Source organism: Ursus americanus, chromosome 12 (assembly GCF_024610735.1).
Source record: "Ursus americanus isolate L20-20 chromosome 12, mUrsAme1.1.p, whole genome shotgun sequence".
Classification (NCBI taxonomy): Eukaryota; Metazoa; Chordata; class Mammalia; order Carnivora; family Ursidae; genus Ursus; species Ursus americanus.
The window spans coordinates 69972708-70032286 of record NC_142138.1 but is presented as its reverse complement, the minus strand read 5'-3'; the positions used below and the strand labels follow the sequence as shown (position 1 = coordinate 70032286).

Here is a 59579-nt window from a genome sequence, read left to right as displayed (position 1 = left end):
CCTACAGGGGATGGCACCAACTCTCCTTCTACTAGCAGTGTGGCTGTCAGGGGAGCAAGGCCAAAAGAAACAGCAGGAGAGGAAGCAGAGGCTAGTCTTCCCACAGAGATCACATACCCAAGAATGCCTGTTGAGCAGAGTAGGGGTGACAGTGGGGACCTCTGCCTGGAAACCACTTTGACTAGGATGGGGCAGGGGTTCTCAAACTTTAGCAGGCACCAGAATCACCTGCAGGCCTTGTTAAAATAGATTACTGGGCTCTAACTCCAACTTCCAATTCAGAAAGTCTAAAGTAGGTCCCAGAATTTGCATTCCAACCAATTAACTGGGTGATGTTGATACTGCTGATCTCAGGACCACACTTTGAGAATCACTGTTATAAATATTTCTAGCCCTTATATCTCTTAATACTCGCCCATTCCTTCTTTTTCTACCCTCCACCTATTGCTTTATTTCTTCTCCACTATCCCTTCATTAGCCTTCTTTAGGAAAACTAAAGGAAAGACAGAAAACAGGAGTGAATGTTAGATTTGTCTTAAGGATTCCTCTGGATAAGGATTCCAGCACTCTAGTCTGGTTGATGGGTGTTTCAGTAGCAAAATTCATTCCAAATACAGATGCCTCTTCTTTGATCTAACAGTTGGTGTGAAGGGACAGTTCAGTAAAGAGTAACAGATGCTTTTCCAATAATGTCTTGCTTTGGGTTTCATAAGAATTGAGTAGGAAGTGGTAGATATGGGGCGCCTGGGTGGCTCAGTCGGTTAAGTGTCTGCCTTCGGCTCAGGTCATGATCCAGGGTCCTGGGATCAATCCCCGTATCGGACCCCCTGCTCAGTGTGGAGCCTGCTTCTCCCTCTCCCTCTACACCGCACGCCCCCCACCCCCACCACCACGTTCTCTCGCTCACTCTTGCTTGCTCATGCTCTATCTCAAATAAATAAAATCTTTTAAAAAATGGTAGATATATTCCACTACATTTTAGAAAAGTTCCTCACCTCTCCTAGATTACTTAAAAACATTTTATTATAGCTAAATATACATAAAATTTGCCATTTTCACCATTTAAGTGCACAGTTCAGTGGCATCAAGTACATTCATATTGCTGTGCAAGTATCATCACCATCTGTCTCTAGAACTTTTTCAGCTTCCCCAACTGAGATTCTGTACCCATTAAACACGAATTCCCCATTCCCCAGTTCCAACCAGCCCTTGGCAACCACCACTCTACTTCTTGACTACTTTTTGACTTAGTTTCTCTTTCACATAATAAAAGAGAGGGTTCATTGCTAACTATGGGATTGTTTCTATACATATGCAGGCCTTCTTGCATATACGTGATTGAATTTATTATAAGAGAGGTAAGAGAAAATGGGACTGGAGAAAGAAAAGAGACAGCTGGATAGGGATTTTCATATTGGGCCTACTATCCACAGGCCTCAGCAGCCCTGCCATGGATCCGGCCGATTCTTTCGCATTAAGAAGTTGATCTTTCGAGCCATTTCCATGTTGTAGATCCGCCGACAGGTTTCATAGCTTTCCCGCTGTCGTCGGCGACAAGGCTTTTCATAGTACCGCCGTCGCTTAATGTCCTCGATGAGCCCATCCATGGTGAGGATTCTGTATAAAGGGAGGCAATAAAGTTAGAAACCTGGGCTCATTATTATTCTTTTCCAATTCCAGAGATGGCCAGAAGTCAACTGACCAAATGACTGGTGTCTATAAAAATTATAAAGGGAAATGGTGGTTGCATAGCATTAATTGCCTACCTATAGAGGCCCCAAACAGGAATTTGTGGGAAATAACAAAGCAATTAATTACACAGTCCTTGCTCTTGGGGGGTTTATAGTCAGGGTCATATTTTCAACCTTTATTCTCCCACAGCACACCTGAGGGATGTGACACAGTCCTTAAGAACAGTGGCTCTATGGCAGTGATTCTCAACCAAGCGATCATTTCAGAATCTTCGGACGGGGTCATTCATTTGTAGTAGGAAAAACAAATCACTAGGGGTGACTCCTACTTGGTCCTTAGTGGCAAATGCTCCCCCATCCCTATAGTTTAACTGATACAGCTGAAGTCTGTAGGCTTGAGATATCCCTGGGCCTACTTAATACAAGGAAAGAAGAGGCCTTTATCAAACCAATGATACAAATGGGAATATCAGTAGCCTCACCCAACAGTTCCCCAGGTACCACATGCTCCAACCACACTACTTTGCTGACTATTTCCTGAACACACTCTGATATCAAGTCTTTATTCACCCTGCTTCCTCAATCTAGAATGCCACCTCCACCTCCAGTTGCCAACCTTCTGAGTAAAATTTTCCTCATCTTTTTGATGCCAAACCTAGATGCCACCTCTCCAAAAAGGTTTCTCATCTTCTTAGAGAAAATCATTTCTATTATTGTATACCTACTTAGTAATTATTTCATTCCTCCATTCTGTTAGTTATTTATACAAATGTCTCCCTCATTAGACTGAAAATCTGTGAAGGAAGAAACCACGTTTTATTAATCTTTAAGCGTCTATAAAATTGAGCTCGCTCTGTTTTTTCCTGCCTACCCAATTCCTTGCAATGCAGTTCCTCTTGCTGGATATTTTTTTTCTTTTCAAATTTTTATTGAAATCCTAGTTAGTTAACAATTAGTATAATATTGGTTTCAGGAGTAGAATTTAATGATTCATCACTTACATATAACACCCAGTGCTCATCACAAGTGCCCTCCTTAACATCCATCACTCACTTAGCCCATTCCTTGCCCACTTCCTTCCATCAACCCTGTTTGTTCTCTATACAATGAGTCTCATGGTTTGCTTCCCTCTCTCTCTTTTTTTCTCCCTTCCTATATGGTCATCTGTTTTGTTTCTTAAATTCCACATATGAGTCGGGGTGCCTGGGTGGCGCAGTCGTTAAGCGTCTGCCTTCGGCTCAGGGAGTGATCCCAGAGTCCTGGGATTGAGCCCCACATCAGGGTCCTCCGCTGAGAGCCTGCTTCTTCCTCTCCCACTCCCCCTGCCTGTGTTCCCTCTCTCGCTGGCTGTCTCTCTCTCTCTCTCTCAAATAAATAAATAAAATCTTAAAAAAAAAAAACTTAAAAAAAAATTTCACAAGTGAAATCATATGGTATCTGTCTTTCTCTGACTGACTTATTTCACTTAGCATAATATGCTCTAGCTCCACCCACATCATTGCAAATGGCAAGATCTCATTCTTTTTGAGAAACACCCCCCCCCCAATCTTTATCCATTCACCAGTCCATGGACATCTGGGCTCTTTCCATAGTTTGACTATTGTTGATAATGCTGCTATAAACATTGGGGTGCATGTACCCCTCTGAACCTGTATTTCTGTATCCTTCGGTTAAATACCTGGTAGTGCAATTGCTGGGTCATGGGGTACTCTTGTTGGATTTATAACACATCTAACTCAAACTTACCTCTTTGTTCTTCCACAAAGACATTGGAGCTTATTCTATCAACTACTCAATCCGTAGGCTCCTGAGAACTCTGGCTCCAATCTGTAATTTGTTGCTTCCTCTTAATCACATCACCAGTTGGTCCTAAGGAGGTCTAGAGGCATCTGCTGCTGTTTCCCTCCATTTCTGGCATTGTTTACATGGCCCCTTTCCTGCTCACTCTTTCTTTCATTACAGGTAAAAAGTAAGTCACAAACACAGTTGGAGATAAGGAGGTTACGTGGAAGAAGGGGGATAGAGGAAAAAGAAAATCAAAATAAGAGAAACCACCAGCTACTTCTGCTCAGTGAGAAGTCCTATTTGTTGCTGCTGTGTTATACCACAAAGCCCGAGATAACAACTACAGACTGAACGTGAACTTGAAAAGATGTGAGCTTTGGGTAAATTACAAATGTGCATAGACTGTGAATACAAATGTGAATAGACTGTGAATACAAATGTGAATCACTGTGCTATGGGATCCCCTCCCAGGTTCCTGCTATTTAATATCAAGAATGCTTTATAGGCTACTAGAAAATCATATTTGTATAAATCAGTTTGTCTAGGTGTTAGTGGTAGGAAGACAGGAGGCAAGGGAATTGCTGCAAATTCCCAGAAGCAGGAGAAGCAGATAATTCGGGATCTACTGGAACACAGTCATGCCCAGAAGTCATGTGGATCCAACACCAGAATCTTACGATAGAGAAGTAAGGCACCAAAGACTAAAAGACTCCGCATCCTAGCCCACCTTTGCTACCCTTATTCCTTAATTTACTCTTAAATGTTGGTATCCCTCCAGATTCCTTTTTTTTTTTTTTAAGATTTTATTTATTCATTTGACACAGAGAGAGAGACAGCGAGAGAGGGAACACAAGCAGGGGGAGTGGGAGAAGGAGAAGCAGGCTTCCTGCTAAGCAGGGAGCCCCACACAGGGCTTGATCCCAGGACCCTGGGACCATGACCTGAGCCGAAGGCAGATGCTTAACGACTGAGCCACCCAGGAGCCCCGGTATTCCTCCAGATTCTGACTAAAAACCTCCTTCTTTCTGGTTCTACATGACTTCCTTAACTTTTACCAGTGAGCCTCAACACTAATGCACAATGAAATCATCCCCTAAAAGGTTTTAAAAAAGTACTGCTTCCTGGGGTGGCGCCTGGATGGCTCAGTTAGTTGAGCAGCCAACTCTTGGTTTCGGCTTGGGTCATGATCTCGGGGTCCTGGGATCAAGCCCTGCACCAGGGCTCCATGCTCAGCGGGAGTCTGCTTGGAGATTCTTTCCTTTGCCCCTCCCCCCACTTTGCGCAGAACTCACGCGTTCTGCACGCACACGCTCGCTCTCTCAAATAAGTGAATGTTAAAAAAAAAAAAAAAAGTACTGATTCCTGGGCCCCATTCCTCAAAGATTCTGATTTAATTGCTCTAGCATAGAATTACGGAATTATTCTAGCACTAGAAATGTTTGAAAAGACTCCCAGGTAATTCTAATACAGAGCCCCACCTCAGAACTGACACAGACACTGCTGACTCCTGAATCTTTACCTCTAGTCCCAACCTTACTTTAGAGCTAGACTGTTATTTCCAATTGCCTCAAAACCTACAAAGACCATGATCTATGATCAGTGATTATGACTCACTGAAAACTCAGATGATGGTTCGCATTTCTGAGTAATAAAGTTCTGTACATTTAAAAAACAAACACACAAAAAACCCTACAAAGACCAAAGTTATTGTCTCCTCCTAAAATCTATTTTTCCACCTCTATACTATTAATGACATCACCAATTACTCAAGCTAAAAATATCAGCATGTTCCTGGACTAGGCCTTCCCTTTTATTTCCTACATCCACACTTACCATATCCCATAAATTCTATAACCCGAGAATTCTATAACTTTACATCTCTTCCTTCTCTCCTTTCCTATGGCCACAGCTCTAACTATGGTCCTTATCATCTTGTACTTGGATTACAGAAATAAACATTTAACTGATCATTTAATCAATAAATGTTTATGGAATCCCAACTTGGTACCAGACGTTGTGTTAAATGCTGAGGACAGAAAACAAACTTAGACATGCTTCCCTACCCTTGTAGTCTAGTAAAAAAGATAATTATACCAGAATTACAATAGAGTGTGATCACTCCTTCCTTCGGTTCCCAAAGCACAGTGGTCCTCAAACTTCAGCCTGCAGCCGTCTCCCAAAAATCCCATTAAAACACAGATTGCTGGAGTGCCTAAGTGGCTCAGTCGGTTAAGCACCCGACTCTTGATTTTGGCTCAGGTCTCAGGGTCCTGGGACGGGGCCCTGAGTCAGGCTCTGCACTCAGCACAGAGTCTGCTTGAGGTCCTCTCCCCTCCCGCTCCCCCTGCTCGCATTGTCTCAAATAAATAAATAAATAAATAAATAAATAAAATCTCCCTTATTGGGGTGTGTGCTTTCTAAGGTTAGAAATTATTTTGTGTTCATTTTTTTAAATGAATTCATTTTTATATTTAACATAAGGCTTGGCAAACAGTATCTGTAAATATAGGATAAAAATGGATCTTCTCGGCGACCAACAAATGTCCACAGCTCAGTGGATGAAGTGACTTTATAATAGACACAGTTTTTGGGAAAAATAACTCAGAAAGCCTCAATAATGTTACCTTTCCTATGATGGCACATTAGAGTTTAGACAGCATTTTCACATTCATGATCCTAATACAATCCTATAAAATTAAAGAAGCAGGCAATGTCATCTTTTTACAGAGTAGGAACCAGGAGTCCAGAGCGGATAACCTGCCCAAGATCACAAAACGGAGCTAGAAGTAGAATCCAGATAAAAAGATGGGAGCCAAAAAGATATGGCACACTGTGGGAAAGGAATGATCCAAAGATCTAAGCCTTTATTTGTCTAGATCTTGTTTACTGCTGTCTAATAAAGGCCATGTTTTGGACTAGTCTAGTACATTAGATAACAGAAAAGTCTCGGAAAGAAAAAGATTGGATACATAATATAAAAAGGACATGGAAACTGGGTCTGAGAGAGACTATTAAAAAAACAGGGACACTGGATATGACTTCACTAGGAAGAGGATCCTACTGGAATGACAAAGACTGTTTATTTATTTTTGACAAAGACAGCTTAAAAGTGCGATGAAAGAAAACTGCAAAAGGAAGAGGGAGTTTAGACATATACTCAGTTAGGTATCCTACTGGAATTTTAGAGTTTGAAACAGAAATGATCACCTTACCAGGTGCCTGGGTGGCTCAGTCGGTTAAGCGTCTACCTTTGGCTCAGGTCATGATCTCAGGGTCCTGGGATCGAGTCCCACCTCAGGGCTCCCTGCTCAGAGGGGATCCTGCTTCTCCCTGTCCCTCTGCCCCCCTGCTCATGCTCTCTCTCTCACTCTCTATGTCAAATAAATAAATAAAATCTTAAAAAAAAAAAAAGTTATCACCTTACCAAGTAAATGCCTGTGTGGTCAGGCAAAAAAAAAGCAAAACAGAGGTGCCTGGGTGGCTCAGTTGCTTAAGCATCTGCCTTCGGCTCACGTCATGATCTCAGGGTCCTGGGATCGAGCCCCTCATCGGGGTCCCTGCTCAGCGGGAAGCCTGCTTCTCCCTCTCCCACTACCCCTGCTTGTGTTCCCTCTCTCACTGTGTGTCTCTCTGTCAAATAAATAAATAAATAAAATCTTTATTTAAAAAAAAAAGCAAAATAAGAGAAAAGTAACAGAAGGATCTAAGAGTAGAGGAAGGGAAAGAATGAAAAGATCACGGTCCCCAACATAATGATGGGGTTGCTAAATGGTGTTCCCTGGATGGTTCTAACTACTCTAGCTCATCCTTACCCCGTTCTTTCCAGTTATCCTAAAAAAGCAGATTACCTTCAAAAGCTCCAAAGTCCCTATAGTAGAGGCATCTACTCAACTCACTTCTAATAAAAAAGGATGCAGAAAGAGCTTTGTAGAACCAATGAAGTAAATACAGAGGTGTTACTAATGATGCTTCTGCTTCCAAAGGTAGTTCAAGGACTAGCAGACCAAGAGCTTCAGAGTAAACAGATCAGCTTGGAGTTGGGGCGCTTGGCAACCTAACACTGAAGGAGAAATTAGTGGCCAATTTTACTTAAATTCATCAGATTATGTAAAAGGAGCTGAGCTGCCTGGGCTGGGGCAGGTTGGAAGTGGCAAATTCACATGTCAGCGTAGCCAGTCTACATCAGGATAACATATATGCACAAGGACTCGCTGGGCCCAGAAGCTCCCCTACCGGGAATAAAAGAAGTCAACGGGGCCCACTTTCAGTGTGCTTGCCTTTCCTTGCTTGGGGGCCAGCCAGTCATACAGGGCTTCCTAACAACCCCCACTCTCCATCTCCTCATCCCAGGGCAGGAATGAGGGCCCTTGGTTATATAACAAGCATTTTGTGGTGGTCTCATTGGCTGTTTCCTTTTTAAGACTGTCTTTGTGCTCCAAACACGCCAAAGCTTTAACCACCTCCCTCTTATCTCATTTGCTCTCCTGCCTACTGTTGTAATTAGACCACAGGACATGCAACTAATTTTTAAAATACCGACCATCAGAAAGCTGGGAGAGACAAGGGGAAGCCCAGGATGTAATACAGAATACAGAAAAGGTGTAATACAGAAAAGGTGGCCAGAGAGGACATTAAGAAAAAGCAGAGAAAAATAAGAAAAGTGCATCAGAAAATGTGTTTGACAGACAGGAAGACTACGATACTCCAGAACTAGCTGGCTCACATTTTCATGCTTAAAAGTCCTTGCCTAGAAAATCATTCTAAGAGCAAGATATTTGTCCATTTTCTCCCCCTGAAGCTAAATAAAATTTATAGCATATATATCTAATACTCCAATATTAAAAGGAAGAGAAATGTAGCTTCTTAAAAACTGAACGCAAACTGACAAAGTTAGTATCCTCCTGAAAGACTATAAAAATCACTACTGTAACACTTGCTCCAACCTGGCACCTTCCAACAATGTGCACTTCTTCTTTTTTCCTTTCAAAGATTTTATTTATTTATTTCAGAGGAGAGGGGGAGAGAGAGAGAGAAGCAGCCAGGGGGAGGGGCAGAGGGAGAGGGAGAAGCAGGCTCCCCGGTGAGCAGGGAGCCTGATGCAGGGCTCAATCGCAGGATTGTGAGATCATGACCTGAGTCAAAGGCAGATGCTTATTAACCAACTGAGCCACCAAGCACTCCAACAACATGCACGTCTTGCACTGCTTTCCTAGATAATCCCAGCCACAAAGAATGAATTTTCTAAATTCATAAGGAAGCCGAAGAGATAATTGCACGTCAGTCCCTGAGTCTCTGGGACTTGAACCTTTTTGTACATTTTTCTTTCCAACTATTCCTCTTCCTTTGATCACATTCCTTCCTTTTTAAGTAATATATAGTTTTTCCCCGAAAGCTATTCCTAAATTGGTGTTTTAATCCCTGAAATGAAGAAAAAGTAATGCCACGTTTCTTTTTTCTGTACGATTTATTTATTTATTTTGGGGGTGGGGAGAGAGAGCGAGAGACACCAGAAGTGGAGGGAGAGGGTGAGGGAGAGAGAATCCTCAAGCCGACTCTCCGTTAAGCAAGGAGCCTGACATGGGGCTCGATCCCAGGACCCCGAGATCATGACATGAACCAAAATCAAGAGTCTGCCACTTAACCAAACAAGCCACCCAGGCCACCCAGGCTCCCAGCAATGCCACATTTCTTAATTAGGACACTTGACAGTGTGCCAAGGGTATAATCTAGAGATAAAAGTCTCTGGATAAATTTGATGCATTTGCCCAGCGCACCAATTTTAACTTGAATAGGGGTGGAGGTAGTAGCCCTAGAACAGATGCAATGGCAATGAATTAAAAAAAAAAAATCTCCTAAAATCTTAATTAAAAAAAGAGAGACTTCAAAAAGATTCCATGTTTGCTTATAGTAACAGAACTCCTATAGTTCCTTCACTCTCCTTTGCTGTTAAGGATACTTTAGTGGAAAGGTTGACAAACACTAAAGTAAGAGATTGAAGAAGATAAAGAAACATTTACATTTATTAAATAGACATTAACTGAGAGCTTTCTATGCGCCAGACGCTTGGCAAATGCAAGGGATATACAAATGAAAATGCACAGCTCTCTGCTCTTAAGGTTATTACAATCCTGGGTCAACATTAAAATGTCCTGGGACATTTTTAAAAAATTTTTTTCCAAGATTTTATTTATTTATTTGTCAGAGAGAGAAAGACAGAGAGAGACAGAGAGCACAAGCAGGGGGAGCAGCAGGCAGAGGAAGGAGAAGCAGGCTCCCTGCTGAGCAACGAGCCGGAGGTGGGACTCAATCTCAGGACCTGGGGTCATGAGCCAAAGGCAGACGCTTAACCGACTGAGCCACCCAGGCGTCCACATGGGACATTTTAAAAAATGCTGGTCACACACCACTGCCCAGACGTAGTCTCAGGCTGGGCCCTGGCATCAAGAGTTTTTTTTTTTTAAAGGTTCCCCAGGTGATTCTAAATTGGTAGCCAGGGCTGAAAACCACATGGTGTCACACTGACCAGTCTCCTGCCGTTTCTGACTAAAATTAGCACTTATACCTAGGAAAGAAGTATGCATAAACTGCCCTTCACCTACAAAAAGAGAATCTTAAAAGAAGTATGGGGCTGCTGTTTAACAAAAAGAAGAACGAACGAAAAAGAGAAAGAAAAAAAAAAGAGAGAGGGATGTAAAAACAGATTCCTAAGAACAAGAACTGATATAGTACCAGGCCAGGCCAGATGGCAGAAAGAATCCAAACGTGCCTCACCTTCTGCCATTTATTTAGTCTTCCCTCACCTGCCACCCACTTGCATCTGGAATCAGGAAGGATTTTTAGAAAAAATGAAAAAAAGAAAAAAAAAACAGGAAAAGAAAAACTCTAATGTTGATTAAAATAAAAATATATTGGATTTTGGAAGATGCAGATATATAGAGGTTTGGTTCTAAGTTAATTAGTACGATCCCAGGCAAAGACACCAGAAAAGTCTTCTCTCAGAAGGTAGAAGGCCTAATGCTTTCTTCAGGTCTGACATCAACGGAAAGAGAATCAACTCCTTCAGGCAGGAATTAGAAATAATTTGTTTATCAGGTTTTAAATTTTTGTAACTGGAAATGGAAATGAAGGAGCAGAGCAGGGGCACCTGGTGGCTCAGATGGTTAAGCATTTGCCTTCAGCTCAGTCATGGTCCCAGGGTCCGGGGATTGAGTCCCACATCGGGCTCCCTGCTCAGCGGGAAGCCTGCTTCTCCCTCTGCCTGCCGCTCCCCCTGCTTGTATGTGCGTGCGTAAGCTCTCTCTCTCTCTGTCAAATACATAAATAAAATCTTAAAAGCAAGCAAGCAAGCGAGCAGAGCATACAGAGGGAATAAATGCTATTATTTCAAAATGAGATTAGCAATAGGCTAAATAGAAGAGCCTTGGTTGGAAAGTATCACTATCCATAAGAAAAGCCATTCCAGGGGCGCCTGGGTGGCTCAGTCGTTAAGCGTCTGCCTTCGGCTCAGGGCGTGATCCCAGCATTGTGGGATCGAGCCCCACATCAGGCTCCTCGGCTGGGAGCCTGCTGCTTCCTCTCCCACTCCCCTGCTTGTGTTCCCTCTCTCGCTGGCTGTCCATCTCTGTCAAATAATAAAAAAAAATCTTTAAAAAAAAAAAAAAAAAAGAAAAGCCATTCCAGTATCAGCAGAAAATTAGATCATCCTGACAAAATAAAGCTTAATTTTCTCATTTTTTCATCTCCAGGCCACCTTGAGCATAATCTAATAATCAAGGAAGACAGAGAAAAAAACGCTAAACTCTTAATCATTCAAATAAAAAAAATAAACAAATCACCCGCAAGCAAAACCAAAAGGGTAAAACTTCCTTACACTAACTTCCAACTTACGATCATAGCTACCACACAATGCCTACCATGTGCCAAGCACTGTTCTAAGCAATTTAACCGTATTAACTAATTTAATCCTCACATCAACTCCAAGAGGTAGGTACTATTAGTTCCACTTTACAGATGAAGAAACTGAGGCAGAGAGAGACATTAAGTAGCTTACCATAGATCATGCAGCAAATAAATTGCAGAGCTGAGATCTATCTGAACCAGGCAGTTGGCTTCAGGGTCTGTGCTCTTTTTTTTTTTAGATTTATTTACTTTAGGGGCACCTGGGCGGCTCAGTCAGTTGGGTGTCTGCCTTTGGCTCAGGTGATGATCCCGGGGTCCTGGAATCGAGCCCCGCATCAGGCTCCCTCCTCAGCGGGAAGCCTGCTTCTCCCTCTCCCACTCCCCCTGCTCAGCCCTCTCCCTCCACCTGCTGCTCCCCCTGCTTGTGCTCTCTCTCCCTCTCTATCAAATAAATCAGTAAAATCTTTGAAAAAAATAGATTTATTTGAGAGAGAAAGAGAGAGTGCATGCAAGCAGGGGTTGGGGGGGTAGGGGAGAGGGAGAGAGAAAATCTCCAGTAGACTCCCCGTTGAGTGCAGAGCCTGACTCAGGGCTCGATTCCATGACCCCAAGATCATGACCTGAGCTGCAATCAAGAGATGGTCATTTGCGGGGCACCTGGGTGGCTCAGCCGCTAAAGAGTCTGCCTTCAGCTCAGGTCATGATCCCGGGGTTCTGGGATTGAGCCCCGCATCGGGCTTCCTGCTCCGTGGGAAGCCTACTTCTCCCTCTCACACTCCCCTTGCTTGTGTTCCCTCTCTTGCTGTCTCTGTCAAATAAATAAACAAAATCTTAAGAAAAAAGAAAAAGAGAGAGATGGTCATTCAACCAACTGAGCCAAACACTCAGAGAGAGGGTCTGTGGTCTTATATTCAAGCCATGACTTTGGTCAAAAGTATTAAAGTTGTAGCTACTTTCTTGATACAAATATAAGAAATGGTTCAATAAATAATCCTGCACAACAAATTGTTTTTTCATTACTTGACAAAGTAGCTCATTTCTTAAAAATCAAATTTTTGCTTGTTTGTTATTTCCAATTTTAGAACAGGGGAGTTTAGGGGAGCTAAAGCTAAGCCTCTGGAAATTTGTTTCACCATCAAGTAACAGCTGGTCTTTGACATGCCTCAGTAATACAAACATCTCAATCACCCTGGCTAAGAGACCCACCTAAATCCACCAAAATCAATCACACAAAGACTTACAGGGAAAGATCAGAAAAAGGGTGGAGGAATCTGCAAGACTTCCTTTTCCCAAATTCAGTACTTCATCTCACTAGCTAATTTGCTACTGAGTCTATAAAGACATTCATTTTGTGCTTATAGGGGCAAAGAAAGGTCATTAGACATTTTGACCCTCTCACAGACATGCCACTAGGTCTGAAACAGGAAAGAGCTGGGAATGAGCAGCGATAGAAAAAAATGATATATGGTATCTTACCACACAGTACCTAACTGATTATCTTTAGGGAACAGCTTCTGCGCAAGGATATGACTGGTATGCACAGACATAGAATGAGATAATGGGGCTGACCTAAGACCAGATCCTTTTAAAAGACACACATCTTGGGGCGCCGGGGTGGCTCAGTTGGTTAAGCACCTGCCTTCGGCTTGGGTCATGATCCCAGGGTTCTGGGATCGAGCCCCACATTGGGCTCCCTGCTCAGCAGGAAGCCTGCTTCTTGCTCTCCCTCTGCTCTCCTGCTCCTGCTCTCTCACTCTCTATCTCAAATAAATAAATAAAAAATAAATAAAAGACACACAATCCATCTTGAGCCTGCAATTGCTTCTCAATTACGCAGCTTCTTTTTTTTTTGAAGATTTTATTTATTTATTTGACAGAGACAGCCAGCGAGAGAGGGAACACAGCAGGGGAGTGGCAGAGGAAGAAGCAGGCTCCCAGCGGAGGAGCCCGATGTGGGACTTGATCCCGGAACGCCGGGATCACGCCCTGAGCCGAAGGCAGACGCTTAATGACTGCGCCACCCAGGCGCCCCTAATTACACAGCTTCTGACAGCATCTTTGCCCTCATTTACTATGGTCTTCTGCCACCCAACACTCCACACTTAAAACTCTTCGCTAAGAACTAGTTTCTCTTTCATTTACCCTCTCTGTCCCCAAGGACCCCACTAATAAACCCAATCAAATAAAGATTATTAACTGGAAAATGACTGCCATAGTTGTCTACATTTCCAGAGGAACTAGTAAACAATCTAGTGACATAAAGCAAAGAACACTGCAAAGGAAAGGTGTGTTTTATGCTCTCCACTATTCAATAATTGTGTGATCCAAGAAACGTAATTTACATGTCCTAAGCTTCCCTCACTTGTGTAATAAAGCTACCATCTTATTGGCCTTAAGCCAGGCTGATATATTCTCTTAAGATCTCTTTCATACAATTCTTTGATAATTCAACTCAACAAGCATTCGTTTCTTTCACACTGGGGAAAGAAAATGATGAAGCAAGCCTGAAAGTCAAAATCATTACAACCAGTGGTAAGGGCAGACTAAGGAACTATTGGCCTAAGAAGGTATGAAGGTAGGGTATTCTTTATTATAGCCCTTCTACAACTCTTAGTCTAGCATTCAAAACCTTTCAAAACAGCTCTTCTACTCCCAGTTCATTTCCACCTTTATGTTTTTGCTTATGCTGTAACCTTCCTCTAAACCTGATACACTTTTCCATCTCTTGCTTGCTTCTCCAAGATCCCAAAACTGAATTCATCTTTCCATTAGCCTTGCCCTACACCCATCCCTCCCTCGACCTTCTATTTATGATGTACTACGTTCCTGCTTCCCAGAAACTTTATATTTTCATTTTCCCTTTGGGTTCCTTAAGTCTTGGGGGAGACAATTCAGGCTCTGTATAAACAAACCTCATACAGTTAGGTTTTGAGGAAAACTTCATTTTTAAGATAATAAACTAAGGGGCTGAAAAGTTTCAAGTGACTGTGAATACCTGGGCTGGCGGGGGTTTGAGAACAATCTACGACAGGGGAAGGGAGAGAATAACCACCCAAGCACTTCCCAAGAGAGCTTGTCCAGGCACAATTCTCGTTACCTGTTCAGGGTCCGGTATGCACCTTCCACGTTCCCTTCCTGTACCATCACAGTTCTGGCAATGAACTTCAGATGTTTTGCCATTACCTTGGAATTTAAATCTTCACTCTGCAGGATCTAAAGGATAATGGATAAAGGGAAAGTACAGAGACCAGGTAAGAAAGAGAAACACAGCAGAATGCACACCCTACCGCGTGGCTTACTCAGAGTCTGGAAAAGCAACGTCCCCAGGAACAAGGGACACAGGGGCACGCAGAAGTCTTCATAACCTGGAAAGCATAAGCTAATCATAATCAAGACTGCCTAGTTCTCTTTGCCAATACAACCCTAGCATAGGGAAGAAAAGAGATGGTAGCAGGGCGTCATCACGGAGATGTACGTGGCGGGCACGGGAGGATCCGGACGCGCCACAGGCTACTCCAGTTACCGCTCACCGCCCCAGGAGAGGCTGGGGTGGGCGTTGGGTACGAAGTCTTTCTCGGTCTTTCTCGCGCAAGTTTCTCTTTCCGCCACAGCCACCTTGCTTTCCCCATCCCCAAATCCTCACCCTACGCCCTCAGGAACCAGCCGCCGCAAAGGAGCTCGCGGCCGGAAGCGGAAAGACGTCATCTTCTGCGCCGCGTGAGGAAATCCAGGCTGGAACTAGAAAAACCGCTTGGAAACCATGGCAGCTTTCTTTCTGGCTGGAGTTGTTGGCTTCTCCACGCCCCCCACTCCCACGGCCCCCGCCAGACTCCCCACGCCTCCAGCCCGGACTCTACACCTGACAAAGCAAGATATTCGTTGCCTTAAATTCGCCCGAAACAGGTTCCTCGTTTTCTCATCCTTCGGTCTTTGGGAAGGTCAGCGCGATTCCGTACCCCTAATCCTATCAAATCTGTAATAAATATTTAAGCTCCCCCCCCCTTTTTTTTTCTGGAAAGAAAATGAGAGAAATAGGCAAAGCTTCCTGAACACGCTTCCTGTTTTCTCAAAGGACAGAGATTCTTTGAGATCTGCTCTCCGGAAAAAACAGCTTCACGCCCCTCATCTGCTTAAAAACTAAAGAAACGAAATGAACAGACCATGAGTTTCCTGTAACATCATCTGTCCAGGCATTTCACTAAATAAAGTGAAACTACTAAACAAGGAATTGGGAAATGACTGCAGGTTTTAGAATTGAAGGTGTTTTTTTGTTTTGTTTTGTTTTGTTTTTAAGATTTCGTTCTTAAGCAATCTCCACACACTCAAACCCACCACCCTAGATCAGGAGTCCCGTGCTCCACGGACTGAGCCGGCCAGGGGCCTTGAACTGAAGACTCTTTAATGTCGACTTCTATCCCTTTGCCTCCCAGTAAGACCTAGTAGAAATATCTCCTTCATTTCTTCTTCACTGTGGAAACAGCTTTTCTTTTATTCGTATGTTACTTCCACATATCCATGTGTGGTTATTCACATAAAATCAGATCTAGTGGCCACTGGAAAACAGTAGAGGAAGGCTCAAAAGAAGAAAGGTACACAAGTACACAAGGTCCCGCATAGGGCACTTTGCTGAGCGGGGAGCCAGCTTCTTCCTCTGCCTGCTGCTCCCCCAAGCTTGTGGTCACTCTCTCTCTGACAAATAAATAAAACCCTTAAAAAAAAAAAAAAAAAGGAAAAGAAAAAAGAAAGGTACACAAACAGGTACATGTGTTATAAGGTAAGCCAGGTTCAAAGTACCAAAATAGAGCTAGACAGGGACATCACTATGCTTATTAACAAACTTTTATTGAACACCTACTCTTTGTTAGGTGTGTGTGTGTGTGTGTGTGTTTTAAGATTTTACTTATTTGAGAGGGAGAGAGAGAGAGCGGGAGAATGCACAAGCGACGGGAGGGGCAGAGGGAGAAGACGACTCCCAGTTGAGCAGGGAGCCCAACGTTGGGCTGGATCCCAGGACCCTGGGATCATGACCTGAGCGGAAGGCAGACCCTTAACCAACTAAGCCACCCAGACGTCCCTATTAGGTGTTTCTTTTTCTTTCTTTTTTTTTTTTTCTTATTAGGTGTTTCTGATACCATTCCAGTGCCTTGGACCACCAGAAGACAGTACAGTAGACATAAAAGTTAAATAGTAAAACAAGTTAGCATATGATAAATGCAAAATAAATTACATAGGCAAAAGAATAATATGATGGAAAAGCACTGGATTGAAGTCAAGAGATCTGATTTCTGTCCAAATTCTGATATTCATATGTCCTATGTCACTTAAACCAGTAGTCTGAAGTCTACTGTCCGTAGGTCGAATCCAGTTCCACTCCTGTTTTTGTAAATAAAACTTTATTGGAACACAGTTGTGCTCATTTGTTTATATATTAGATATGGCTGCTCTGGGCAACAATGACAGAGTTAGGTAGTTGTCCTCAATTACACAAAATTTGTCATGGGAAAAAAATTGTCATGGGAATCAAATGGGATAAAATATAAAATTCTTTTTGAAATAAAGGAAGAGGGAAATTAACAGTTTTGAGAGCTTGTTATATACCAAACCTTGTATGGGCACTTTATGTGCATAATCTCATTTGATGGAGTAAATGGCCAAAGACAGCTTATATATCATGTTAGTGGACAGAATAATTAAGAGAAGGACTTGAGTGAGTCTCTTAAAGACGGATAGGGTTTAATTGACAGAAGCAAGAAAAGCTGGGCGAAGTGAACATCACGAACAAGAGTTTAGAGTTAAAAAGTCTTACAGTGTTCATCAAGGGCAAATAAAAAAGTGAACAGAGGGATCAAGTAGGGGAACAGAAGGAGAAACAACTTGACTAAAGGCTTTGAACTTCTCAAAGCACTGAGGAGCCACTGAAGGATTTAAATAGGAAATGACATGCAAAACACTGTTTTAGGAAAAGTGAACTGGTATCAGTGACAAGGGATTAGAGGTAGGAGAGACTATTGTTGTAATTAAAGTTTAGGCCAAAGAAGAGTAGGAAGGAATGGTAGGAATTCTTCCTTAAATAGGAAGAAATGGATTTTAAGAGACATTCCAAATACAGAATAAAAAGGATTTGGTGGGACACCTGGGTGGCTCAGTAGGTTGAGTGTCTAACTTGGGTTCAGGTCATGAGCCCAGGGTCCTGGGATCGAGTTCCGCATCAGCCTCCTTGCTCAGCTGTGAGCCTGCTTCTCCCTCTGCCTGCCACTCCCCCTGCATGTGCTATCTCTCTGGCAAGTAAATAAAATCTTTCATATATATATTATATATATATATATGTATATATATCCCTTATAAATATATATAAAAACATACATTTTATATATATTATATAAAAATATATATTTTATATATTATATATATCGTATGTATATATTGTTATATATATATTATATATATAAAGGATTTGGTGACTGAACGGCACCAACTTTTAAGTTTAGTTATCTAGAAAAATGATGGTAGCACAGATAGTGTTGACAAAAGAAAAAGAGTATAAAAAGGAAGAACAGGACATCTTTAAAGGAAAGATAGTATTTTCATTGGTGACCACTGGAAAAAGCACTAGACCGGAAACCCAGAGTTCTTTATCCACATTGCGTTGTCTTGCGCAAGCCACCTAAACTTCCTCATCTAAAAAATTAGGAGTGTGAATGATACCTCTTGACTCTAAAATGCTGAAATTTTCAACAATATTTAGGTGTTAATAACATGTAAATAGAATTGTTCAGCAGAGATGTAGACTTTCAGTATGTCTTCTGGGGGAGAGAGTGGGGCTAGAGATGGGGATTCAGAAATCTTCAAAGTTGAGGCAATAAAGCCATGAAAGATGAAATCTTTAAATGAAAGAATGTAGTCAGAGAAAAGGATCAAGGACTGAGCTTAAGGGAACACCCACACTCTAGAGCAGGCGGAAGTGGGGCCATTAAGAGATATAGAAGCTGCTGCCAGGTAGGTAAGAGGAGAATTAGGATAGTGTGTTGTCATGGGATCCAAGGGAGGAGAGTTTCAGTAGGCAGCATCAAGGGTGTCAAATGCTACAGAGAGCATGAAGCACATAGCCTTTGTGCTTGGATCTAGCTACTGATTTGGTGGAAGCTACATTAGAGTACCTGATCCTGGGGGCTCCTAGGTGGCTCAGTCCATTAAGCAAGTGCCTTCAGGTTTCGGTCACGATCTCGGGGTCCTGGGATCAAGCCCCCTGCATTGGGCTCCCTACTCAGTGGGGAGTCTTCATCTGCCTCTGCCCCTCCCCCCTTCTTGTGTGTGCAACGCTCTCTCAAATAGATACATAAAATCTTTTTTTTTAATTTTTAAAAAAGACTTTATTTATTCATTTAAGAGACAGAGAGAGAGAGAACATGAGCCAGGTTGGGGGCGGGGAAGGAGGGCAGAGGAAGAAGCAGACTCCTGGCTGAGCAGGGAGCCCGATGTGAAGCTCAGTCCCAGGACCCCGAGATCATGTCCTGAGCATAAGGCAGACGATTAACCAACTGAGTCACCCAGGCGCCCCCAATTAAAAAAAAACAAACAAACCTGATTCTGTGCGATAATTAGTGACTCTGGAAGGTGCACTAGAGTGATAGTAGCTAAGCTGCAGGAGGTTAAGAATTGAGTAGTAGAAAGGAGTCAGAAAGAAGAGACTGTCAAAAATATGAGGAAAAGATGAGGAAGAGGACAATCAGACTCAAGAGAGGTTTTCCAGAAGGGGGAGACCTGATCCCACTTGTGTGAGAAATAAATATTATTTGTAGGGGAAATAAATAAATAAATAATCCAAGAACAACATGAAGTTACAAGATAAAGAGGGGATAAGTGATACAGCAAAAGTTCCAGAGGGGAAAGGTAATCAAGAGCACAAGTGGAGAGGTTTACCTTAGAAAGGAGGTCGTGCTGGGCGCCTGGGTGGCTCAGTTGGTTAAGCATCTGCCTTAGACTCAGGTCATGATCTCGGGGGTCCTAGGATCAAGCCCCGTGTGGGTCTCCTTGCTCAGCAGGGAGTCTGCTTCTCCCTCTCCCTCTGTCTGACCCTCTCTCTGCTCATACTCTCTCTCAAATAAATAAAATAAAATGAAATAAAATAGAAGAGAAAGGAGATCATACTCTCAGAAATCAAGAGACAATTATTCCCTGAGAACAGGGACTTGAGAAATAGGGGAAAGATGTATAACTAGTTGTGAGAAACATGCTAAGTAGCCAATAAACAATAACTAAAGTGACCTAGTAGTCTGATACACTGCCAAGGCTTAAGATGGGAGAAGACCTGGTTTTGGTGGGAACTGGGACAAATGAGTCCGAGTGATATACAGAGAGGGGCAGACGTAGATAAATTCACAGACTTTCATGTTTGCCTCCTGATAACGCTGGGTAGCTTTCCTTAGTCTGGCATACATTTAGCTGCAGCCTTTTTTTTTCTTTTTTGAGATTTATTTATTTATTTTAGTGCTGGAAGGGCAGAGGGAGAGGGAGAGAGAGAATCTCAAGTAGGCTCCATGGCCAGCATGGGGTTTGATCTCACAACCCTGAGATCATGACCTGAGCCAAAATCAGGAATCGGACGCGTAAGCTTAACCAACTGAGCCATCCTGGCAGCCCTCCTGCAGCTTTTTGAATAAAGATGGGGTCTAGTGTCTGAGGAGACTCCCCATTTTGACAGTTCTAGGGCACCCCTTCCTCTTCAAAGCTGGCAAGCACAGTGGCTGTTCTGGCTCTTGTGTCCCTCCTCTGGCCGCGGATTACACATGCACTTACCCACAAGCATCAGCAGCTCCCACCAAAGCAAAGCGGATCCCAGAGCAGAAGAACCTGCTAGTCTGGGCCAGCTGGATGATTATAAAAGGGAAAGGTACTAGTCTCCGAGACTAAGTGAAAACACAAGCCCAGTTCTGAACCCTGTTACCGTCCCACGGGTGGTCCCTGGGAAGCCAGCAGCAGAGTCTCATTTGTTCTCCACAGGATTTCTATCACCCCATCCAGACTTCTAACTTGGTGGAGCTCACCGTCACAAACATTCCTACCCCCTTTCTTCTTCTCTGCTGCTCAGAGGATCAATAGTGGTATTTGAAACCGAAAGTTTCAACTTCCTCCAATCAGCAAACTGTTTAGGTATAAAATTTCTTTAATCAAAAAGGACTTCTCTTCCCTCAATACAAATACACACATTAAAAGTAAAAAATATATATGAGAGAAACATATATTTACACAAATTAGAAACCGCAGTCTCAAGTCCTGGATTAGGGGTTGAGAGAATGGACCTCAGGAGCAACTGGAGGATGGCTTCTCATCTGCTCTAGATGTCCCACAGTCATCTCTCTGGTCATGGTGGGTAGACCAGGACCGGACAGGGTACAGATCCAGTCTGATGGCAGGGTTACTGGCAAACTGTGGCAATGAGGTCCCTTTCCAGAGAGTTTCTTAGGGTCACCAGGGATGACAGCAGATGCTGTAGTAGGTGGAACCGGAGTGGTTGGGACAGAGTGGGTGAAGGGCTGCACTCCATGCTGAACAAAAAGGATGACGCCAATGCTGGCTCCAGTGCCTAAAGGACCATGGCCAAAGGAAATGGTACCTGGGGAGCTGAGGGGAGGGTTGCAAATTGGAGTGGTGTGGATCCAAGCGAGGTGCATAGCTGGCCATTCAGTGAGGTGCCAAGGCTGCTTTGGTTTCAACAGTAGACATCCTCGCTGTGTCTGGTCCATCTTTTCCATGGGAGGTGCAGGAGAAGAAGCAGCTAAGTAACCGTGGTGGCTTGGAAAATGCTAGAAGGGGGAGATAAGAAGAAAAAAAAACATGTGAGAGAGCTTTCAGATTGACTCCACTTGGTTGCTTGAAACTTTTCTTTTCTTGGGGACTCTGTTTGCAATGCAAACATACCTAGCTTTATGCAACAGCTCATTTTCTGCCAGGCCGTGATTAAAAGTTTTAGTCACCTAATTATACTTTCATTTACTTAACAAATACTCGAAGGCTTTTTATGTACCACACACTATATCAGGCACTGGACATCCAGACAGGCACAATAAAACAAACAGTCCTGTACGTTCTCACTATTTATAAAATAATTCATTTTAGAACTTCTTTTATAAAAGTCTATTTTTAGTTGGAATCATCATTTCCCAATTTCTGTACTTTAAATTTTAAATTCCCTTTGTTGAATTTCTTAAGAAATGTAAATTAATATGCAGGCAAGATCCTCCTGCTTATTTTTAAATGAGTTATTCCCACAGCAATAATAACTGTGGTTCATTGACTACAAGAAGGACTGTCCATTATCTATAGGAAATTTTACCCTCCCTGTCATTCAAGTACCCCATAAATACCCTATTATTTGAAGGCAGAAAAAAATAGGTCACTTCCACACTAGGTCTAAGAATCTATCCAGCACTCCTTCTATGGGTGCCCCATGGGTGCCCTCCTCCCCTCCTAGTGATATACTTGTTATGACCAGTCCTTGAAGCCCATACTTCCAGAGGGTTTGGTACAAGGATACTTGGGTCAGAGTAAAAAGAGGGAGAAGGAAGGAGTTTTAGGGCAACAGAGGAGAAAGGATTTATACAGAAAAGCTAAGGACTCTTCCTGCACGACTCATCTGGCCAGGTAAAAAGCCTTCTGTATCTATGTGGAAAGCAGATAAGCTCCAACATGAGGAACAGGGTTAAACTTCACGGAGTTCTTTGTAGTGATCAGAACAAAACAGAACAAAAACCATACAGGAATCAAGACAATGAAGGAAGGTGAGGCATTCCCTCCCCTGAAAAGAAACCCGTTTTCCAGAGAAAACAGAAGAAATACCCCATTTTTGCAGGTACACTTCGTTTCCTTATTTCCCCATCTCCCCGCAGTTTTACAAGTTCTTACCTTGGTCAGCTGGTATCTGCTACTACCCAGTGATGACTTCTGGGCAGTTATATGAGGAAACCAAGTCTTTAACATCCCTTCCACCTGCAGCAAGGTTCCTAGGTAACGTTCCCTGTTAAAAAGACATTCCTTTAAAACGCCATTAAGTGTGAAAAAGCAACAAGACAGGATTGTAGATATCTCCTTTTTTATGAAGTACTGAGGAAAGAACCAGGGGAACTTACCCCATCTGTGGCTTCTGCAAAACACCGACAATACGCTGGATTCTATCCATTGCCACGCTCTGTTGGAAACTGCTCAATCCTGGGGTCAGGGAGAGAGAAAGACATCAAGGATTGAGATTCAAGAATTTAGTCAGGTAAAGGAAGGACAGAGCAGGGTTAAAATAAATTCACTCAAAGAAATTAAATCACAGAAGCAGAAAAGTAATAATGTAGACAGTGAAGATTTATGAGAAATACACATTTAAAACATTAAGAGGAAGAGATGAACCTAGCCCAGATAATTGCAACTAATCAGATAATTACCTCTCTCAAATCGACCCATCTTCAGCCCATTCAGTAGGTCTGTGAGAGGGCGGATGAATCCTTGAAGCTCTTTACACTGTAGGAAAGCAGGACAAAGTCTATGAGAGGACTGAGAATTGCGCATACAGTACTGTTCTTCCCCACCTCCAAATCTGGGAACCAACACTGCCTTCATAAGGTCCTTACTAACCAGCTGGGTGCTAAGCCATTCCAGTATTGTCTCCTTTCCCCTGCTTTTCCTTACCTTCTGAGCAAAAAGCAGGTCTCCTTCTGTGATACAACCCTGGATGTTTAGGTTGGTTTGTAATTCACCATCTCTTGATCTTTTGACCCCAGATCCTGCCATAGGAGAGGCCAAGCCCCGCTGTTTCAAGTGAGATGCTGTACATTGGTTGCTGGAAACCTTGTGCCGTTGCCTGCAGCGGATAGGACCAGGGCTGGGCCGAGAACCTCCCCTCTGCCCAACAGGGTCTGACCTGGGGCCATGGGCCCCCTTGTCCTCCCCTTCACTATCGGAGGGGAAGCCAACGTCACTGTTCACTGGGGACGTGGAAAAAGAGGAAGAGAGAGAGTAGGAAGAACAGGAAGAAACGCTAGCTGGAGAATCCATAGGTTCAGAAGCAGGGGCTGGAAAGCAACTCCGGGAGTACCCAAAGATCGGAACCTGCAACTGAAGAGCAAAGCGAGGGAGTTTGTAACCATAATCTGGAAATTAGGAAATGGACTGGGAGACTGGGGGTACTGTATGGGACGATAATACCTCTTCTCTCCTCCCCAGTATTACAATAGAAAAACTCATTTCCTCCGCCTGCCCACCCTCCGTTAAGAACCTGGACTGCCTCTCTGGCTGCCACAGAACAGCTTCTCAGTCTGACAGAGACTCTGTTCTTTCCTCCCCTCTGTTCAGAGTAAATTACATGACTTGACACCTTCCCCCGACAGTTGTTCACCAGGTCTGTTCCCAGCCTGACCCCGCAGCGAGGGCTATTGGCGAACCCTAAAACTCCGGTAACCCACCCAGTGATCCTGTAGGGACCATTCCCCACAGGGACCTTACGCCTCTTCCCAATCTTTCTGATCCGGATCCCTGAGCCGGGACCCTCTACGGTCGCGCCTGCCACGTGATACTATCCTTCCCAATACCACGATCTGCTTTCGGTCCCTAACCTACTCTCTCCGGGTCTGATCCTCTCGCGCGAATCGCTTCCTTATCCTGCAAGCCTCCTCACCTGTATCGGTCGGCTCAGCCCAGGCTGTCTCCTGCTCCTTCTCCAACTCTGCGGGTCTTGGCTGCCCACCTCCGCCTCTCTCCCACTGGGTCCCGCCCCTTCCCCCCCAGACACGTGCGGCTGGGCACGTGCCTTCCCCCCTGCATACACAGACCTCTCACTCTCATTGGTTGTCTAGCCGGTGGCACGTGACTCTTGTTACTGAAGCTCACATCCCATTTGCTACAGCCTACAGGGGCTCGGCCAATAGAGACCCAGGTAGGTGACGATTGGCTGGAAGGAAGCATTCCGTGCCCCGCCCCTACATGCGGCTTGCGAACCGGACCCGGTGATGAGAAAAGGAGGAGGATGGAAAAAGAGTGGAAAAGGGCGGAGCCCGTGGCCTTAAATAGAATGATGGTGGGCAGGAGACGTGCGGTTGGAGTGTGCAGACTGGTTGTGAGATCTGAGGCGTGCGTGTTGAGATGTGGGACTCAGGGCTCCTCCTCGGTAGCAGACCCCCCACGCGGCCCCCCCTTCTGTTTGAGCGCCTCCTCTCACGAGGGCAGCACGTGGAAGCCATCAGCGACTTGAGTCCGCAACGTGTGTGAGAGAATGTATGTATGCCACTGTGTATCCTCTCCCCCTCAGGGGCCCGGGGCCCTCGTGACTCTCGGGTCTCTGCTTCACTCTCTCCGCCTCCTCCTTCTACAAGTTGGGTGCCTCCTGCCCTGCTGGGTGAGGAGGGTGGGGACTGCCGCCGAGAACACCGCGTCCTCTCGCGCACTCCCACTGGGGCGGCTCCTCCGGCCCTTTCCTTACATAACCCGCCACGCACGTTACCAGCTCAGATGCCAGCCAGCCACGACTCTAGAGGTCAAAGCCGAACTCGGTTGTTCCTGACTTTTCTATCTGGGCTCCTCGGGCCCTGCGCCCTGAATTCTGTGATTCCTAGCGCAGGGACCGGAGTATGGGTAGGTCCCTGATTTCCTAGATTATACCTTTTGTCCAGCTTCATTTCTTTTATTTGTTCCTTAGAGAAGATTCGAAAGTCTTGGAAGGAGGGAAGGTGGCAAGTCCGGAGTTGACTTGAGTCCGGAATTTACTATTCAATGACCCTTGCAGTACTGAAAGGGGATAGGGGCTCAGGGACCGTGGGCTGATTGAGGCTGTGACACCGAAGAGACCGCAAGGGGGCAGCCCAGTTCTGATTAGGATCTCGAGGACAGAGAGAGAGAATTAAAGTTTGTCCCTGCCTGCCCTAATTACGCGCTGGAAAAGGCACATTGTTGGGGGTTGGGGGTGTAAGTGGAGGAGGGTGTGAATTTTTAAGATCTATTCTAAGTAGTTTTTAATATTTTACATATGCTTAACAATGTGCTTATTTTATAAAAAGAAAAAAGTGTTCTACATAAACCTCAACTCTCTTTTCCCAAACACACGGTCTCAACACCATGTGTAATAAAATATTAGAATTAGTCGAAATTAACTGTCTGTTGGTGCTCTTATTCTTCACAACATTTCAGGTTTATTCACAGTCCTAAGTATTCCCTGTAATTCTACTGCCACCTAACTCCCTTCCTAATCTACCCTTCCTATCCCCATATCCTGGTGCTCTCTTTAGTGTTGTGAGATTAGAACAGACCCTCATGAAGGAGTAGACAGTAACCAGATTATTTCATTTATTTATCTTCCAATTTCCTCTTCCCAAATCCCCATCCAAAGAGGTGTAGCAGCCTTCTTTCTCCTAAAAAAGCAAAGAAAGGGAAAAACACCAGGCTCAGGAGGCTCAGAAAGCCCCTCCCTGCCCCCCACCTCTATGAACACTCCCCAGATTTCATTCTCTGGACTAGACTTCCCCCATCTCCTGGTGGATGTGTCCCCTTCCCTCCTCACTCCTTCCTCTCCTAGAATCCCAATTTTAAATTCCTTTCTTATAATACAGGCTTCTGTTCCCTCCTTCTTGCCTCTACTATCTCTCCTCTACTTTAGGGAACCAACCACCACCCCTTCCACCTCTGAACTTTGCCTCTTGACTCTGCCAGGTTGTAGGGCACCTCCCACTATGCCCTCTGGCAACTGCCATATCTTAAACCACCTCCTGGCTGGAACCAGTTTTGATTCCTCAAGGCAGACTGGAAATCTGGAGAGGTTTCTTCTCTGTTTTACCTGCTTCTGTTGTAGGAGGTCCTGAAGTCCTCCCAGTTCAGAAAAAGTAATGACTCTTGTTCGAAAAGTCTTTGCCTCAAATCTCCTAAACCTCTCTAAAATTAGATAAGATTTTTCTAAATGGGACCCCTTGTCCCTTAAGCCGCTGAGAATTGACCAGGCTGGAAACACTAGCCAGAAATATTGGTAAAAAAGATTACTTCACTGACTCCCCCAAGTCCAATGGCTGCACTCTCACCTTCTACATGAAATACATCCCCCCCTGAACGAGGGCACAGGACAGGAGGAGGGGAACAGGACTCTGCAGACTGGATACAGCATCATTCAGATCTGGACTCTGCTAAAATACAGACATCCCCCCACGGTAGGCCAGTGTCATCCTTCCTACCATCCCTCCTCCCCCTCTGGAAGGATAGCCATCTCTTTATACCAACCTTGGTCTTTCTTCTGAGCTTAGAGAAGATCCAGCTCTCCTCCCCATAACTATGAGGAGTCCTTTCCTCTGTGCCTTTCAGCCTCCTGAGCATACCAGGGAGGGTCAACTCAATTCAACAATGTGTATTCTTTATCTGTTATGTGCAGGACACTATGCTTAGTCACTGTGCTAGGTGCTACAATGGGGATGTAAGTGTGATTAAGACCTCACTCCTTTCTTCAGAGAGTTTACAATCTAAATGGAGTCTACTATATACTTAAATACCTTAAAATATTTCCCTGTCCTTGACATCAATCACCAGATTTCATTCCTACTGACTCCTCCCATCTGTGTTCAACTATATTCAGGCTACACTGGTCCTGTTGCCCTTTCTGGCTCCTGCTTCTCTTTTTTCATTACCAGATTTCTCAAATGATTGGTCTGTACTCTCCCTTCCCTTCTTCACAATGTACTCCTTCTCTAACTCCACAAAAACCTAACTTTTGCTCAACCACTCAATTAAAACTTCTTTCTTTAGAGCTAGCAATGACCTCCTTTTCTTTGGCCTCTCGGTCGCTTTTTATTGATTATATTAAACTTTATCTTCTAGGGGCACCTGGGTGGCTCAAACAGTTGAGCACCCAACTCTTGGGTTTAGCTCAGGTCATGATCTCGAGGTTGTGGGATCGAGCCCCACGTCAGGCTCTATGCTCAGTGCTGAGTCTGCTTCAGATTCTCTTTCCCTCTCCTTCACTCTCTCTCTCAAATAAATAAATAAAATTAAAAAAAATAAACTTTATTTTCTAGATTCTATAATACAGACTTGACTATCTGCCTACCTCTTCAATCAATTCTCCATTTTGTTGGTTGATTCCTCTTCCTCCTACTAACTACAGGCACAGTCATTGGCCTTTGGTCTTCTGTGTACCGGCTATATTGAGCTTGTCTACTTTCGTAACTGTGACTTTGCACTTTGTAGCTCTGACCTAGTTCAGCTACCTTTAGGACACCATCAGAGGGTTGTCACCATAAATTCAGCTTGGCCAATACCTAATTTATAACTTCAATCCTAAACCACCGCTCTGACCTTCCGCAGTTCCCATTTTGGTCGGCCATTTTCCCAGACATCCATATTCAGAACTTGTAAGCTATTTCAACTCTCTCCTCATTTATTGCTCATTGCATTTTCTTCATTTATTTTTCTCCTCTCCATTCAAAATGCTACTTCCCTAGTCCAAGCCTTTAATGGATTGTTTCCAGAATGATGTAAATCTCATGCATCTCTCCCCACTCCACTGCATCCTGCATACAACAAATAGTTCTTCTAAAATACCACTTTCAGCGCTCCTGGTTCGCTCAGTCATTGCCGACGATCCCAGGACCAAAGGCAAATGCTTAACTGACTGAGCCACCCAGGCATCCCATAATTGTTTTCATACTTTCATAACTTACTGCCACTCAAAAGCTCACCTATCCTTCAAATATCTTAAACACAGTCACCTTTTAAAAGTCTTCCAGGCAACTCCAGTGTATACTGATCTCTGTCCTTCCATTGACTAAAACACTTGGCTATGTCATATGCTCTCAAATTTATATGTAATTGGACATTGTTACGAACATTTTCATTTTGTTCTAAATGTTTTGTAAGTGCGAACTTGAGTTTTATAAATACTTTGAGGGCAATAACAACATCGTAGGTTTCCTTTTCATCATCAGCAGCATCCTTCACAGTTTTAGTCATAGGTTACATACACATTTAAGTACTATTGAACTGAAATTTAACTGCACCAAATCTTCCCAGTTTTCTGAATGCAAGGTTAGTATTAAATCTCAGTGGAGGGACTCCTGAGTGGCTCAGTCAGTTAAGAAGCCGGCTCTTGGTTTCTGCTCAGGTCATGATCTCAGGGTCCTGGGATCGAGCCCCGTGTCCACTCCACACTCAGTGCGGAATCTGCTTGAGGATTCTCTCTTTCCCCAATCCCTCTGCCTGGATTTCTCTCTCAAATAAATTAAAAAATCTTAAAAAAAAAAAACCAACTAAAAAAAATCTCAGTGAGAGATATGATGGCCAAGCTGAGCTGGACACCTGTATTGCTATATTAGTTATTTGGTTTCTTCCTCCACCAAAGCCTGCTATTTCAGCCCTCCCTCTGTTCTATGTCACCAGCCCTGGGATCTGTCCTTGCCCTGCCCCCTTCACTACCCCCCCCTGCCCCGCCCCCCCATCCCCAATACACTTACTGGTTCCACTGTCATTGGTTTCAATGTTCCAGGCTTCTGACTGTCTGTACCTTCTGTTTCATGACTAGTGGTAGTCTCTGCTTCTTCTCTTACCTCCTTATCCAACCTGTTCTGCCCTCAGTAGGATCAAGAAACACAAAGTTATCATTGCTTCCACCCAACATCCTCAGAGATTCTCTATTTCGACTCCTTCTCTCCTGTCCCCCCCTCAAAACTTAAGCTCAGGAATCCTCTCTACTTTATGTTTGCAGGGATTATGTACCCCTCCCATTCACCACTTTCCCTGACTCAAGGACTGCCCCTCCCTCTCAATATCTTAGCAAGCCTACTGAGTTCTGGCTTTATTCTCTTCCCCAACTGTGGTTAACACTTCTGCTTTGGGCCTACTTCCAAGTTCCATTTCACCTAACTCATTTGCATTTCAACGTTGCCCAGTTTCTCTTTAACTATTACCTATCCTGACCCTCTTAGATGTAGAGGTCACTCACCAGTCTGTCCTCAGATTCAAACATGGAGTAATCAACAGTGAAATTTGCACCAAAGTCATCTGGGGAGGAGAAACAAATCAGTAGTGACAAACGAAAAAGGTAGCAGTAGGTCTAGAAATGGAAAGAGGAAAAAATTGCTCAGAATACTTCAACTTGCACAAGTTGTAAAATTTACTGGTGTAATCTAATGAACTTTTATGTTAAAAATGTTTGTGAATGTATCTGCATTTATATTTTCAACCTGGTATCTAAAATAATTTACAAATGGGAAAATCTTCAAATTGTTTCAACCAGTTTCCAAAGAATTGAAAATCACTAGCTTGAGAAATAACATTATGAGCCTTGTTAGGTCTTTGCTCATAGCCGAATTTCTCTCTGATCTGGTTGTTCGAATTGCAAAGAGAAAGGCAAAGTCTCAGAACTAAGTATCCCCCAAACCTCTGTCCATCCTGCTATGGGTCAGAGCCTTATACATACTCACCATAATTGGGGGTGACTGTGTAATAATAGACAACCTGATAATAATCATCCTCTTCCAGGCCTTCTTCATCCTCATATTCTTGTCCTATGGGGACAAGGACAGAAGTCAGGGGGGATCTGGAACTCCTTAGCAAGAGAAGGACACCTGAAGCTGACCTCAGCTCTGTCGATTTCTTTTCTCTCTGCCTCCGCTCTGAGGGTCTTACTATCTCACTGCCTGTGTACCTCTAAACCCTTCTCAGTCTTTGGGGCTCCATATCTGTGGTGAGGCCTGTTACTCCATGCCCTTTCAATTCAGGAACTCCTAGAGAGAAAACCAGTCCCTTCACATTCTGTAAACCCAAAATGAGAGCTAAAGCTAAAATCGGTAGGAAACAGAGATGCCAGAAATGAAAAACTCCAAATCGCCTCTCCAGTATTCTGCAGACTGTACTGGATTTGTGAGAGAACCTCTCTTCTCAGTGTGTCTCACACGTAACACAAACTACATCCTTAGGCTTTTGGACTTGGGTTTTAGTTCCGGATTCACTGCTAACTAGCAGAATAATCCTGAAGAAGCCACTTAACATCCGCTCTCTTAAAATGAGTCAGCTGGACTAAATGACCCATCTGCATTAGTTTTTCTTCCTTCCCAGGACTAAAAATATGTGCTTTGACATGATTAGATCAAGGACTCCAGGCCTCCTACTAAACACTTCCCTAAGCTCCTTGAATGCTCTCCCGAACCCCAGGCAATGACACACAAATCTGGAGGAAAAGGAAACAATGAGAGTACCTGGCAGACTGAGAACAAAAGAGGGAAGGAGCCAAGTTACTTTGGGGACTCTCTCCCTGAGGGAAGCCAGTTCTCCTCTACCCTAAAGGCCACCCCCCATTTCTGTTTCCTTACTAATATAACAGTTTTTCTCTGGCCCTCTGCAAAAGAAGATACCCTGGCTTCGCTCACTAGTTTCAGACCGCCCCATCTTCCAAGAGCCCACCTCTCTTCCCCACCCTCTCTGTAGTCCCTCTCCATCTTGTTCGACTCTGTGGTGATGGAAAGCTGAGGTGACTCTTGTTAGCACCTCCATGTGTCTGGGGCTCCGTCCGCATCAGCTGTCTCTTCTTTGACAGGACTCTGCTTTCTTCTCCTTCTCCTGGCTCGACTTTCCTGATCCCTCCCCCTCCGCCCTAACACCGGACTCTGGCACAGACGAGTGTTATCACTCCCCATCAAATTGCGCCTCTCACCCTCTCCTCATTTTTCTTTTCTCCCATCCCACTTATGATAGAAGACCTGGCCCAAAAGCTCAGGGAGAGAAGTGAACTTACCCAGGATAAGTGGCACGGCAAGGATGGCTACGAAGAGGACATCCATTCTGGATTCTGCACTATGGCTGTGAAAGTAAAAAAGGAAATTACAGCATTTCTCACCAAACTTACCCCGCCTTCTGCCCTCCTCCAACTCTTCTCCCAGGGGGTAGAATTCCCCACCCACTTGCTGACGGACTAGACCATCAGTTGTGACTGGTCAGCCAGAGCTGCCCAGATTAAGAGAAGCAAAGTGGGTTTTGATGCGAACTGGTTCACTGAGCTCCCCCAACCTGGATTAGATCCATTCAGGATTCCCGCTGCCACTACCAAAACAAGCAAACAAGCAAAAAGCCAAACCAAAACAAAAAAACCCCAGCGTACCTAGGAGCTTCCTGTCTCCCCTCCTCTCCTTCTTCCCTCCTTAGTCCTCACAACAAACTCACCCTCCCTCTCACTGTCCCTAACTTACCATCACCAAGTAGAGATGAGGCTTATTCACAATCTCTCTTCACAGTCAAAATGTTCTGAGGAAGTGATGAGCATTTTTTCTAGACCGAAAAAATTCCTTCCCTCTCCTCTGCCTATCTTGGACTATGAAGTACAGGAGTAATATCAACATCATTGTCTGATACTCAAAGCACTTACTGCACTACTTCTGATAAAAATCTCTCAGCCAAGGCTAGTTATTTCCTCTCTAGTAAGTACTGGCCTCACTTCATTTCTTTCTCTACTTTCTGGATACAGGATGGAAGAAGGGAGGAAACAGCCTCTTTTCCCCGTGTAGATGCCACCCCCTTCTCCCACTTTCAGTCACTTGGTATGCTCCCTTCATTCCAGCCCACAGGGAAAAAGTTCATCTCACTCTTCTCTCTGCTTTTATATTTCCCATTTTCATTTGATTCAACTCAGAAGCATTTGGTAACGTTTATGCTAGGCCTAGTCTGATAGGCAATTCCGGGTCCACCAGCAAGGGAATAAGAATAGTTATGTTTTTTAAGAGGAAGTTAACAAATCTCTATTCAACGTCTACTAAGAGCCAGGCGCTATGAGTCTCCGTGGAACCACCTGTGGACAAGACAGGTTTGGCACCTGCTCTCATCAGTCAGAAGATGGTGTGGTAATAGTTCAAAGGAGAGATGAGAAAAGTTGTCTTACTCCTATCTCTTCCCCTGACTTGGCCTGCTAGGCTCAGAAGCAAGACACACTGGAGTTCTGAGCACTGGCCAGTATGTTTCCACCCTCTCAGCCTTTTAGGGGGAGGATTTGCTTGGTGATGGTGATTTTTTTCGTGTAAATCTATACAATCTATTCCTTCAGCTCCTCTTAAGAATTTCCTGGAAAAAAATGTAAAATGCTTATGTGGATGTACCCATACGCATTAAGTCATAAATCACTTCCAGGAAGGAAAGGAAACCTGGTTCTCTTTGAACAATTTCTACGGTTTTTTGGAACTTTGATCAGTCTCATAAAACAATTTTCCAGATTTCCTCACTTTCCCAACCTGGTACTCTTTTACCTAAATATCCTCCCAAAAGACTGACCCTAGCCCTATCCAAATGAGGTTCCAATACCCTCTTCTCCTACTTTAATTTTCTCTCACTCTAATACACACAACCACTGTGCCTTCCCCCAGCCTGAGGAAAAGACACCAGTGAGGTTCATTTTCAGAAAATAAATGGAGGAAGTATGACCTAAAAGGAACTGTGTGACTAAAAGACTGGTGTGTGTGTGTGTGTGTGTGTGTGTGTGTGTGTGATTTTCCTTCAACCCCATAGCTCGAATTGTTTTTTTACAAACAGTCTCAACTTCAAATCTTAACACCAAATCCTATGTAACCTCCTTCCTAACATTGCTCTCCAGGCTCCTATTCTTCTCTCCGATTCTCTGGTCATGACAGATGAAGGCTTCATTAGCGATATACTTACTGAATTGCATGTTTCCTATACTAGCCTGTTGAAAGAATCTTACTTTTAAGTCTAACCTTCATCGCTTAGGTAGTAGCTCTAGCCCATTTCCTCTCATTCAAGTAAGAACAATACCCGTCCCTATCTCCCTGCACCCTCTATCCTGTGCTTTCTTTGTATTTATCCTTTAGGTTCCAACAGGATCTTCCCCCACTCTGCAGCTCTTCAAGAAGACGTAGAATTGCTATCACCCTTCCCCCACAAAATAACGAAAGGAAGCCGCAGCCAAGGCCCAACCGGACCCAGGAACGCGGGCCAGTCCCGACCCACTCCCTTCTTTGCCTGGCTCGAGCCACTCCCAGAACCCAGGTCGAAGGCTCAGTAGGCAAAGGGACTACAACTCCCAGCAGGTAGTACTGCCCTGTCCCCGCAGCTCCGCCCCCGCCTATTCTCCATTGGCCTTCGGGGGGTGGGGATTGGATGGGAGGTGGCCATGGGGCTGCGGCCGGGGTTTGTTCCCTCCTCGGCTTCCGTAGAGGAAGTCGCGCGGACCAGTATCTGGGGTTTCGGTGTTCCCCCCTCCCCTTCCCCGGGGTCCGGGGGTGACATTGCACCGCGCCCCTCACGGGGTCGCGTCGCCACCCCAAGCGGACTCCCCAGCTGGCGTCCTCCCCCCATCCACCCCTCTTGGCCGGGCTTTCCACCCCGCCCCCAGCTGCCCAGCCATGGGGGCCGCCGTGTTTTTCGGATGCACTTTCGTCGCTTTCGGCCCGGCCTTTGCGCTTTTCTTGATCACTGTGGCTGGGGACCCTCTTCGCGTCATCATCCTGGTCGCGGGGTGAGTAGGGGGTCGACAAGACGCGGGAGGGCGCCAGAGAGAGAGATCCGGAAGGGGCTGGGCGAGCTTGGGAGCCTGAGTTGGGGGAGACAAGTCGGAGGTGAAGATTGGAAAGGGTCGACCCAAGGGTTTAGATGATTTGCCCTTTCCCGCAGTTGGTTTCCGCCTTCCAGGGATCGCACAGATTCCTCCTATACTCCTCCCGGCGACGTCAGAGGAGGCCGAAGGCCAAGACTCGTGAGGGGGGTGTGCTGACCTCCGCCGGCCTAAGGCAGGATCCAGGAATGGATACCTCTCCCTGCTGTGCGCGTACATTCCGACTCACCTCGCTCTGAAGACTCATTAATCAGATTTCTGTCCCTTCCCCTGCGTCCAGGTCCCTACATGACTCCCTTGGTGGAGACAGCGATCCTGTCTCCTCCCAGTCTCCCTGACCATCCGGAAGTCTAACTTCCACTTTCCATGCTGCAGCCTTGATTGGTTCCCCTTTGATTTCTCTGGCTCTCCCTACCCTGACCTGTCTGATTGCCCTTGTCTTTCCTCAGGGCATTTTTCTGGCTGGTCTCCTTGCTCTTGGCCTCTGTGGTCTGGTTCATCTTGGTCCATGTGACCGACCGGTCAGATGCCCGGCTCCAGTATGGCCTCCTGATTTTTGGTGCTGCGGTCTCCGTCCTTCTACAGGAGGTGTTCCGCTTTGCCTACTACAAGCTGCTTAAGTAAGAAGATGGGATGGTTCCGAGGGGAAAAGGGCAGAGGATTGCACTATGAGAAGTGGGGGAGCCCCTGGGTGGTGGGTTTGGAAGAGGAGGCACTAAGGGAGAACGTTAGAGGGAAAGGAGCATTTCTGCCCTCCCTCATATTTCCCCTACCCCACCCCACCCTGCCCCATCCCAGGAAGGCAGATGAGGGGTTAGCATCGCTGAGTGAGGACGGAAGATCACCCATCTCCATCCGCCAGATGGCCTATGGTGAGCCAAGGGAGAGGGACTGGAGGAGGGAGTTGGACACCCCCCCTCTACCAGGGAAGCCAAAAACATCCACGTGCTCTAAGTGGCTGCTGCTTTTCCTCCATACCTGACTTCCAAGGAGAGGTGGTCCGGAGGGAGAGTAGGTGTGGGGGAATTGCGACTGGGAATGGGGCGGGATCACTGGTACTCAAGCTGTAGAGATCTCTGACATTGATGAGACCCTCCTTCCCCCCAGTTTCTGGTCTTTCCTTCGGTATCATCAGTGGTGTCTTCTCTGTTATCAATATTTTGGCTGATGCGCTTGGGCCAGGTGTGGTTGGCATCCATGGAGACTCACCCTATTACTTCCTGACTTCAGGTAAGTGTCTGCTTTCTCCCTTGCCTTCATGCCCCATCCATCCCTGGCCCTGATCTGAGTTATTAGCCTTCGCTAGGAGACCTCTTTGGCTCAACATCTCAGGAGGCTGGGAGAAGATGAGGGATGTATCTCATCCCCATCTCCCTCCCTGCAGCCTTTCTGACAGCAGCCATTATCCTGCTCCATACCTTTTGGGGAGTTGTGTTCTTTGATGCCTGTGAGAGGAGACGGTACTGGGCTTTGGGCCTGGTGGTTGGGAGTCACCTACTGACCTCGGGACTGGTGAGTTGGGGACAGGGGCCCGAGTTAGAGAGAAAAAAATTTAATGGTGAGTGGGATGGAGGGGAGATATATTCTCACTTCTTAACATTTTAAAACATACCTAAGGAGGAGGCAGCAAGGTAAGTGTTTAGAAGTCTCCTCCCTCAGCATCAGTTGTATAACCTGCTCTGGGGTTGCTCTGGGAGGAGTTTGAATGGATTAGTCGAACTGTAATACAGAATGCCTGAGGTGAGCAGGACGGGCAGAAACCTATGAGGGACTGAAAATCAAAGTCCTCTTAACCACAAGATGTTGGTGCCCCGAAGGGAAGGACTGGGGGATTTGAGTGAGCCAACTGGGGGGCTGAGGGAGAGGTTTGGGTCAAAGGCACTAAGAGAATGTGGGCATTAGGCAGAGAGAGAAGCTAACTTCTTTTCTACTCTTACCCCATCCCTAGACATTTCTGAATCCCTGGTACGAGGCCAGCCTGCTGCCCATCTATGCAGTCACTGTTTCCATGGGGCTTTGGGCCTTCATCACAGCTGGAGGTTCCCTCCGAAGTATTCAGCGCAGCCTCTCGTGTAAGGACTGACTACCTGGACTGATCGCCTGACAGATCCCACCTGCCTGCCCACTGCCCATGACTGAGCCCAGCCCTAGCCCGGGTCCATTGCCCACCATTCTCTGCCTCCTCGTCGGTCTGTCCCACCACCTTCAGGGTTTTGCTTTGTCCACTCGTGACCTTTAGTCTCTAGGCTTCACCAGGAGCAGCCTGGGTTCAGCCAGTCAGTGACTGGTGGGTTTGAATCTGTACTTATCCCCACTATCTGGGGACCCCCCTTGTTGTCCAGGACTCCCCATGTGTCAGTGCTCTGCTCTCACCCTGCGCAAGACTCACCCCCCTTCCCCTCTGCAGGCCGACGGCAGGAGGACAGTCGGGTGATGGTGTATTCTGCCCTGCGCATCCCACCCGAGGACTGAGGGAACGTGGGGGGGAACCCCTAGGCCTGGGGTGCCCTCCTGATCTCCTCGCCCTGTATTTCTCCATCTCCAGTTCTGGACAGTGCAGGTTGCCAAGAAAAGGGACCTAGCTTAGCGGTTGCTGTGGAGATGAAATGAATGGAGGCTCAAGGGTAGACGAGCTCTCAGTTTCCCAGTACCTCCTCCCCAGACTGGGCATCTTGGTCTTTTTCTCAGGTCTGAGGGGAACCATTTTTGGTGTGATAAAGACCCCAAACTGCCTTTTTCTTTTTTCTTTCTTTCTTTCTCCCTTTCTTCCTTCCTTCCTTCTTCCTTCCTTCCTTCCTTCCTCCCTCTTTCTTTCTTTCTTTCTTTCTTTCTTTCTTTCTTTCTTTCTTTCTTTCTTTCTCTTCTTTTTTTTTTTGAGTCGGGGAGGGAAGAGGTGTGTTGGAATTCTTCTGACCTCCTTGAACTATATTTTCCCTCCTCAAATTGCTCCTCATGGCGGGACTTATATCTGTCCACCTTTCCCCTTTGTCCCAGGCCTTGGGGAAAAGGAAGGACGTGCATGTTTGGGAAACTGGTATTACTGGAACTAATGTTTTAACCTCCTTGACCACCAGCATCCCTCCCCTCCCCAAGGTGAAGTGGAGGGTGCTGCGGTGAGCTGGCCCACTCCAGAGCTGCATTGCCTCTGGAGAAGCCAGACTACCATGACGTCACAGGGAAGGAGGGCAGATTTTTTTCTAGTTTTTAATTGGGGTGTGGGGGGTGGGTAGGGAGGTTTTCTATAAACTGTATCATTTTCTGCTGAGGATGGCATGTCCCATCCTTTTAATCAAGGTGATTGTGATTTTGACTAATAAAAAGGACTTTATAATTGTGGGGGAACTTGGCTTTTAAGGGAGGGGATAACATGTTAATTGAGATTTCTGTCCTCCCACATCTCTTATCCAGCCTTCTTCCATATCTGGCAACCTCTGATCCCTTTCAGCATAACTTTGGTATGAGGGCAGAAATCTGGGCTGGTGGTCTCACATGTCAGGAACTTTGGGTTAAGTATTTTTCAGAGGCGGATCTCCCCTTGCAGGACTGGGGTAAAAAGAGTTATTCACCCATGCTTCTTTCCCCCTGTCCTTTGCCCACCTCTGCCACCCGAGGGATTAAGGAACTCCCCCACTCTCAAGAGCCCCGACTTTTGGAAGGAAGACCAGAGGTAGGATTAGAAACTTTAATTTCCAGATATATTGAGCCAAAAAATATAACCCCAACAGCAGCAACTCTTTTTCCCAAGGGGAGGTCCTGCACTATATCTAGGGAAAGGGACATAAAGGTAAGGGGGTGGAGGACTTTGGGGGTACATCCCCAACTTCCCCTACAACTAAACACAGTTTGCCATCTGCATTGTCAACATAATGTTGTCCTGATCTATATGTTTTGAGAGGTTGAAGGCTCTGCTCTTACTCCAGAACAAAAGCCTGTCCGTGCCTCTCTGTAGGGGCTGTCTGGTGGAAGGAGGGCTGTCTGCCCACTACTCCTACAGTACTTTCTGGCCAGTCCTTGCACCTCATTTTAGAAGCTCCCTGATTGGCATGAAGGGAAAGCATCCATGATGTTGGTGAGGGAGTCTATGCCTCTGTGGCTCGTGCTGAGGTGAAGACCACACTTTTCCGGTTTCCTAGCCTCTTCTTCCTGGAAGGGGAAATGGTTCGTGGAAATGACTAGGGTCCTAGGTGAAACAGATTAAAGATGGAATAGAGGGCTTTTCAGTAGAAAAGAAAGGACCGAAGGAATGGAAAGTAGGACCTCACCGAATCTTCCTGGCGATGAAATAAACAGCCAGTAGAAGGCAAAGACAGCCAACCAAGATTCCCACTCCCAGACTCAGCATTTCACCTGGGAGAGAGAAATACGGAAGGTGTCATCCTAGGATTAATATAGATACTGAGACTTCCCTCACGCCCTGGGGAGACCCCCTTCCCTCCCCCCACACCTGGTTCAGGCTGTCTTACCTGTAGTATACAAGGATTCCGCTGTAGGGGAAGAAGACATGGGTCAGTGGGACGTGAGCTCCCCATGCCAGCTGGGAGCAGCACACTATGCCTCTATGCTGGGGGAGATCATCACCTGGCACCCGGGGGGGGGGGCGTATTCCCAGTCCAAGCAAGTCCTAGGAGCCCCTTCCCCTCCTAGCCTTCCTTTTCTTCCCAGGGGCTCCCTAGCTCCTGCTACTGAGTCCCCCAATTTCTCATCTCCTTTTCCAAGCCTTGGGCAGTCACCTTGGATGAAAGAAGCAAAGACTGTTCGCTGATTGAGAGGCTGGGGGGCTCGGTAGTTCCGTACCAGGAGCTTAGAGGGCTCCTCTTCTGTGGAGAACAATGTCTCCTGAAGCTCTTCCAGCTGAGGAGTAGAAGAGTGGGACGGGGGAGAAGAGTCACTCACTTTGTGGAGTGGGAAAGAGTCTGAGGTTATGTCTCTGCTGCCTCACCTCCCCACCACTCACCTGTCCCACTGAAATCTGAGCCCTTCGATTGAAGACGGTCCAGAGCACACTCTGGTAGCAGGGGGGTGTGGTGAGGGAGCCATTGTAGCGGAAGAACTGGTCCAGCTGTGGGGGGAGCAGCTCTCCCACACTGAAGGGAGGCACTGAAGTCTTCTGATCTGGAGGAGAACAGACTAGGACTCCTTTCCCTCACTGTAGCCCAGCTTACCTAGATAGGGCTCCCAGGAGCGGAAACCCCTAGCCCCTAAGTCGTCATCCTAGGCTTCATAGGCCTTTTGGGGGAAGTTCCCCCAAAGTCTAATCTCACAGGCTCACCTTTATGCCTAATTTCATGCAAGTGACTCAGAATGTGTTCATAAACTGGATTCTTGGTCTCACCCACCTGGAAAGGGAGAGAGTTTGGAATGAGCCCATGTTTGGAGTAAGACGTTCACACATGGAATAAATGGTCAGAGTAGGTTGCTGACTAGCCTAGGGAAGGAGAGCAGCAACAGACATGGGCAGAATAGGACTGAGGGGTGCAGAGAGAGTGGAGAGAGACCTGGGAGGGACTGGGGGGCCACTGACCTCAATGAGGATGCCCAAGACAGCCAGGCCCTGAGGCTTCGGAGCGGCCTCACTCAAGCTGTCATAGGAATCAGAATCATAATGTACAATGTGTAGCTGAGGGAGAGGAGAGGGAATTAAATAATTTAATGTTTCTTCACTACCCCTTCCCAAAGGCTTTGACCCTAGCCACCACCACCACCTCCAGTGTGCCCTAAACCTGTCCCCCAAAGGCTTTGACCCTAGCCACCACCACCACCTCCAGCGTGCCCTAACCCTGTCTCACAAAGGTTGGCCTTATCTTCCAAGTATGACTTTTCGCAGTTTCTAGATCCTTCCTTTCCCTGGCACCGACCGCGCCTGTCATTATGTCCCAGGCCAAGCTTTGCCCCCTGGTACCTCCGCAGCTGTGGCCTCACTGTTGATCTGGTGCTCTGATCCCCCAAGGGATCCTGTCTCACCCCAATGCAGGTGGAGCTGGGCAGCTACGTATTTCCGGGGAAGTCCCTCCAGATACATGGTAGGGGGCAGAGAGAGTTGCACTGTGAGGAAAAGAGAGCAAGCTAGGGTTGGTGGAGGAGTGTGGACACATTCCCACCACTCCGATGCCACTGGTTCTTGGGAGACTCGGCCAGCCTTTTCTGCCTCCTTCCCCCGTAGCACCCAGTCCTTCCCACCACTGCTTTTCTATCATATCTCTCCCCTTCTCAGTGAGGATCAAATTGATGCTGTGATGCTAAATCCACCCTGATCGTAGACATTCACTCCCCACCTTTGGCTGTAAGGAGCCTCATCCCCATTCTCACCTCTACGAATTTGTAGATGAAGCCTTCTGAGAATTTAGAAGTTAGGCAAATGCTTCTTTCCCCTGACTCCTAATTGGAATTGGAGTTTACACCTCTTTGGAGCCTGAGCTTTTTACCTGTGTGGCCATTGTTGTGCAGGTCCAAAGGCTCAGTGCTAGGCTGGTCATATCCGTGGGGCTGCAGAGCGGGCAACTCAGGGTCAAAAGTCACACTGTCTGTCTGGATATTGATGGGGGATTGGGCATTGCTTCCACACTCAGGGTAAGAGGCTGGCCAGTGGTCTTGACCATGTGGGCCTGGTGGGGATTACCACGGAATTTGTCCTGCCCTCCAATCCCCAGCCACCCTTAAGGAACCCCCCCCCCTTGGCAAAGACCCCAGTCCTGCGGGGCCAGGTGAGGCAGGGGTCCCTACTGGACTTGATGCAGCAGGACCCTTCACCTTCCCTGAGGCAGTGATGACACCCCAGCTTTCCTGATAGATGTAAGCAGTGGCTTTTACTCACCTGTAGTCCGGGGACAAGAAAGCTGAGCGTCAGGAAAAGGGGATGGGTAGAAAACCCGCATGCCCGGAGAGGGGGCTAGAGCGGAAGCAGGAAAGCCGGGACATAAAATGATTCTAGAAAGAGCACGTCTCCTTGGGGGCCCCCCTGTGAAGCGGCCTGGGGAATCCATTCCCTCTGCATGTTTTACTCTCACACAGGACCTTGCACTGACTCTGGGATTTGCTTATTAGTCAGCAGTTCAGGGGAATTGAATCCACCTCCACCAGGGTCACCACCTATCCTGCCAGCCTCTTCCTCACCCCTGACCTCAGGCTCTGTCCCAATTCCAGATGCAAGTAGGATCTATGAGGTCAGAAAAAGAGCCAGGAAGCGGATGGGCAGCGAAGCTCAGTGTTCCTTTCCCTACCTGGTTTCCTCTCCACGCCTGCACCCTCATTCCACACAGACTGACTGAGGACGTCTCTAGCCTTTCTGTTGAATCGGGGGGTGTGTGTGCTTGGGGGGCGGTGGTTGACAGAACAGGGCCAGGAGTCTTATATGTAAAAGGTAGGGCCTGGGGGCCTGCGGGAGGGAGGAGCTAGGGTCGGAAGCTACGGGGAGATCCCCGCACACTCGACAGAAGTCCTCCCGGCAGGTGAAGAGGTCCCAGTGTGAAAGGGGTAGCGGAAGGCCTTGGGCTCTGCGCTCACCCTCGTGTGTCCAGTGCTGACCTGCAAGGCGGAGAGAGCGCAGCTGCAGCCGGCGCAGCGGGGCGGCGTCCGCGGCCCTCGGCCTCCCGCCGACACTCGGGGCCGCCCCACCTCCCGCCGTTCCTTCTCCACCCTCCTCCCCGAGCCCTTCGCGAAGGAAGCCTTGAAACCCGACACCTCGGCGGAAAGGTCGGGGGGCCGAGGTCAAATCGCCAGCGGGGCGGCGCGGGTGCGTGCTGAGGAGGGGGAGGGGCGAGGAGCCCGAGCCCGGAGCCTAAAATTAACCCGGGCCGACGGCGCCGCGGGCCCCGCCCCCACGGCTCCCCTGCCGGGGCCGCGCCGGTGCGACGCTCGCGAGCCCGGGGCGAGGTGTGCGTGTGGAGGGAAGGGCCTGGAACCGGGCAGGCGGAAACAGTGGTGGGGGGCGATGGCGCTACCGAGGGAGAAGGGCCATCCCTCATAGGCTTTGAAGCATCGTGTCGGGCGCGTGAGGCGAGGCCCTTGGCTGTGAATTAACACTGAAGTTCCCCCTCGGGTCCTCGTAGCGCTGAAGGAAACGTTCCCCATGACCAGCAGCCTCTCCTCTCTAGGTCCCCAGATGGCTAGGGAAGGTGGGAGTCGGGGCAGGGTCCCCGCCACGTTGAGGGTGGTGGGTGGGCACAGGCACCAGGCTGGCAGAGACGGGCTGAAAGTGAAGCATTGTGTGTGGGAAAGAGAGCTGCCAGCTGGGTCACATGCCAGGCTCCCGTGCAGTCCTCTCGCAGGCTGGAAGGCTGGCGGTCTGCGGGGCCGGTCTCACCCAGGGCCACAGGGCTTCAGCGGGAAAAGGAAGGCCTTCCGGCACGTTTTCTCTGTATTATTCCAGTTCTAGTTCAAATTCAAGCTCTGGGGGAAACAATTCTAAATTCCTTCGTCTCTCTCTCTTATTCCCTCAAATTCCTCAGACTTCTGAGATATCCTTGATCTCATCCTTGCGCTCTTGTTCGGACCCATCCCTTGGTTCAGACAGTTCTGAAAAGCAGCCCAAGGGGAAGGGCTGGAGGCAGCCTCTCACCAGTGCCATGGGACAACTTGAATTCCCTGGTTCCGTGTGGGGCGGGCTGACAGCCTTACCTTCCCCTCCCACCAAACCCCCAAAGGGCTGGTTCTCCACCTCGTCCTCTTTTTTCCCTGTTTTTTTTTTTTTTTTTTTTTTCTTTTCCCTTAGATGCACTTTCCAGCTCTTCATTTGGCTGCCCCCCTCACCCATCCTCCCTGCATTCCGCCTCTGCTCTCCAGGCCCTTCCCCTCCCCCTGCTCTTCCAAGGGATCTTTATCACACACCTACTGTCTACAGGATACTGTGCTAGACATAGGAAACACAAAAATGAGGGATAGGGGTCCTCGGGACACTCTTGGGAGCACCGAAGCCTATTCTCCAGAGTCCTCCTCATCTCCTGGGAGCTTCTGAAAGTCCTTTGTAAGCTGTAAAGGGCCCAACAGTGTTGACTATTATTGCTACTGCTTTTAGGAAGAAACTGGGAAACCAGTCGCCCCATAGAATTAAGAGTGGACATTGGCCATGAGATTTGTAGTTGGGGATAAGAATCTAAGTCACGGGGTGCGGGGGGTATCCCACCCACCCACATCAGTCCTCTCTATTTTTTTACTCCATGCCTCCTTGGCTCCCTACTTGAGGGAGTTCGGAAATAAAGAAGGCCCGGGAGGGTTGCCTGTGACTAGGGCAGTGCAGGAAAGAGTGCGGAGAGGCTCTATAGCCTGCCAGGAGATTCCCGCAGTGTGTGTACACATCCTGCTCCCCAGCTAGCTCCCCAGCCCTCCCCCCCAGTCCCACAAACAGCAAGGCTGGACAGGCAAAGCGGGAAGAAAGGACGTGCTCCTCTCGCCACTCCTCTCTCTTCCCCCACATCCCTGAGTCTATTATTCAAGCTCCTAGGCTTCCTTTTATACCCCCCCCCCCCCGTTAAGCAAACCGGGCAGCATGTGGACATCAGCACAGACAGACACACAGGCATCCAAATGTACCTACCCGCTTCTGCAGCCAGGATCCAGATCACCTCCAGCAGCAGAGGGAAGAACAACATGGTATCCCTGGAAGAAGCAGGTCCTGGGACTTTGGGGACTTGAGGACTAGGGTTGGCGGAGAAAGAGTGGGGTGGGGGGAAGAGGGAAAGAGAGAGAGAGAAGGAGAGGGAGGAAGGAGGGGGGAGGGACAGAAAGAGAGAGGAGTTTCTTGGAGCTGAGCTGATTGTATTTATCTCTTTTTCTCTTGCTGTCTCTGTGTCTCTTCGGGCTTCCAGGGGATTTGGTTTTCAGTAGGGTACCTAATGTTTTGGGTCCCTAGGACAAATCTCTCGCTGCCCCACTCTTTTTTAATCTACCTCTATGGTCTTCACTCCACTTGCTGGCCAGCAACCTCACAATTGCCTCCCGCTTTTAAGGTGGCTCTGGACGAGTGTACGTGCTGGGGAGGGGGGTGCTGCCTGGGTTGCTGGTGAACAGCTCCTTAAATAGCCTATTAGGCATGCAGAGCTGGAGCATGCCGCGGGTTCGCGGGAGCCCTGGCCCTGGCTCAGGAGCCCAGCTGGGGTGAGCTCTTCCTTCTTCTGCTCTTTGCATGGGCACTGTCCAGGTGGGTGTCCCCTGGAGTGGGCCTGGGGCACGGACGGAAGGCTTGGGGATCCAATCCAGCCCCCTCAGGGGGACACTGTGTTCTCATTCCCCGTCTGGCTTCTCCGAGGAGCAACTCCCCGGGGTGGCATGGAGCAGTGGGTGGGAGGACCTTTTCCCTGTCCCCTGAAGAATTTGAACTGCCCCGGAACAGGAAGAGTCCAGAGTTTGGAGACAGCAGTTGGGGACTCAGGGTGCAGGTGGAGGGTAGAAAGTCAAGCGCTAAAACCTAGCTTGTGGAAAATAAAGAAGAGAAGTGAGTCAAGAGAACTTGCTTGGAGCGATCTCTTCCTGTGCCTGTCACTACCCCCTTCCCACGGTGAGGCCTGGGTCCACGTGCCTGTGTGGCCGGGGTGGGGTGGTGGTTTTGTTTGCTGTATAAAGCCCATTTGTGTGCCCAGCGGGGGAGGGGCTGCAGCAGCACCATGGAGAGACAGCGGCTCCAACTGCCAGACCCAGCCACCTCCCTCCCCAGGGAGCCCAGATCTAGGGCGGCTTTTGTCATTGAAGAGGACACTGACCCCTGGCAGGGAGGCCAGGGCAGGAGGAGAGATGGGGAGACCTCCGAAACAATCATTACCACGGTAAAAAAAAAAAAAAAAAAAAAAAAAAAAAAAAAGGCGGACTCTAGAGAAAAGGAGGGGAGGGAGCAGAGAGAGAGACCATGTGATCTAGTTGGAAGTGGGGCCCAGGGTCTTCCCTCCAGCTCAACAAAGGGCTGAGGCCGGACACGTGGGACTGAGTGAAATCTGCCACCAGGGAGCTGGATGAGTAGAGCATAGCGGCTGCTGGGTCTCAGGAATGTGGGCTGGTGCCTGTTTGCCCACGGGACTGGAAATCCCGATCGGAATGTACATCCTAAATCCCTCGGTAGAGAATGTGAAACACACAGATAGTTTCAAGCCAGACACTGAGACCTCTTTCTCCTCCGTGTCCTTCACCAGGGTCACCAGCCCTGAGGATGCACCCATCCGAGCTCCCTCTGTGCTCATCCCTCCTGCCAAGGAGCAAGAAATAGCCAAAACAAAGGGAGCAGAAGCTAAATAAGGAGCAGGATAAAGGCCGAAGGAACAGAGTGATGCATGTGCTCGGTCATCAGTGCCTGCTGAGGCAGGAGCGGCCCTGCCTTTCCGGCCCCTGTGACTGATCTGCGAAGCAAAACCGTTTGGCAGATGTCATTTCCTTCTTCATTTTCTCATCACCCTCAGAATTATTTTTCCCTTACAGGCGCATTTTATGTTTTGAGATTCCCCCAGAGCCCCACCCCTCTCATCTAAGCGGAATAAAAGGCAGGAAGTGTCAACTAGACATCCTGGGAATCAGGAGAGTTAACCCAGAGAAACAGAGAGAAGAAGAAAAGCAGAGACATCTGTTGCATGGGAGGGAAGAACGGGCCTGGACAGAATGACCTCTGCCAGGTCAGAGTTCCCTTCCGGCAGCCCGGGCTGTAATTCACCTTCCCCGTGCAGGGAGCTTGTCTTGCCAGGCGCCACCTCCTGGTTGTCTCATGAATTTTTTTTTTTTTTTTTTTTACATTTTTAAAATTTTAATTTAAAATGTGTGTGTGATTGCTGCAGGGAAGTGTTTCGCTGCTGGTGGGATTTGGGATTTTGCCTACAGAAATAAACATTGTTTCACAAAAATGTCTTAGCCCCAAATCAGCACTTTCCCACTTCTGAGCGAGCAGCCTCTCCAGGCGCTCGTGCTTCCCAAGCGGACAAAGGTCTTCGGTTCTGGGAGGGAGGGAAAGGAGGCAAGCACACTCCTCCAGGCCCTTGCCTTTATTTTGAACTTTGGCTCTACGATGGATGTATCTATTGTCACCAAGTTAATTTGGAGTAGGTGTCAGGAGGACCCTCACATGTTAAAACAAAACAAAATGCCATCCCACCCCCCAATCCCTTCACCTTAGTAGCTACTCAAACTCTGGCACCTTTGTTTTAATTCCTACTTCTCTCTCCAGCACAATCCTTACCCCGGAGTTGGCCAAACCCAAGGCATTCCACTGCCTTCTGGCGCCATCTGCTGTCCTTTCAAATGCAGTGAAATGTGCACAGGCCAGAGAATCAAGTGTCCAAGTGTGGTGGCTTTTGGTTTGCTTTTTCTTAAAAGGTCCTTTTTATTTTATTATTGTATTTTTTTACTTAAGTAATCTCTACAGCCCACGTGCTACTTGAACTTACAGCCCCAAGATCAAGAGTTGCATGCTCTTCAAACTGAGCCAGCCAGGCATCCCATTAAGAGGTCCTTTTATTTTATTTTTTTTTAAGATTTTATTTATTTATTCGACAGACAGAGAGACAGCCAGCGAGGGAGGGAACACAAGCAGGGGAGTGGGAGAGGAAGAAGCAGGCTCCCAGCGGAGAAGCTTGATGTGGAGCTGGATTCCAGAACGCCGGGATCACGCCCTGAGCCGAAGGCAGACTCTTAAGGATTGCACCACCCAGGCACCCCAGAGGTCCTTTTAAAAAGGATATTTAGGGGCGCCTCTGCCTGCTGCTCCCCCTGCTTGTGCATACTCTCTGTCAAATAAATAAATAAAATCTTTTTTAAAAAAAGAATATTTAAACTCAACAAATGTCCTAAGTAGTCTAAAACACCTTACAGGAGCCCACTAAGTACTCTGAGTTGGTGTGGTGGGGTATACAAGAGTTCAGTGTGGGAGGGAGGCAGATCAAAAAGAAAGGAGGAGCGCCTGGGTGGCTCAGCCAGTTAAGCATCTGCCTTCAGCTCGGGTCATGATCTCAGGGTCCTGGGATTGAGCCCCCCCCCCCTTAGGCTCCCTGCTCAGTGGGGAGTCTGCTTCTCCCTCTCCCTCTGCTCTCTCTCAAATACATAAATTAAAAAACAAAGCGAAACAAACCAAAACCAAAACAAAACGAAAGGAGAATGGCCAACATAGGAACTTACTCAAGCAATACAGTTGGTAACTAATTACTGAGAAAAGAGAATCAATGAGGAGACAGTTAGATGGAATTCGATTTCCTGAAAGAGCAAGAAACTTTGTGCCATGAAATAATGCAGACCCAGGGGGCGCCTGGGTAGCGCAGTCGTTAAGCGTCTGCCTTCGGCTCAGGGCGCAATCCCGGTATTCCGGGATCAAGTCCCACGTCGGGCTCCTCTGCTGGGAGCTTGCTTCTTCCTCTTCCACTCCCCTGCTGTGTTCCCTCTCTCGCTGGCTGTCTCTCTGTCAAATAAATAAATAAAATCTTAAAAAAAAAAAAAGAAGTAATGTAGACCCAGAGATATTCTAATTTGATAGATAATCACATTTATTATCAAACCCTTGTCTCCTAACACATGAGTACCGAAGCCCCTTAAGCAAACATAAGAGCTTCAAGAATTGAAGTCAAAGTCAAAGTAAAAAAAAAAAAAAAAAATTAAAGTCCAGGTAATTTGGGGGAGAGGTGATCAGAATTCTGGATCATTTTCTCAGCTTTCCTGTTCACATTGCACAACAAATGCACGGTGAGACTATTATAGACAGAAGACAAATAAGTTTGTGATCTGGAATCTTTCAACTTTAATTAAAAAGGAGTAATTGTGGGGCATCTGGGTGGCTCAGTGCGTTAAGCGTCTGCTCTTGGCTCAGGTCATGGTCCCAGGGTCCTGGGATTGAGTCAGGCATCGGGCTCCCTGCTCACCAGGGAGCCTGCCTCTCCCTCTCCTTCTACTCCTGCCCCCCTGCCACCCCCGCCCCCGCCCCCGTTCGTTCGCGCTCTCGCGCGCTCTTTCTCAAATAAAATCTTTTTTAAAAAAGGAGTAATTTTGTGTCCTGCACTGATTCCATGCCCAGATCACTGCCTGGTACATACATATTTGCTTGACTGAACGACTAAATCTAGTCACTGGAACATTTATTTACTTTCTTTCTGTCTTTGGTATTTTGCAGAATTTTAGACCAAAAGGGTTCTCAGGCATCATTCCAACTCCCTTGTTATGCCATAAAGACAGAGTTTTGAGGGGCTTGGGATTCTCTCATGGTTAGACACATAGCAGTTAAGCTGAACCAGAGCAAGGGCACGGACACCATTGGACTTCCTGCTACACCATTGGTTCTCGAACATCAGAGTACATCAGAATCATCTGGAAAGCTTGTTAAATTACAGATTTCTGGGCCTCCCTCCCATAGTTTCTGATTCTGTAGGTCTGGATTATGTCCAGAGAACTGCATTTATAGTAGGTCCTCAGGTGATACTGATGGTCTGAGGGGACCATACTTGAGAATCAATGCCCTATACCAACTGGAGTAGAGGAGGTATTAGGGAGTTTGCCATTCATGGTAGGGCTTCCAGCCATCTGGAATTGTTATTTGCAGTCATCTTTATAGAGATGAGCCACAATACCTTCACTAGTATACAAATGAGGACTTCTGGATACTAGTCACCATGCCATGCCCTAGAAACAAAAAATTAACAAGAGGTAATCCCTGCCCTCAAGAATTGCACAATCTCTTAAGGGCTCCAGATCCCATACCCCATCAGTAGGCTGCAACACTGAGGAGTTCTAAATGGTAGCGCAAAATGTTACGGGAATCAAAGAGGATGGGTAACTAGCAGTGAGATTTTCTTTACCTGATAGCAACAATTGTTCCACAGAATGGGAGCAGGTCCTAGAATTCTACGTAACAACAAAAGATTCCAGTCCGAGGCAGGCAGACTCTTGCTTCACTGTCTGGAGATTTGACACCGAAGGATAGGTTATGTCAAAGCAGGATTCTCTTTATCCCATTTGATAAATTGCTTCCTCTGCAAGAAGGAAGGAGAAGGGGTAGCAGGGAGCCCTAGAACTGCAGTTATTTGTTCCATCTGCTCTGATCACTGCCTCTTTCTGCCTGTCTGCTTCCTTTTCTCCTTATTCTCTACCGTTCGTCTAACTCAAAAGAACATTGTATATCAGCCCAAGCAAAAGACATTAACACTTCTACCACTTCCCTTCCATGGTGAGAAGATTCTCGTTAAAGATATTTTTTGTTTTTGAAGGAACTGTTATGTCTGAATCACTATAGGAATAAGAATCAGTGGATAATATAGCATAATCTTGTTATAATGAGTTGCTTATTACTGGTTTAAACCAGCCCCCAGATAAGAAGTCTGTTCTCAGATCAGATTGTGACAAACGATTTGGATTTTATTTATTTATTTGTCAGAGAGAGAGAGAGAGAGCGCGCACAAGCAGGGGGAGCGGCAGGCAGAGGCAGAGGGAGAAGCAGGCTCCCCTCTGTAGCTATACATTTTTTAAAAGGATGTGAGTCTTAAAAGGTAAAGTGACTTGGCTGAAGTCATGGGACAAAGAATCAGGTTCCGACTGGCGCCTCACTCAAAACGTGTTAAAATACTTTAAAAAACAAAACCAAAAACCTTTAAGGAAAACAGAAGGGTTTTTTTTTTAAGCTTCAAGTCATTTCTAAGGAATATCTGCAAAAGTGAAATGCAGCTATTAATGGGCTCGTAGATCTTGCATTCTTTCTACTATTCTACTATTCAATGCACTTATTATTTCAGGTATTACATATATTTTAATTAAGTAGTACTCTCACAGGCTGGTTATAAATCCATTCACATTGGGAAAAAGTGACTTTTTTTGCTCCTTTAAAAAAAAAATAAAAAGGAGGGATGCCTGGGTAGCTCAGTCGGTTAAGCCTCCGACTTGATCTCAGCTCAGATCTTGATCTCAGGTCATGAGTTCAAGCCCTACTTCGTGGGCTTTTTTTTTTTTTTTAATTTTTAAAAGATTTTATTTATTTATTTGACAGAGAGAGAGAGAGAGAGAACAAGCAGGGGGAGTGGCAGGCAGAAGGAGAGGGAGAAGCAGGCTCCCCTCTGAGCAAGGACCCCGATGCAGGGATGAGGGGCTCAATCCCAGAACCCTGGGATCATGACCTGAGCCAAAGGCAGACTCTTAACCTTCTGAGCCACCCAGGTGTCCCTCAAGCCCCACTTTGGACTCCACTCTGGGCATGCAGGCTACTTAAAAACAAACAAACAAACAAACAAACAAACAAAGGAAATAATTACTTGGGGTTGGCTTTAGAATGGAAGAGAACATCAGATCTTAACAATGGCTTGTCACTTTTCCTTTTAATTATTATTATTATTTTATTATTTTTTAATTATACAAATAATACCTGATGAATTCAGGGAAAATAGAAGATTCAGAAAAGGAAGAAAATTAAATCACTTAAAATTCCTTCAATTAGAAATAGTCATGTTAATATCCTGGTATTTTACAAACGTTTTTCTATGAAGTTACATCTAAATGCATATACATTTTGTGGCACCGTTAAGCGTCTGCCTTGGGTTCAGGTCATGATCCTGGGATCCTGGGATCAAGCCCCGCATCTGGGTCCCTGCTCAGCGGGAGTCTGCTTCTTCCTCTCCCTCTCTCCTCTGCTTGCGTGCATGCTCTCTCTCTCAAATGAATAAATAAGATCTTTAAAAAAAATAAACGCATACATTTTGTGTGTATAAAAGTATTGTACTTTTTACAAAAATGGAACCATACTATACACATATTTGGCCCATAACCTTTTTTTCTAACATTATTTTGTGAACGTTCTTCAATGTCAATAAATATGTATTCCTGTTTTTCTTTCTTTTGCTTTAATAGATGACTTGTTACTTTTTTTAATTACAAAAGGAATGAGACCTACATATTAAATTATTGAACATATGTAAAACCCTGTATATATTCATACTCACTAGAACTACAAAGCATTATCACTATCAGAAATTCTTTAATTATAAATTACATTCACTTCTTCCCCTAATCTTATATTTATCAATATTCGAACTAAGCAAAACATAGTAACCCCGCATTTGTTTCTGGAGTTACTCTAAGCACCAGATACATTTGAATTTTCTGGTAGTGAAATATTTATACTCATAATGAACCCAGTCAGACAAAGGAGTTCGCTATGAACCCACTCTTCCCTTCTCTGTCATCAGTTAAAACTTCATAGTATTGTATAGAAATAACCTGGTATATGTAACCAATTCTCTGCCTTGGGATTGTTAGAGTTTTGGGTTTTTTTCCCCAGTTTTTATCTATAACAGTATTTCAATGAGAATATTCTTGTTCATACATATTTACACATTATCCAATAGTTTCCTAGAATTGCAAGAGGGTCTATGCTTTTTCTTTTAATTTTTTATTATGAAAAAGTTCAAACTCAACCCTTTTTAAAAAAGATTTATTTATTTGAGCGAGAGAGCGCATGGTGGGGGTAGGCAGAGGGATAGGGAGTGAGAGTCTTAAGCAGACTCCACGCTGAGCATGGAGCCTGATGCAGGGCTCGATCTCCTGACGCTAGGATCAGTACCTGAGCAGAAACCAAGAATCGGCTGCTTAACCAACTGTGCCACCCAGGTGCCCCCAATCCTTTCTTAAAAGTCACGTTTATGGGGGCGCCTGGGTGGCACAGCGGTTGAGCGTCTGCCTTCGGCTCAGGGCGTGATCCCGGTGTTGTGGGATCGAGCCCCACATCAGGCTCCTCTGCTATGAGCCTGCTTCTTCCTCTCCCACTTCCCCTGCTTGTGTTCCCTCTCTCGCTGGCTGTCTCTATCTCTGTCGAATAAATAAATAAAAAAATAAAATATTAAAAAAAAAAAAGTCACGTTTATGGAGGTATAACTTACATACAGTAAAATTCATCCTTGCTAGTGTATAGTTCTATGTGTTGACAAATGTATACAGTCACGTAACCACCGTCCTAATCAAGATACAGAACAGTTCATCACCCCCGCTGCACCATAATTCTCTTGTGCCCTTTGTAGTCAGCTTCTCTTCCCACACTCATCCTTTGATAACTACTGATCTGTTTTCTGACCCTATAATTTTGCCTTTCCCAGAATGTCTTATATATTAAATTATACAGTATATAGTCTTTTGAGTCTGGCTTCTTTCACTTAGCATTCATTCATGTTGTTGCATATCAGAAATTTGTTGCATTTTATTGCTGAGTTTTTCCACTCTATGGACGTACCACAGTTTGCTTATCCATTTACCAGTTGAAGAACATGTGGGTTGTTTCTAGTTTTTAGTAATCTAGAATCAAACCAGTATAAACATTTGAGTATGAGTTTTTGAAGGAACCTATTTCTTTATTGTTCTTGGGCGGGAGAAGTAGTGGGAGTGAACACCCCGTGCTGGGTTGTATGTTAAGCGTATGTTTAACTTTGTAAGAAACAGCCAAACTGTCTGTCCTAGTGGTTGCACCGTTTTTCACTCCCACCAGCAGTGTGTGAGAGCTCCAGTTGCTCCAGCATTTGCCGTTGTCAGTTATATATACTCACACATTCATATACATATACATAGATTTATATACATAAAGCAAAACAAAACAACAAAAAAGTAGCCATCCTAATACATTTTTTTAATTTGGGGTGTGCGCCTTTTCGGGTTTTTTTTTTTTTTTTTGCTATATTTATTGTAATATTGTTCTCCATAAAGGTTGTACTCTTCCAAGGGTATATACATGAGTTGTCACTCCTTCCTTCTTTCTCTGGAGAGATAGACAAAGGACCCTACAATTGGTGTTCCACGACTAGGCAAAAATTTAGTATTTTTCTCTCCCTCATGACCTTTTAGCTATTTCACAGAAATTAAATTCACTTGTATCATGGTTAAATTTTTGTACAATGAATCCCATCTTCTTGTGGGTTTTCAGTATAAAGTGAGAGATATGTTCAATTGGAGGGAATTTTGGTTTAAAGGTGAGTAAAGTCTACATTGGTGAGTGTAGCAAGCTCTTCAAAGACACATTGAAACAATGAAGAAGAAACAAAAAAGGCACAAAAATGAAACAACAAATAAAAAGACACATCTTGAAAGTAAACCCACCATTTTGTAAGAAATAATAACACCAACATAATTTATACTAATGCAAAATACTGCTTGTCAAAGCAGCTCAAATAACCAAGCAGGAGAAAACCTGAATTAAATGGACCTCATTGCACCAGTCACCCAGTTTCTATCAAATTTCAATATATTTCAGTAGGATTGCCATTAAACTCTTGGATTACTAAGACTTCGTTCTTGGTATTTTGTGACAGCTGTTGACGTGATTGAACTAAAGTTAAACGGAAACCCAAACACAGCCTTGGCAAAAATCCAGACTGTATTAGGAAATAAAACATACTTACTCAAACACATGGCAGAAGCATATACCAAAATCCCGCAACAGGCATTGTGCATTGAATAAGCTTTCTGTCTTGTAACCGTGAGTTTGGATTTGGCATGCTAAACTTCTCTATAACAAAATATATGTATATTCTTATATTTTACTACAGAATAAGAAAAGCAAATGTTGGCTTAAAGACAGCTTAAACACTCGGGATATTTTCTTGTCTTTGTAGAAGGTCCACAAGTCAGTTCTTAGCTACCTCATGTTATTATTATAATTATTGTTATTGTTATTATTTTTATTTTTAGAGAGGGAAGGGCGGGGGAGGGACAGAGGGGGAGGGGGAGATAGGGAATCTTAAGCAGGCTCCATGCCTGGCTCAGAGCCCAGTGCAGGGCTCAATCTCACAACCGTGAGTTCATGACCTGAGCTGAAATCAAGAGTCTCACACTTAACTGACTGAGGCACCCAGGTGCCGCTACCTGATATTAATTTTTTAAATTTAATATTTAATTTTATCAAAGCGGTACAGGTACATAGTTTAAAAAGCCAAATAGAGGGGCGCCTGGGTAGCGCAGTCGTTAAAGCGTCTGCCTTTGGCTCAGGGCGCGATCCCGGCATTCCGGGATCGAGCCCCACATCAGGCTCCTCCGCTGGGAGCCTGCTTCTTCCTCTCCCACTCCCCCTGTTCGTGTTCCCTCTCTCGCTGGCTGTCTTTCTGTCACATAAATAAATAAAAAATCTTTAAAAAAAAATAAAAAAATAAAAAGCCAAATAGGGGCGCCTGGGTGGCACAGTGGTTAAGCATCTGCCTTCGGCTCAGGGCGTAATACCGGCGTTCTGGGATCGAGCCCCACATCAGGCTCCTCCGCTATGAGCCTGCTTCTTCCTCTCCCACTCCCCCTGCTTGTGTTCCCTCTCTTGCTGGCTGTTTCTATCTCTGTTGAATAAATAAATAAAATCTTAAAAAAAAAAGCCAAATAGATTGATAAAAGTCATGACACTCTATCCATATCCAACTTGTACTTTCTCAATCACTGCAACTTTTTAATCGTTTCTTGCAGTCTAGAACTTCAAATTTTCTTTCTTTTTAGAAAAAAAAATTTTTTTTTTTATTTATTTGAGAGAGAAAGACAGATAGCACAAGCAGAGAGGAGAGGGAGAAGCAGGCTCCCGGCTGAGCAGGGAGCCTGATATGGGGCTCGATCCCAGGACCCTGGGATCATGACCGGAGCTGAAGGCAGATGCTTAACTAATTGAGCCGCCCAGGTGGCCCTAGAACTCCAAAATTTCAAAAACATGTCTATACTGCTATTTCTTGATTTTTCAGCTTTAGATGTTAGCTTTTAAAATTTTTTTTAATTTTTATTTTTCAAAAAAGATTTTTACTTATTTATTTGAGTGAGAGAGTGTGTGAGCACAAGCAGGGGGAGCTGCAGGCAGAGGGAGAGGGAGAAGCAGGTTCCCCGCTGAGCAGGGAGACTTGTGTGGGTTTGATCCCAGGATCCTAGGATCATGACCTGCGCTGAAGGCAGACGCTTAACCGCCTGAGCCACCCAGGTGTCCCTATCTTCTTCTTCTTCTTCTTTTTTTTAAGTGGACTCCATGGCTAGCATGGAGCCCAATGTGGGGCCTGAACTCACTACCCTGAAATCAAGACCTGAACTGAGATGAAGAGTCCACACTTAACCGCCTGAGCCACCCAGGCGCCCCAGATATTATTACCTTTTAACTTCCACCTACAAAAATGAGGATTTACCTCATCATGTGTTACTCCCCAACACATATTTCTACCCTATCCTCCTGATATAGTTGTTATATTTTTTATTGAAGTATAATTAACAGTGTTATGCTAGTTTCAGGTGTACAACACTGTGATTCAACAATTCTGTACATTGCTCAGTACTCATCGAGCTAAGTGTATTATTAATCCCCTTTGCCTGTCTCACCCACCCCTCCACCCACGTCCCCTCTGGAAACCATCAGTTTATTCTCTGTATTTAAAACTTTGTTTTTGGGACACCTGGGTGGCTCAGTCGGTTAAGCAACTGCCTTCTGCTCAGGTCAGGATGCCAAGACCCTGGGATCTAGCCCCGCGTTGTCATTGTCAGGCTCCCCGCTCAGCGGGGAGTCTGCTTCTCCCTCTCTCCTTGCCACTCCCCCTGCTTGAACTCTCTCTCTGTCAAATAAATAAGTAAAATCTTAAAAACAACAACAACAACAACAACCCACAAACCTCTCTTTTTTTTGGTGGGCTCTTTGCCTCTGCATAGTATGCTCACCTCCCTTTCTGTCTCCACTGCCAACCTGACACCAGTGAAAAAGCTTGTGGCGAAGTGGGGGGGAAAGAAGCAAGTTCTGAAGCTTACCCTTGACTGAGCCCACCCTGTAGAGAATGGAATCAGGGATGCCGCCCCTTCTGAGCGGTTTCTTCAAGAGAGATTCAAAGTGAATAGAAAAGCTGGGGATCTGTGGAGGGGTTGTAACCATTGAAAGGAGCAAGAGCAAGATTACTGTACCTTTTGAGGTGTCTTTTTCCAAAAGATGTTTGAAATATCTCACCGAAAAATATTTGAAGAACAATATACGTGATTGGTTGTGTGTAGCTGCTAACAGCAGTTGTGAATCGTTACTTCCAGATTTACCAGGATGAGGAAGATGGATTACAACTCATTTATCTGGAATATTTTATATGAGTTCTTGAATAAAACTTGGGAACCCCACCAAAAAAAAAAGTATGTTTTTTGGTCTCTTCTTCATTTGCTCATTTCTTTTGTTTCTTAAATTCCACATATAAGGGGCGCCTGGGTAGCGCAGTCGTTAGGCGTCTGCCTTCGGCTCAGGGTGTGATCCCAGGGTCCTGGGATCGAGCCCCGCATCAGGCTCCTCTGCTGGGAGCCTGCTTCTTCCTCTCCCGCTCCCCCTGCTTGTGTTCCCTCTCTCGCTGGCTGTCTCTCTCTGTCAAATAAATAAATAAAATCTTTTAAAAAAAATTCCACATATGAATGAAATCATATGGTATTTGTCCTTTCCTGTGTGACATTTCATTTAGCATTAGACCCTCCAGGTCCATCTGTGTTGCTGCGTATGACAAGAACTCATTCTTTTTTTATGGGTAAAGACTAATCCATTGTGTTACATACCACATATACTACAACTTCTTTATCCATGGATGGACACTTGGGTTGCTTTCATATCTTGGCTATTGTAAATAATGCTGCAATAAACATAGGGGTGCATATATCTTTTTGAATTAGTGTTTCTGTTTTCATTGGGTAGATACCCAATAGTGGAATTACTGGATAATATGGTAATTCAATTTTTAATTTTTTGAGAAACCTCCATACTCTTTTCCAAAGTGGCCGCATCAATTTGCATTCCTACCAACAGTGCATGAGGATTCCTTTTTCTCCACATCCTCCCCAACACTTGTTATTTCTTGTCTTTTTGATTCTAGCCATTCTGACAGGTGTGAGAGATCTCATCGTGGTTTTGATTTGCATTTCCCTGGTGATTAGTTATTGAATCATAATTTTAGCTAAATCAGCATTTAGAAAATCATCAATATTTACTCACAGCTGAGCCAAACAGTGTATATGTCTTCTCTTGTGCAACTTTTAATTTCCCCTGAATTGATAATGGCCTCCCTCTGCCCCCCCCACCCTTTGCTTTAGTTTTATAGATGCTTATTCATCTCTGAACTCACTGTTGAAAATACAACTCCTCTCTCTATTCCTCGTGGAACTCTCTATCCTTCAGTTCTGAAGTTAGATTGACTTCTCTCTGGAAGCTTTTAGTATATTTCCTTTACCCTAGATGTTCTATAATTTCATGATAATGTATCGTTGTGTAGGTCTTTTTTATTTCTTGAAAGAGCGCTCAGTGGGCTCATTTGCCTAAAAGTTTGTGCGCTTCAGCTCTGGGATGTTTTCTCATATTTTTTCTTTGATAATTTTGTTTTATATGTTCTCTTCTTCGAAACTCTTATTAACTGTATGTTGAAACTTCTGGACTGGTCTCTAATATTCCTAACTTTTTTCTTCTATTTTCTATCTTTTTACTTCTTATTTACTTATTTATTTATTTATTTAATCTCTGCACCCAATGCGGGGCTCGAACTCATCACCCCAAGATCAAGAATTGCATGCTCTACCGACTGAGCCAGCCAAGCTCCTCCATCTTTTTGCTTACTATTCTACTTTCAGGGAGATTTGCTCAACTTTATCTGTCACCCCTATCAAATTATTAATTTCTGCATTCATACTTTTAATTTTCATAAGCTCTTTCTTCTGTGAATGTTTTTTTAAAGGTTTTATTTATTTATTTGAGAGAGAGAGAGCATGAGTTGGGGAGAGAGGGAGACGAGCAGAGGGAGAGGGAGGTGTGGACTCCCCACTGTGCAGGGAGCCCGACGTGGGGTCAATCCCAGGACCATGAACTGAAGGCAGATGCCTAACCTACTGAGCCACCCCGGTACCCCCTGAATGTTCCTTTTATAGCACTGTTTTCTTTTATTTACACAAACACATTATCTTCTATAATGTTAACTTAGGCTTTCTTTTAAAAATTGTCTTCTGCTTCTTCTTTTTCTTCTTCTTTTTTTTCAGTTTGTTTATTTTTGGTCTCTGCTTTTATGTGAAAGACCTTTCTAAAATATTTGGTGATCCTTCCCTATCCATTTGCATTTAGGAGTGAGGCACTCAAGTGGTGTGGGTTACCGCGCGTGGAAGCTTGTTGACCCTTAGACTATGCAGTGAGGGGTGGGACAGGTATCCGGCCATTTCTTACTGTTCTGTCAATATCTCTGGAGTTGTCTCTTAGGCTGCTCAGTTTCTTCAGACAGGAAATCTCTAACTTTTTACCTGAAGGCACATCCAATTGTATGATGAATGGAGAGAAAGGGTTTGGTTTGTTGGGGAGAGTTCTCACTGTTTGAAATACAGATTTTTGCTTTTCCTGCCAATTTTCATTACATTATCTTGGTCTTAGTTATGGCAGGTGTCTCTGAGTTTAGAATACCTTCTTTTGACCTCTGTGGGTCAGAGATGGGAATGAATTCAGTTGCTTTTAACATGAACTTCAACCAAATCTGTTTTAGCCCTCCCCTCACCCTCATCTTCAGGGATTCTTAGTGCCTCCAAATTCAGAAGTTTTGTGTGGTTCTAATGTAAATCAGTTTGTCTCTCAATCCCCTTCAGGCAGTTAGGTTTCAACTTTCTCCTCTCTTCTAAGATGATTACTTCTAGTCTACTGGGATCTCTGAAGGGAATCCCAATCATGGCATTCTTTCTTGATGCAGGGTCCTGAACAAGTTGAGAAATAAAGCAACAGGCAAATATGGAGGTAAACATATCATCTTTATTACTGTTGGAGGCCAACTGGAGGTACACTTTAGTATGGGAGTTAAAGGGCCTGCTAACTGTGCTCAGAACCAGCCAGGCTGGACTGAGGCAGACTTCCGTGTGTAGGAGCAAAGCAGAATTTTGTGTTCTGACAAACAGGCTCCCTCTGCCAAGAGCAAGGAGGACGGAGCAGGGTGGAACACTCTACTTGGGGTGGGTGAACAAAGGTCCGAGAGAGGCCCAGTTACACCACCTGAGCTCTTTTCACAAGAAGTAAGACATCAGGAGTAAGGAAGCATTTCTGAACTACATGATACATCACTTTACAGATGCTAATATTTTGTTGCGCTCTCTCATCGTCTGTCTTCTCTTTGCTCACTCTCTTTGTTCTTTCCGGTTTAGGTTTTAAATTTTTTTTTATTGAGATATAATTTATACATCACATAGTTTTAGGTGCCCAACATAATGGCTGGATACTAGTATATATTGTGAAATACTCACCATTTATCTAGTTAACATCCGTCACCACACGGTTACAAATTTGGGTTTAGGTCTTATTCTTTCAAAGTTATTTTAGTAAGGTTTGGGAAGAAATGGAAGTAAATATGTATATTAAATTCTCTGCCTCTTTTTTTTTTTTTTTAAGATTTTACTTATTTATTGGAGAGAGAGAGAGAGTGAGAGAGGGCACAAGCAGGGTGGAGGGGCACAGGGAGAAGCAGACTCCCTGCTGAGCGGGGAGCCCAATGCAGGACTCATCCCAAGACCCTGCGATCATGACCTGAGCCAAAGGCAGATGCCAACCGACTGCGCCACCCAGGTGCCCCAAATTCTCTGCCTCTTAAAGAGAAGTTTCAAGTTAGTTTTCTGAAAGTAATTTTGTTGCCAAGGTTACAAATTTCTTTTAAGACAACTATTTATTACTTGTGCTACTGGGGCAATGCAGTGATGCAATAATTCTTAGATTGCAAAATCTCTAAATCATTTGTATTTGCTACAGCAATATG

The 59579-nt window shown here is 45.6% G+C and overlaps 5 protein-coding genes, 1 long non-coding RNA gene and 1 pseudogene across 19 annotated transcripts; 3 read left to right on the top strand and 4 right to left on the bottom strand.

The window, feature by feature from the left end:
* Positions 1–1321: 1321 nt before the first annotated feature.
* MRPS21 (mitochondrial ribosomal protein S21) lies at positions 1322–15171 on the bottom strand. Of its 2 annotated transcripts, none has more exons than XM_045804495.2 (3): positions 15019–15171; positions 14473–14588; positions 1322–1617 (listed from the first exon to the last, which is right to left on the bottom strand). In XM_045804495.2, exons 2-3 carry the CDS (start codon positions 14553–14555, stop codon positions 1437–1439), a joined length of 264 nt encoding a protein of 87 aa, XP_045660451.1. In that variant the 5' UTR covers positions 14556–14588; positions 15019–15171; the 3' UTR covers positions 1322–1436. The 2 variants fall into 2 exon arrangements, with proteins under 2 accessions (XP_045660451.1, XP_045660452.1); XM_045804496.2 differs by lacking the exon at positions 15019–15171 and adding an exon at positions 14675–15011.
* Positions 15172–17873: 2702 nt separating this feature from the next.
* CIART (circadian associated repressor of transcription) lies at positions 17874–24155 on the bottom strand. The gene is made up of 6 exons (XM_045804497.2): positions 24034–24155; positions 23049–23474; positions 22805–22880; positions 22502–22580; positions 22278–22389; positions 17874–21178 (listed from the first exon to the last, which is right to left on the bottom strand). Exons 2-6 carry the CDS (start codon positions 23412–23414, stop codon positions 20654–20656), a joined length of 1158 nt encoding a protein of 385 aa, XP_045660453.1. The 5' UTR covers positions 23415–23474; positions 24034–24155; the 3' UTR covers positions 17874–20653.
* A 1515-nt stretch (positions 24156–25670) lies between these two features.
* C12H1orf54 (chromosome 12 C1orf54 homolog) lies at positions 25671–31799 on the bottom strand. 8 transcript variants are annotated; one of them, XR_015726408.1, is made up of 7 exons: positions 31117–31799; positions 29807–29890; positions 29326–29384; positions 28838–28948; positions 26616–26750; positions 26420–26521; positions 25671–25759 (listed from the first exon to the last, which is right to left on the bottom strand). XR_015726408.1 is itself a non-coding variant. In XM_087866245.1 (7 exons), exons 2-6 carry the CDS (start codon positions 31160–31162, stop codon positions 26423–26425), a joined length of 399 nt encoding a protein of 132 aa, XP_087722371.1. In that variant the 5' UTR covers positions 31163–31181; positions 31568–31799; the 3' UTR covers positions 25671–25759; positions 26420–26422. The 8 variants fall into 8 exon arrangements, 4 of the variants coding, with proteins under 4 accessions (XP_087722371.1, XP_087722370.1, XP_087722372.1 ...); XR_015726409.1 differs by having other exon boundaries at positions 26420–26518; XR_015726406.1 differs by having other exon boundaries at positions 26616–26700.
* Positions 31800–33707: 1908 nt separating this feature from the next.
* Positions 33708–37270, top strand: APH1A (aph-1A gamma-secretase subunit). The gene is made up of 7 exons (XM_045777129.2): positions 33708–33840; positions 34386–34556; positions 34735–34808; positions 35044–35166; positions 35321–35448; positions 35885–36008; positions 36344–37270. Exons 1-7 carry the CDS (start codon positions 33728–33730, stop codon positions 36406–36408), a joined length of 798 nt encoding a protein of 265 aa, XP_045633085.1. The 5' UTR covers positions 33708–33727; the 3' UTR covers positions 36409–37270.
* Positions 37271–37604: 334 nt separating this feature from the next.
* On the bottom strand, positions 37605–43853 carry CA14 (carbonic anhydrase 14). Of its 5 annotated transcripts, XM_087866241.1 has the most exons (13): positions 43818–43853; positions 43466–43566; positions 41437–41457; positions 41154–41308; positions 40359–40419; positions 39836–39978; positions 39458–39553; positions 39206–39272; positions 38891–39063; positions 38667–38787; positions 38400–38420; positions 38199–38283; positions 37605–38079 (listed from the first exon to the last, which is right to left on the bottom strand). In XM_087866241.1, the coding sequence occupies exons 2-13, from the start codon at positions 43518–43520 to the stop codon at positions 38016–38018; spliced, it is 1062 nt and encodes a 353-aa protein (XP_087722367.1). In that variant the 5' UTR covers positions 43521–43566; positions 43818–43853; the 3' UTR covers positions 37605–38015. The 5 variants fall into 5 exon arrangements, with proteins under 5 accessions (XP_087722367.1, XP_045633079.1, XP_087722368.1 ...); XM_045777123.2 differs by lacking the exon at positions 41154–41308 and having other exon boundaries at positions 40359–40538; positions 43818–43844; XM_087866242.1 differs by lacking the exons at positions 41154–41308; positions 41437–41457 and having other exon boundaries at positions 40359–40538; positions 43818–43852.
* On the top strand, positions 43486–47330 carry LOC123779206 (uncharacterized). Of its 2 annotated transcripts, XR_015726410.1 has the most exons (4): positions 43486–43540; positions 44261–44425; positions 45051–45524; positions 46399–47330. It is a non-coding gene; the product is annotated as an uncharacterized LOC123779206 (long non-coding RNA). The 2 variants fall into 2 exon arrangements; XR_006776111.2 differs by lacking the exon at positions 46399–47330 and having other exon boundaries at positions 45051–45739.
* Positions 47331–55504: 8174 nt separating this feature from the next.
* On the top strand, positions 55505–55926 carry LOC123779228 (large ribosomal subunit protein eL22 pseudogene; annotated as a pseudogene).
* The last annotated feature ends 3653 nt before the right edge of the window (positions 55927–59579 follow it).

Coding starts and splice junctions, on each gene's coding strand:
- MRPS21 (XM_045804495.2), bottom strand. CDS start 14,555: ATGGCAAAACATCTGAAGTTCATTGCCAGAACTGTGATGGTACAGGAA. Junction 1,618..14,472: donor GCATACCGGACCCTGAACAG/GTAACGAGAATT, acceptor CCCTTTATACAG/AATCCTCACCATGGATGGGC.
- CIART (XM_045804497.2), bottom strand. CDS start 23,414: ATGGATTCTCCAGCTAGCGTTTCTTCCTGTTCTTCCTACTCTCTCTCT. Junction 22,881..23,048: donor ACCTGCTTTTTGCTCAGAAG/GTAAGGAAAAGC, acceptor GCTTTCCTACAG/TGTAAAGAGCTTCAAGGATT. Junction 22,581..22,804: donor GATGGGTCGATTTGAGAGAG/GTAATTATCTGA, acceptor CCCTGACCCCAG/GATTGAGCAGTTTCCAACAG.
- C12H1orf54 (XM_087866244.1), bottom strand. CDS start 31,162: ATGGATGTCCTCTTCGTAGCCATCCTTGCCGTGCCACTTATCCTGG. Junction 29,891..31,116: donor TGCCGTGCCACTTATCCTGG/GTAAGTTCACTT, acceptor TTGTCCCCATAG/GACAAGAATATGAGGATGAA. Junction 26,522..28,837: donor AACCAATGACAGTGGAACCA/GTAAGTGTATTG, acceptor TCTGTATTTTAG/CAGAGTCCAGATCTGAATGA.
- APH1A (XM_045777129.2), top strand. CDS start 33,728: ATGGGGGCCGCCGTGTTTTTCGGATGCACTTTCGTCGCTTTCGGCCCG. Junction 35,167..35,320: donor CTATTACTTCCTGACTTCAG/GTAAGTGTCTGC, acceptor CCCTCCCTGCAG/CCTTTCTGACAGCAGCCATT. Junction 36,009..36,343: donor TATTCAGCGCAGCCTCTCGT/GTAAGGACTGAC, acceptor TCCCCTCTGCAG/GCCGACGGCAGGAGGACAGT.
- CA14 (XM_087866241.1), bottom strand. CDS start 43,520: ATGTTGTTCTTCCCTCTGCTGCTGGAGGTGATCTGGATCCTGGCTGCA. Junction 40,420..41,153: donor AGGCGTGGAGAGGAAACCAG/GTAGGGAAAGGA, acceptor CCCGCTCTGCAG/CCCCACGGATATGACCAGCC. Junction 39,273..39,457: donor TCTTGGGCATCCTCATTGAG/GTCAGTGGCCCC, acceptor CTCCCTTTCCAG/GTGGGTGAGACCAAGAATCC.